Source organism: Rhinolophus sinicus, linkage group LG13, assembly GCF_036562045.2.
Source record: "Rhinolophus sinicus isolate RSC01 linkage group LG13, ASM3656204v1, whole genome shotgun sequence".
NCBI lineage: Eukaryota > Metazoa > Chordata > Mammalia > Chiroptera > Rhinolophidae > Rhinolophus > Rhinolophus sinicus.
The window spans coordinates 21,861,204-21,933,292 of record NC_133762.1 but is presented as its reverse complement, the minus strand read 5'-3'; the positions used below and the strand labels follow the sequence as shown (position 1 = coordinate 21,933,292).

The 72,089-nt window shown below is 41.7% G+C and overlaps 1 long non-coding RNA gene across 1 annotated transcript; it reads left to right on the top strand.

Annotated features, from left to right (window-relative positions):
- Positions 1–23,147: 23,147 nt before the first annotated feature.
- On the top strand, positions 23,148–27,101 carry LOC141568173 (uncharacterized). Its single transcript, XR_012491214.1, has 3 exons — positions 23,148–23,548; positions 23,684–23,793; positions 26,870–27,101. It is a non-coding gene; the product is annotated as an uncharacterized LOC141568173 (long non-coding RNA).
- Positions 27,102–72,089: the final 44,988 nt, after the last annotated feature.

Sequence of the window (72,089 nt, the reverse complement as noted above, 5' to 3'; positions counted from 1 at the left end):
ATAAATGATGATACTGGTCTTGATTAAGGGTCCTCCAGTTTCTGTTTGTTTTTTTCCACACTCAGATACAGAAGGCAAGCACACTTATGTGGCTGGTATCATCCTTACCTTTTTTATTGCCTCTTAGGCAATAAAATTCAACGAGTGTTTATCTAGTTTCCCTTTATTAAACACTATCTACCGATACAGCTTAAACCAAAACTTAAATTCATTTTACCCATCCTATGAGAACGCCTTCACTCACTCACTTTAAGATGGGTCTATTGCTAGACAGAAAGGGAATTGCCAAAATGAATTAATGTGTGGTATTCCAGTTTTGAATTGAGTGTCCTAGAAAATATCCTAGAAAACATAACGTGGGTCATCAGGAGAGCCTATAGGTTGTTAGTTACCACATTCAAATTGTGAAAAGTTTCCTATATAAATCCCTGTGGTGAACTTAACAAAACGCCTGTAGCATGCTAAATATTGAAGATGCAAAGGGAAAAAATACAGTCTCTTCCTTTAGGAAGAGAGGAGTATAATGTATAAATAATTATAAAATAAATGACAAAAAGTACTGCAACATTGGAAGACCAGTGGGTTTTAAAAGATGATTGATTTTACTTATTCACAATGGACAAGTTCACACTCACTCCGTTTTCATTTTTTTATGTAAATAACAAATTTGGTTAAATACAATAATCAAAATATGGATGATAACACGTATTTTAGAGATGACTTGGAAGCAGGAACACTAAATAGCTTAGAAAAGATGCATCGAAACCTAAGCTGTAAATGAAACGTCCAAGTTAAGAAAGAAATGTGACAGTGATAAATGAATTTTTAAATGAGTATGAAAATCAATAGATTGAACTAAATTGTATTTGTGAAAAGATGTCATTGTTGTTTTGTAGTCACAGTCTCTTCTAAACTCATGTAGAAATTAAAGGATAATAGACTATAGATCTATAACTAAGATCAGAGAATGGAAAGGACAAACAGTTGGTATCAAACCTGATATAAGCGATTCATATTGAGGTTTAACTCTTTGTTCAGCTTCTGCACCTCAGGGAGCAGTGATGCCCCATGAAAGCAGGGCCAGGGTTTCTTAGGGTAGGGAAGGTTGGGGACATGCCCTGGAGGCTGAGCCACAGGCAGCAGCTAGGGCTTTGAACAGGAATTTGCAGTTGACAGCTCATACCTGTTTTTGCGCCTCCAGTGAGGGGTATCATTGGTGCAAATCCCAAAACATCAGAATGGTGGTTCCAGAGAACTGTGTTTGCAAACCTAGTGATATGTTAGTCAAGGCCCACGGGCTGAGGAAGGCAGTGGGGCAGGGCGGAGATATGAAATAATAAAATAAAATATAAAAGGTAAAAGAAAGGGAGAGCAAGCAAGGGTAGAAATCAAAGGGAAGCTGGGGACGCTCAGCATGTCTGTTTCCATGGTCCTTTTTCACTGGCTTCATTAGATGTCCCCGAATGAGTGGACATAATCATCTACTGTCCTTAGACACTCAAATGCCATCTACCCCAAGAATGTTACAGACCATCTCCAACTCGGATTATTCACATGTAAAAATTTCCCCTGAGACAATGTGAATGTTGGAGAACTGAAACTCTGTGTCCACGTGGGAAGCAGTTTCTCTTAAGGCACCAGGTCTTGACGTTCTGTTTTCTAAAATAATTCATTTGTAGGCTTTTCTGTTTTTGTTGTTATTGCTGCTTTGCTTTGTCTTTTGGCCTGGATGTTGAGGAAATTCATGAAGATTTAATCAGGGGAACTTGGCCACTGATCTGGGTATAATATACAATCTGTTAAGCAAAAAAAAAAAACAAGAAGCCACTATTTCAAGAAAATAATATTCCCACTCCAGGGCAGGCCTTTTTCAGTTTCATTTTATTTAATGTCTTATTCAGGTAAAAACAACATTTATTAGTGTAAAAGAGTAATATCATTTTTTACGAGGGCTGTTTAACATAGTAGAGTAGTCTAGAGACAAATAATCACTTTGAAAATAAGACACTCTCCCATCTTAATTTGAAATTTGCCAGGAAAGTCATTTTTATAAAATGATCTATGGAGCCATTCTACAAGATTATAAAAAACTTGTAAAATATTTAGAGTTCAATAAAAATGCAATGTTTTGTTGCCTTCCTCATACTAATTTCTACATTTATTTTGATATCCAGGAAAATTCATAGTCCTGAAACATGAAATGCTGCATAAGGGTTAGGGGAGATAGTAAAGCATTAACTGGGTTATAGAATAGTTCTGGATGGTTCCGCCATGTTGGTTGCTCCCCCCTGAAACTTAAATGGCTTGCTCTATGCCTAGTACTGGATTCAAAGACCACTAGGAAAAACCAATTCCCAATTATTTTTAAACCCCTGTTACCTTTTAATAAATAGAAAACATTGCATGCTCTTTTTTTAAAGCTTTTTGAATTCTTAGGATAATTGGTTATTATTCTTAAATATGAATCAAAGCAAAGGTGGGGGGGCACTGTTTATTTTCAAACTCTACTTTCGCTCCCAAGAATGCAATCCCTCTATCCCTCTGGGGGAGCATGGGACACAACCAGCCTTCGATGCCCCTTCACCTACATAAACCACTGCTCACGATCCCACAGATTTATGGGTACTCACTACCTTTTTATGTTGACTGTCCTCAGCAATTTAGGGGAATATCAAAACAGGTAAAAATTATTGAGGCCTGACAGCTGCAGAAGTTTACCAAATTAAATGCATAAGGGTTTATCACAGTGCATCACAGAGGGAGAGAGAAATTAACTGGCCCTCAGACCTTGTAAAAACATCCTCCAATCCTTTTTACCATCTCGTTTCATAGAAGAGCCAGACACCTTTGACTATTGTAGACTCCACGCAAGATTACCCAGCTATAAAACGCATTTTTCAAAAACCCTCGATTATCAGAATGAAATCCAAAAAGGTGTAAGAAAGGGGATTAGGAGGTTGAAGGAAAGAGAGACAGAGACCTGGAGAGAGACAGAAATGCTTAACAATCAGATGTGAGAGTTCTATTCCTGCCCCAAACACTTCTGGGATGGAATTTTCCAACACCCTAAAAAGCAGGCACTCAGATTTGGGTTTTACTTAATTTAGAAAAAACGTATTTATATGTGTGTTTTTTTCTTATACTTGAGATTTCTTAATGTATGTAATTACATAATTTTTTTAAAGAAAAGTTAATGAGTTAGGAATTAGTGGGAACACAAAGGAGGGCATTTAGAAACAGGAAAGAGCACACAGGGAAAGGCCTTGCGACTCCGAGGGAAACTGAGAGGACCAGTGTCTACGCAGCTCTTCACAGCAGGGGTCCCCAGCTTCCTGGAGGAAAGCAGAGGATAGTGTAGTCACTTTTCTGCTAGTGGGCGGAACTTCCTGTCAGCTAGGTTAGCAGAAAACATTGCACCTAAGGCAGGGGCAGAGGCAGATTCTGAAATGACCCCCCCCACGTTCTTCCTACCTGGATTCACACCCTGTGTACTCCCCTCCCGCTGAATGTAGGCTGGACCTAAGGAGTGACTTCTAATGAAGGGAATGTGGCAAAAGTAAGAGGATGTCACTTCTGGGGTTAGGTTGTAAACACTGTGACTTCCATCTTGCTCACGCTCTCCCACTTTTTCACTTTGTTACTTGAACGAAGACAGATGCTGCCAACTGCCCTATGGAGACACATGTGTGGCGAGGAGGGCGACTCCCGCCAGCAGCTAATGAGGAATGAAGGCTTCAGTTCAACCCCAAGAAACTGAATCTTGCTCACAAACATGGGTGAACGTGGAAGCAGCTCCTGTCCCAGCTGAACCTTGAGATGACTATGGCCCAAGCCAACACCTTGATTGCAGGCTGGAGAGAAACCCTGAGATACAGAACCCAGCTAAACTGCTACAGGATTCCTGAGCCACAGATCCTGTGAGCTAATAAGTGTGTGTTCTTTTCAGCCACGAAGTTTTAGGATAGTTTGCTACACAGTATGAGGTAACTAAAACAAGTCTTCCCAAACGTCATCCATTCGGTCATCTCTCACCTTGACACCTTTTTCTTCTATGTTGTGGAGCTGAGTGATGCCCCTCCCCCACAAAGATGTCTACATTTTAATCCTAAGAACTTGTGAATATGTCACCTGACATGGCAAGAGGGACTTTGCAGATGTGATCCAGTTAAAGTCCTTGAGCTAGAAGATTACTCTGGATGACCCAGGGAGGAACACTGTAATCACAAATGTCCTCGTAAGAGGAAGCAAGGGCATGAAATTCAGGAAAAGGAGGTGTGATGCCTGAAGCAGAGGGTGGAGTGAGGCACAGAGGGTAGAGTGAGGCACAGAGCGTGGAGTGCCGGAAGGGGCCAGAGGCAAGGAATGTGGCCCCTCTAGAAGCTGGGAAGGCGAGGAAACTGACTCTCCTCAGAGCCTCCAGAAGGAGCATAGCCCTGCCAACACCTTGGTTGTAGCCCAATAACCCATCTTGGACTTCTGACCTCCAGAATTGCAGGATAGTTAAGTTGTGTGTTTTTCAGTCACCGTGTGTGGTCATTTGTTACAGCGCCCATGGGAAACTCTACATATGTATATGCTCTGTCTTATTCCCTTCATTCACTCAGCTCCCTTTTTGTACCTACGGACATTTATCTTATAGGAGGCTCGTACTATGAGTTTGGCAGGCTGGTTGTGCCCCCCCAACACACACACACACACACATATACACACTATGTATATATATACATATTATTGAGGCAAACACATAGCAAATGAAATTTAAAGGTGTACATTGCACCAGCTAAGATCACCTTGTGCACGAAGGCGTGTGGGGGTCCCACTTCGGGAAATTGGCACAGAAGGAGAGGGGCCAGTCAGGCCTTTCAGAACTCAGCCCTGTGGGGAGGATGAGGCTCCGATTGCTCAAGGTCCTCTTGGCTGTGAGTGTGGCAGAGTTGGAAGTGAACGCTCACAACTACAAACCCTCCAGCTGAGTTTGGTGCTTTAATTAGGCTCTTCAGAGCTGGAGAACAGACTTCATTGGGCCCCAACCTGCTGACTACATGTAGTGCTTCCCCTGAGAGGCCACAGACGTTGGCCTTCACCGTGAAACTGACCTAGGCTGGAATGCGCCGGCTTTGAATGGGTTCCCTTGAAGAGGGGATGGTGTTCTTAAAACCATGGTCCACAGATGAGTGAAATAAGCCCAACAGGCTGGCTTTATACCAGAGCAGTGGATCGCAACTTGGGGTGATGTTGTCTCCCGGGGGCTATTTGGCAATATCTGCAGATACTTTCGGTTGTCACAACTCAGGACTGCTATTGGCATCAAGTAGGCAGGCTCCGAGGATGCTGCATAACATCCTACAATGCACAGGACATTCCCCCCACACATACCCACATACAACAAATAGCTACTCTGCGTAAGACGTCACTATTCTGAGGATGAAGAAGCCTGCCATGGGCAATGAACCCGCTAGATCTATTAGCAGACATTGCTAATCAATCGTGGCACTCTTTCCCAGTCAACTAACCATCAGCCTCAGAATTTCTCCTAAGTCAGAGTTCCAGGATGCTGCTGTCAGTCACTCGAAGGAAGGTCGTGGGCTTTGACTATTGGCAGCTCAAGGTAACCTGCTCAGGTAAACAGGACCAGGTGCTTTGGCCTGTCTTTTTCTATTTGTATGCTTTTTTATGTTAAACTTCATAGATTGCATATTGGATTGGCTGATGAGCTTTTTTCTTCTTCTTAAAGAGAAAAAAAAAAAATCCTTCTTGGAAACAGCAAAGTAGGGTAAAAACTAAAGCTAAAGTCCTTTTCTATAGTTCAATCCCTCCCTCAGAAACCCTTGTAAAGTTCACCAAGGCCTCAATTCACCTATAGATCTTAAAGCTGGGTCACTTCTGAGCTCTGCAGAGTGCAAACATTCTCGTTGCTATGGGTAGGATACTTGTGCAAGGTTTTGTAGGACCATTTGGAATGGCTCTAAGCTTTATATAATAAAGTTATATTATGAACTATCTGACTATATAATGATGCTGGTTCTCCTGCCAGTTAAATCATATTTTCTTTACTCCATTACAGTGAAATATTGTGGTACGGGTCGCAAACTTCACACGGAAACTGGCAAACATGGTTGTTATATTTCTTGCACCTCAGCAGCTGTTTCTTACGCAGCACCCCCTGGGCATTGCATTTACATCAGTGCATGTAGCTTTTAAAATCTCAAGATCTAGATCTACAGGCAAAGGGATGCCTAAACCAGATCATTTAGCCACGTACAGATTATCTAGCATTGCTCAAAAGAATACGAACGTTCATCAAAATTCACAGTCGATCGTGACCTTGTGGGATAGGAGATTGCCAATTACATGCCAGGGCCAGCTTCACTTTGTACTCTCAAACAAAGCAGCTGATAAAAACATGGTAACTCTGAATCATGGTACCTCTGAGTTCTACCAACAACAGAAAATGTCTTTAGATGTACAATATATTAAAATCAACTACTCTAGGCTGTCTTCTCCCCTGTCACTATTTATCTTGTAAGGTAAAGCCATAGTCTACTGTGAATGGGTCATTAAGCGACACCCATGTACGGCAGTGTGAGTTTTAGGACCATTGAGCGTGGTAAATTTGCCCTTCCACGCCAGAATTAAATAAACATCGACACTAAATAACACTGCAGTGATCGGCCAAGCTCTCTGGTAGAGAAGTTAATAGCCCTTGGAATGTCTCATTTCCTTCTTGACATGGTGTGTTCTGAACAGCGACCCATTTGCAGTACTGTGTAAAACAGAATACGAGCTAGTTTAACACTCAACAGTAAATTGCTAGTCTCAATTTATCACTGTCCATGTTTTTAATAATTACTATTGTATACAAAGGGAGTCACAGATCCGCTCAATTTACAAATGGGGCATAAAAGACCAACCTGCCAGAGGTTAAACAATGGAAATCATTTTTAAAATAAATTTTGGATGTATTTATCCCGCTGGTTGTTTTTGAATGTTGTAAAACGTTGCCAACGCTGATATAGAGATCATACATAAAAATACAGATTCTTCTGAAGAGTCAAGCGTTTGGCAGGGCTCGACTTGAATTTTGTAGGGAGGCTCAAAAGAAAACATACATGCATTCCAGTTCTTCACAAACACGAAGGTTCTGCTCCCAGCAACACAGAGCCAATCCAGGTGGTGGCTTTTACATCTTCTTGTTTCCTAGACCCAACCTAAGCGCACGTCATTCACACTGTGATCCGTAGGTGAGCAGTGATGACATCACCGGGAAGCTTGTTAGACATGCAGCATCTCAGACCTTCTCCCAGACAGGCTGCATTTTAATGAGCTGCTCAGGTGGTCCACGTGCCCTCTAGGGAAGTTTCGGGAGAGACTCACGTTGACTCAGGATAGAAGCCATATATGTACTGAGTTTCTTTAGGGTTCTACTGTCTTTGACTTTTAGTCTCACCTTCACCTTCCTCTCTTTCTTACTTTGTTCTTTGGATTGATGTAATCACATCCTTTTGCATTGATGTAATCACATCCTCTCTAGTTGCCTCTGAAAACATTCTCATGACACTGATACCTAAGAGGACAAAAACATCCGCATTTCTACAGTAAGAGTGCTATTGAAATGCACAGTTTTCCTATGTAGAATTATAGGATTTCTGACTTGAATGGGACATTATGAAGGCCATCTAGTCACATGGCTCCTATAGTGGACTGAACGGTAGCTTTTAAAAGATATGTTCACATCCTAACCTCCCAGGACCTGTGACTGTGGCCTTAAATGGAAAAGGGGTCTTTGCTAATGTAATTAGAAAAGATATATATACATTATATATATACACACACACACACACACACACACACACACACACATATATTATATATATAAAACATGTATACACATTTTAAGAAAGGAAAACTGTATTAAAATTGGAATACTCAATATATGCCAATAACGAAAGATCAACACAAGTCACGTGTGACTTCTGCAATGACAAGAGGTGCTCAAAATCATTCCCATCAGCGTCCAGACACTTCTGATTACGGCAAACTACTGCTTGAGCAACGTTGACCAATGTGTCCACTTGTATACATTTTTTTGGCACGCCCGGTATGTAATATATATACATATACAGAGATCCTATTGGCTCCATTTCTCTAGAAATCCCTCCCTAATACAGCCCTGTAGCCAATGACAAGTGTCTTGAAAGAGACACGTGGTGGAAAGACATGGAGAGGAGAAGGCCATGTGAAAATATAGGCAGAGACTAGAGGGAACAGCCACAAGCCAGGGAATGCTGACAACCACGAGAAGCTGCAAGAGGTGAGAAATGCCGTCTCCCTTAGAGCCTCTGGAGGGAGCAGGGCCCTGCTGACTCCTTGAGTTTGACCTCTGGCCCCCAAAACTGTTAGAGAACACATCTCTGTCGTTATAAGACACCCACTTGGGGGTAAATTTTTATAGCAGGCCCTGGGCGCTCATACGGTTCCCAAATCTGGATCTCCATCAGCACCCCTGGGTTCATAACAAATGGTGAGAGTCACCAGAGGTGGATGGGACAGAGAGAGGGGCATCTTTGCAGCTGCAACTAACGCCGCAGACCAGTAGCTTTGACACCACCAAACAGCGGCTTAAAAATGTGTTAGACCTGGAGGATCTGAGGCCTCAGGCCCAATGGATCAGAAACCTCGTTTTCATAAGATCTCTAAGTGATTCAGGTACAGATTCAAGTTTGAGAAACCCTCCCTAGACAATTTCAATGAGCCACCTTAGCAGCTTGTCTCCTTGACCCGCGTTTGTGTTTACCGAGATGTATAAGATGCTCCTTCTCCTCTGTTTGACCTAAGACCAGGAGATAATGTTAGTAACAACACACGTTCCAGGAGAATTCAGAACAAAAAGATGCCCAAATTCTAACTTAGAGGGCGTGGGCCCGTCCATCTCCTTAATAGGACCCTCTGAGAACAAAACTAAATAATTCATCAAATGAGCTGTTGGAGACCAGCGAACAAAGGCAAGGGTCGCTAATATATTCATTTCAACTTAGCATTACCACCCAGGCGAAAAGAGTTTGTTTATTATAATGTTTACCTTAAAAGGGGTTTCATCTGACAATTGAAAGCAACAAAGGTGCACAAAATTGCTATTGGAAATTTGAATGTAAGAAATTTTCACCTAGGACTCAAAATAATAGCCTATTAAAATTACATTGGGGAAAAGAAAAAAACCCACAAAGCTGTAAGTTCAAAAAAAAAATTATATTGGGAGAGTGAAGACTCATGCAAACTGGATGACTAAAGAAAACCCAGAGCGACCGGAGGGCAGGGGTGGGGGTGGGGGGCTGGGCGGAATGATGAGGGAAAAATGAATGCATCTCCTCATCCTAAATTCAGTCATGCCAACCCTATGAAGCAGTGCCTGGCATAAAAGGGTAAAAGGCTTTATTGTCTCCAGCCCTTCACCAAGCTGGCACTGCCCACTTTCCCTGGTGCATCTGACATAACAGAATAGGGGAAGGACGAAGTTCTTTACCACCTGCAGATTTTCATACAATGAAATCTGGAGGCATGAAAGGCAAAAACTAAGCCAGTGTAAGAGATTCAGTAATGCAAGTAAAGAGAATTAAAAAGGACACCCAGCCAGTTAGATAGAAGTTCATGGCGTCACAGGGACACGAAGGAGAGAAAAAATAATGGTGATCACATCGTCAGGTACATAAATGTTGAATCACTATGTTGTACGCCTGAAATGAATCTAATATTATATGCCACCTATACTTTAATTTAAAAAGTAGGGGGAAGTACAAAAGTAATAGAAAGGGATGTGATAGCTTTGTACCTACCATGTACTGCACACACTTCATATTATCTCATTTATCCTTACAAAGCCAGTCAGTGGATAAACATTGTCTCTGTTTCATAGATGAGGGTGTTGAGTCCCAGAGAGGTACTGACCAGGTCAGTTCTGGAGGAAAATATAAACAAATAACACATATTTCAAGAGTCTACAGCATGAGACACTGTGGATTAGAGCTATTATTAATTTATTAAGGTATTGAGATAATAATTCAAGTGCATTTATTAGTGTTACTCTGAACATTTATAATGACCTATGTCTTCTATGTATGAAATGCTATTGGTTTAAGTAAATAATAGGGTTATTACAGAAGGTGTTTAATTAATTTTCTTTTAAAGATTTTTTGGGGGAAGGGGAATAGGACTTTATTGGGGAACAGTGTGTACTTCCAGGACTTTTTTCCAAGTCAAGTTGTTGTCTTTTCAATCTTGGTTGTGGAGGGCACAGCTTAGCTCCAGTTCCAGTTGTCATTGCTAGTTGCAGGGGGCGCAGCCCACCATCCCTTGCAGGACTCAAGGAATCGAACCGGCAACCTTGTGGTTAAGAGGACGCGCTCCAACCAACTGAGTCATCGGGAGGCAGCTCAGCTCAAGCTGTGTTCAATCTTAGTTGCAGGGGGCAGGGCCCACCATCCCTTGTGGGACTGGAGGAATTGAACTGGCAACCTTGTGGTTGAGAGCCCACTGGCCCATGTGGGAATTGAACCGGCAGCCTTCGGAGTTAGGAGCATGTTGCTCTAACCGCCTGAGCCACCGGGCCGGCCCCCAGAAGGTGTTTAATTTTTAAGAAGCCTGGGAATTCGCGTTATTCACGTCAGTGAAGAGAGTTGCTAAAACTGGCAGAAGAAAATGATCTGTTTCCCATAATTGAAGCCAATTCATAGAGGCAACAACTTGTATTGAATGACTATTTCTGGTCGGCTCTTTGGGGCCGTGGGAATGCGAAGGTAAATAAGACAAAGAGCTCCTTCTCCAGGGGTTTCTTCAGCCAGGAAGGAGGAGGTGATTTGGACACTGTAATTCAATGTGAAGAGCTCTATACTGGAGATAAGAAGCACAAAGCTCACTGGCCAGAAGAGCAGAGAATCAATTACAGCATCATGCTCGCAGGCCTTGGGAATTCATGCGCCCAGAACAATAGAAGTTTATTCCGTCTGCTAATAAGGCAAACACTGAAGAACAGAAATGAAAGAACAAGCCAGAGAAAGGGACCAGGATTCCATGGGGAAATAATGACGCCCCTGTCTCCTACTCCTCCACTTCCAGTCTGAATACCTGAGTTCTTATCATTGTTTGGTTAGCTGGTTCCTTGGGGCATGTAATAATCTTGGCTGCTATATATCAGCAGCTTTCTGATTGGTCTCCCCACGTCCATTCTGGCTCAGGTCCAATGCAAAATGCAAATCAGATTGGGTCACCCACCTCTCTCATTGTTCTCAAAACTTCACTATCTTCTCACTGCTTAGCACAGCCTGAGGACTGCAAAGCCTTACCTGGTTTTTAGTCACCCCCACCCACCTCCATTCCATTCTCCAGCTGTTAACTCCTCTGCAGGTTTCTGGGATCAGATGGCAGGTTCCCTCCAGCCAGTCTTTGCGTTTGTTGTTTCTCGGCTGCAAAAGTCTCTTCCTAATTCTATCAGCTAGCTGACTTCTTGTCCTGTGCGTCCTGACTGAAGAGCATGTGTTACTCACCCTTAAAAAGCTGTTCCTTTGTAATAACAAGGTAGGAGAACAGAATGGTCAAATCTCAGTGTTTCTTGACCCGAGGTCTACCAGTTCCCTGTGTGGCTTTGATCTCAATTTCATTGCTGAAGACTGGTAGGAAGATTAGTACCTGCTCATAGAATCATTATAAAGATCATATCAGATATTACATGTGAAATACTTTCCCATGATATTTCTAACTCAGAATTACTCTCTATCACTTAACATTTTTTTTTTTCCTTTACTGTTCTTTCTTTTCTTAACTGTTTTCCCACCTTTGTTAACATTTGCAGGTTTGCTATGATGTGTCAGGGTGAATCTGTTTTTGTTTTTTGTTTTTTGTATTTATTTGTTCTCAGAGTGAAATATTGGCTTAAGGACTCCTGTCTTGCTTCGATACTAGAAAAAAAATTTCACTTATTCTCTTTAAATATTGCTTTTTTACCATTCTCTCCAGCCTTTTCTTTTAGAACTCTATTTTTCATGTTGAAAAAACGTTGTGCTTTGGTGGGAAACTGTGCACTGTTTGGAACAGGAGTCAGCAATTTTTTCTGTAAAAGGCCAGATAGCAAATGGTTTAGGCTTTGTGAGTTGCATGGTTTCCGTTGTAACTACTAGACTCTTCCATGGTAGTGAGCAAGCAGCCACAGACAACATGTAACAGCTGGAGGTGGCCAGTGAACCGAATGTTGGATTTGGTCCAAGACCAGTTTGCCAACCCCTGGCTTTGAGCATACGCTTCTGGGTTGTGAGGTCCTAGTCTCTCATCGTTGTAAAACTCTACAAGCTGTAAATGACTAACAGCAACACAAAGGAATTTTTTCAGTAGACATGAAGATCCTAACCCGTGGAGATACAATGTTCTTGCCCCTCAACTCTGCATGGAAAAAGCCTGTTCTGCATCATGTTTGTAAGTTAATTTCAGCACTCCTCAATATAAATCTTTGTCTTTTTCTTTGAACCAGTTGTAATATCTTACAGAGTAATTTATTAATACCAAGGTAAATCAAATCTTTAATGTGTTCATTTTATATCTGCATGAGAATCATGATTTTGTCTTTTTCTTTTTTTAATTATCTTTATACGTATGTTGGAACCTCTCGATCTACGAGGTCTTTCAGAGTTTTAAACCTCTGTTCTGTATCATGGTGAATTCTCAGTAGCATGTGGGCAACACAAATTCTTTTTTACAATGTTCATTCTAGAATTCAGCCATTTCCTGAATGCCGTCTTTGAATGATGATGCTTTTCATTTCTAAGATTTCTACTTGATTTTCGTGTTTCTTATTTCACTGCTGTTCGTTTTTATAGTCTTTTACTCCTTATGAATGCTGTTTCTATACTTAAACCTCTTCAAATGTCTTATACCATAAGAACATAAGCGTCCTAAGGGCAAAGCCTCATGAACACTGCACGACACTCACTATCCTCTAAGGGCTAGTTGTTGCCTTATACAAGGTTTTTCCTGATGGACTTACTTGATCTAATTGTTTATTTTGCAGCTTCCTTGGCATTAGATACCTTCATGTGCTTGGTTTACAAACCATTCTGGGGGCAGGCTGTAAGGCAGGCTGCAGAGGCAGGGTTGGCTGTGGGACAGGAGCGCTCCACCCTTCCGATACTTGTCACCAGAGCCCAAGGCCAGATGGTTGGTAGCCTGGGAGCTGGTGTAAGATGGGCTGTGACCAGCTAAAACCAACATGATGACGGATCTCACCCAGTAGTGACCCTAAGACTCACTATACGCTCATGACAATGCACTAGCACACTCAAAGACACACCCAACACCGCCATTGTCAGAAACGGAAAGACCATAAAAGGACACAAAATGGCCGACAGAGCCCTTGCTCAGGAAACCCCTGAATATTCCGCCTACAAATTAGAATGTACAACCTCTAACTAAAGAGACATCGATAATAAGCTTAAACCCCAGCAAGAGTGTTGCTGCTCTGTGGAGTAGCCTGCTTCATTCTTTTCCTCTGCTTGAATAAACTGACTCTTGCTTCACTTTTATTTTGGCTGGTGCTTGAATTCTTCTCTGCCCACTGCCAAGAACCCACAGGTCGAGGCCCGTTTTCCAGGCTTCCTGGGGCAGTGGCCTGCAATATTCTGACTTAGCATGTCTGCACTTAATGGACATGCATACAAAATCTTTGCATGGAATGGGTTTTATTTTTGCATTATTTTTTACTTTCCATCTATGGTCACACACACATACACACACACACTCACATCTTTTGTGTATGCCTTTACCTAATCCTCTGAGTCTCCATTCTAGCACTGCTCTTGTAGTGACAATTGAGACTCCAGGTCTGTGGAGACAAGATAGCCTATATCCAGCCATCGAGTCAGGAATGATGTTATTCAATTCCCAATTTCAAGGATAAGACTGTGGCCTCCTATTTCCCTAGGTCTTCAGCTTTCCTGTTTTAGTTCTTTTCCAAAGTAGCTCTGCCCCAGCCCTTTCCTCCAAGCAACAAACAGGTCTCTGGTCTCCTACCTCCTTTGCTGGGTTCTCTCAGTTATCTGAAGGCAACATCCTACCAGCCAGCTCTGTCTGCTTCCAGACCAGGAGCCCAGCTGGAGGAGATGTGTATCGTGTTCCCAAGTACAGCTATGTCTTGTTTGGTATTTTCTGTTTGGTATTTCATCTAGCATTGCTATGCTTTTGCAGCTGAGAGACTAAGTTAAAGTATGAAAATATTGCACCATCTTGACCACAATTGCATTTGTTGTTCACACTGTACAAAATGATTCATTTGAATATTGAAAAGAAAAGAAAATTCAGCATCTGTAGCTGTTGAATTTGACAGAAGAGTCAATTAACTAATACTTGAAAAGATGTAAATAAATAGGAATAATTTAAAATATTTGACAAATGGCAGCTTGCTAATTAATTTTTAAAAACCTCTAGAAAAGACTAATGAATGCTGCACTAATACCCACAAACTGATAAGGGCTTTGCTGCCCCTTCCAAAATGTAACATCAAAACATTAAAAAATTCAGAATCATTCCAAAAATAGCTTTAACCCTTGCATTTTTTCCCCAGAACTTTCCAGTTCTAAAGAAAATCCATTAGTGTGCATGCTTGAACTACCCCATCCACCACCTATTAAAAGATAACATCTTAATTTAAAGCAATGCATACAAAGAGACCGGAAATTGAGTGCTTAATGAGTCTGCAATGATTCCTTCCAAATAAACTTAGCCCATTGGTACTTACTGGGCATACATACAAAGAGTGAATTTTGAATTTGTTCCCTGAAGCCTAAGTACAACCCAGACAAGCAGAACATTTCCCACTGTGGTGGATGCCCAAAGAGATCCGGCATATTCCTTGCTTTCACCTCATCAGAACTTGGGATGGTCTGAACTGGCAAGGGCAAGTAGATTAGTGGTAACTGAGGCAGCGCTGACACCCATAGTCCGTTTGAAAATCTCTGGAGACATTTCTGGTTATCATGACAGAGTAGGGAGGTGTTGCTGGCACCTGGTGGGGTGCGGCCAGGGAGACTGCTAAACATCCTACAGCGCCCAGGACGGCCCCACAACAAAGACTTACCTGGCCCAAAATGTCACTAGGGCAGAGGTTGGGAAACCCTGGAGTAGACTTTACAATCCCCATTTGAGAGGTTAATAAATTGTATGTGTAATTATATATATATATATATGCACATATTTTAAAATGTATGTATATCACATCACCATGCACATGTGTGTGTGGGGGGGGGTTGTAAGAGAAAATGATGGGGTGTTATTAAAATTGGAGAATTTCCTGCCATAGGTCCTGGTTCTCCCCATCAATGCTTCCTGTGTTCAAGAGAGTCCTGAGCACTTTGTAATTAACTCACTAGACAACAACCTTCCAGGTGGGTACTATTATTAATCCCATATTATAGATAAGAAAACTGAGGCCCAGAGAACTTTAGTAGCTTGTCCGAAGTCACAGAGCTTGTAAGTGGAGGACACCGAGGATTCCCACACAGAGAGTCTAATGGATTGTAACCATGTTGCAATGTTAACTGATTGCTGGCCCCCAAAGAGCTTTAAACCCTTCCCCACTGGAAACTCCACTAGCCCTGTCCCCTTTCTACAAATGGTAAGGTACGCTCGAGCCCTGGCTTGCAGTTAAGCAATGGTGAAGTCTGAATTATTAAGAAAACTTCAGTGAGAAAGAAGGCACACATCAAAGCCATGGAGATGAATGCTAATGAGAAGAGTAAATATATAAAACTGCTTTTTTTTTCCTCCCTAAAAAATGATTTGCAAGTCCCTACCAGGTGCTATTGCAGATAAAGCAGGGTCACAGAAACGCTTCCCTTCCCGGGACAAGCGGGCTGCACACCCAGCCACAGTCCTAGCCTAGGGTGCCTCTTACAGCTCAGTCGAGTATTACATTTGATTCATATTGGCTGAGTTTCTTAGCAGGATCCTGGAATGCCCAGAAAACACACACACACAAAAAGGCAGACGGAGCCCATGATCAGAATTTCATTATCCAAGTTGCAGCATGCAAATATCTTCTTTGCATTCTGCTTTCTGCAAACACAGAGTGAAAAAATAAGTAGGAAAAAATAGAAAAATAGGGGGGTTAAAAAAAAAAAAAAAAGCAGCACGATTCATGCTTCACAAAGTCCTGTAGGTTATTACCATGTTTTATATTGTGAGTTGCAAACACAAGCTGTTCTTAAACAAGAACAAAAAGAAAATGCAGATGGTTTCTTTTTACATCCTGTGAAACTTTTCCTGAATGCAAGCATATGTTCCCTTCTCCCCAGCTGGCATTCCCCATGCAAATGATCCATTTTCCGTGTCATTGTGAGAAAAAAAATTTGATCCCCATCCCCCATCTTATTCTAAATGCCAAATACCTAGAAATGAGAGCAGGGAACGGAATCATTAAGATAGTCTCATCAAGGTAAGTCTTTGGGGCTCGATCACTGCGTACCTGCGCGGCAACACAACGGGGCCTAAGGCAGGTTATCACCCTGACTGTATTTTTACGATCACTATTATTTTTTAGGTTATGCATGTTTTTTTTTTTCAACAAACACCATCAATTGCTTTTGCTCTCTGTGACATAGTAGAAAAAAAAAGTGAGATTTGCAATTATGTAGACTTGGATTCAAATTCCAGCTCAGTGGCTTATTCATAACTGTGCACCCTTGAGATAATTACTTTAAATATATCTAAAATCACTTATTCTCTGTGATTCTCTGTTTGCTTGTTTGTTTGTTTCACTTGTAGGATGGAGACAGTAACATCTGCCTTTTCAGGGAGATTTTAAAGATGAATTTTAGTTGAGCGGCACTGTACTAAGTCTTGTTGGCCTCATGCACATAAACAATGAGAGTAATAGCACTTACTTCATAGAAATGTTTGAGGATGAGGTAAGACAGTGTCTTGTTTGTACATCATTCATGAAGTACCTAGAATATACTGAGTTCTAAATAAACGGGAGTTATTATTGAGCTGTTATTTTATTGGTACCGTCAACCTGGAAATGTATATGGGGACCTGGAGTGTCTCAAATGGTCTTCAATTTCACTCAACAATCTGCATTGTTTTAAAGCAGTTTCCCACGGACGTTCATTAGTATCCCTGCCTAAGTGGACAGAATTGCATTGGCTTCGTTACCGAGCTCAGCAGCCAAAGACTGTCTCTTTAGTTACTACTTAAATTCTTCTTTGAGCGTTAAGAGGTTTAGGAAGAAGAGATTCCCATTTTTCTGATCAGTTTTATTTTATAGCCAGTTACAAAGTCAAAAGCTGCACGTGGTCTAGTATTAGTTATATATTGCTGCGCAAAAAAAATTTATCTGAAACTTAGTGGCTTAACACAAAAAAAGCATTGAAGTCACAGAGTTTCTGGGGTCAGGTATCCTCGTACAGGAGCAGCATGGCGTGGTGGTTCTGGTTTGGGGTTTCTCCTGAGATTTGCAGACACATTGTTAGCCTGGGCTGCGGTCATCTGAAGGTTTGACTGGGGCTGGGGATGAACCTTCCAAGATGTTGCACTCACATGGTTGTCAGCTTGAACAAGCAATCAGAGAGACAGAAAGAGGAGGGGGAGGGGGAGGGGGAGGGGGAGAGGAGGGAGGGGAGAGGGAGGGGAGGGGAGGGGAGGGAGGGAGGAGGGAGGGAGGAGGGAGGAGGGAGGGAGGGAGGGAGGGAGGGGGAGGGGAGGGAGTGAGGGGGGAGGGGAGGGGAGGGGAGGGGAGGGGAGGGGAGGGAGGGGAGGGGGAGAGACAGAGACAGAGACAGACAGAGAGAGAGAGAGAAAGCCACCATGTCTTCTATAACCTAAGCTCGGATGTGACATACCATGATGTCCCCTGGATTCTATTCGTCACACAGACCAACCGGGCATATTGTGAGTGGGATCTACACAAAGTGTGTAAGTACAGGGAAGCAGGGCCATTGAAGGTGACCTTGATGCCTGACATGGGGCTACTACAGCCCCTGGCCCAGTAATTTATACTGAAGTGTGACAAGTGAGCAGGGACCGTACTATCGCCTGCCACTTGAATTCACAGTCTCTGCATTAATTGACTATTCAGCTCAGTGTCTTCCCTCACCCAGGAAGCTCCTGTGACAAGATGTAGTTTGAACCACCTCTTTCCTAGGCATGTGGACAGCATTTGCTCGTGCCCCACTGCTTCGGCAGTGCCATTTCACTCAATTTTTATGTCATAAAAGCTGGTCTAGTCACCTTGAGGGCAAGGGTTAGGCCCAATTCTTTTTTGGATTCTTTAAAATTCCTAGCATGTGCTAAATATATGGAGTCAGTATGAATTGGACCCCAGTTTTGTGAATGGATAGGCCCGAATGATGAACATTTGTGTTTAAATTGCCTTGAAGCTTTCTAAAACCCTTGGTCATTCATTTACAGTCCCATCTCCGCTGTCACATGCAATGTAATAAAAATAAGCCCATCTACACCAACCCATGGCACACTTCCACGTGAAAGTCCTGGCCTTGCCTCTTCCTTTGCTAGAACATTCTTCCCCCAAATATCCGTGTATATAGCTTGTTCCATCGCCTCCACATGGAGGTGCTTTGCTCAGAAGGCACTTCTCCCCTGACCACAGTATTTAACACAGCAGTCAGTAGTGCCCACTAATGGGTCCCGCTACCATGACCAATTTTTTCTTTTTGCCCCAGTACCTATCACCAGCGTAAGAAAATATAATGTACTAATTGGTTATGTTTATTGTCTGTCTTCCTCTCCAGAATATCAGCTCCCTGAGGACGAGGACTCTTATCTCCTTGTTTCCCAGTAAATCCTAAGTGCCCTCACCAGTGTCTGCAATATACCAGATGCTTAGTAGGGAATTTTTGAATAAATGAATTGTAGCAATATTTTTCACAACAGAATTTGAAACAAAAAGGCCTTTGCTGGTGAGTCTTGAGCTCAATGGCTACTTCAGCTAGCCAGGACGACTTTCCCAAGAACTCTGATTAATTGTGGCTTATCTTCCTACATAAGTAGTTTATGGACCATGGTACCTAGCAAATATATTATTAACTAATCGATAAAAATCTAACATAGAGTATTTTATTTTAAACTTTTTACCCCAAAATGAATTCAAGCTACCATGCAGACGTTGATAGACTTTTATTAGTCAACTCAGGTAAAATCACTTGCAACTCACTCAAACAACAGGTTTGAGTGAGTTGAGTTCAGTGACTGAAATAAATACAGAAGGTGCCAAAAAAATGTATACACATTTTAAGAAAGGAAAAAAACTGTATTAAAATTATAATACTCAATATATACCGATAACAAAAGATGAATACAAGTCATGTGTATACATTTTTTTGGCACTCTCTGTAGATTACAGAATCGATGTGCATTTTCTTTCATTATAAAAGTATATTAATTGTTCCAAAGCTCTAAATAACTTTTTTTTTTTTTCATTTTAGCTTTACTACCAAAATTCGAAGTATGGCTGATATCTGCTTTCTAGATTGGGATGTATGCTGAGAATTTACTCCTTTTGTTCTCAGAATGACAAAGCCATGAAACATTAAAGCCAATATGTTTTGAAAAGGAGGGACATTATAATAATAATACAACTTTATAATCAAATATTAACGTTTTTCTAAATGTTTGTTGTGCTGTTACATTAAATGATTTCCATGCATGGGCAAAATAAACTAGATATATTCTGTCACAAAATGAATGGTAAATCAAACATTTAGCTGTGTAACATCTCTATTTTCAACGTTTGCAATGTGTTAGTTCCTAAATGAATCTGTAGAAGAAAGTTTGAAGTACACCACAAAAATGAAAGAAAATGCTCTTCTGACAGGGAGACTTGCATTCTAATTGTGTAATTATCAGTGTCCAGAATTCACAAATTACATCTCGTAGTGGTGTTTAACTTGTTTTACTAACCTTTCATTTGTATGAAAGCTTAATTAATTTTCCCTCAGTGACAGTGTTCTCTTTGGAAGGTTATGTTTAACCACTGCATTAAAATTCTATATCCTTCTTTCATCTGACACAAGCAATGTACATACAATTAAGGCACCTACATTAAAACATCTATGACCCCGAGAGTTGACATCTTGTCCTAATAATTTACAGCAAATTGATGTGAAGCTTGCTTGACGGGCATTTCCTGAATGGTCCCTTACTTAGCCTGTCACTATACAGAGAAGACCAAGGCTGCGTTCAAAAATGCATGTTTATTTTAAAACTTTTTAAAAAGGGTTTAGTATATAAAAGACTCAAAGAACCTATTACTCTATAACAAGTCTCTAATAAATGTTTGATGGTAGAAAGAATGAAATAGTGGAAGGCATGACCAATAGTCTCGATGTCTTCCATTATTACTTCAGGTCAGCGTATATATATATATTTTAATTTCTTAGTCTTAAAATCTTTTCTTTTTGAATGGCTGTTGTGAGCCTGGTAAAACACGGCGGTTAGCAGAAATGGTGAATTATCATAGATGACATCAGTTTTGATATGACAATGATCGGCATATCCACCCACCATGAAGGCAGTAGCCGTGGCTTCTTGTTTTCTGCATATCAGAACTGATGTCCTCCAGAGGGGAAGTGGCTTCCCCAAATCTATGAACTCAGTTGCAAAACCAGGTCCTCAGGCTGTATTTCTGCCAGACCATACACTTCCTGAATGACAACCTGTTGAGGAATTTTCAAGTCTCCTGTCTATGCTTTTCCAGCAAGTTCTTCTGGTGAACCCAAGCTTACTAAAGCATGATCCTCCATTTCTCTGGGTTCTAGATCATTGGGGTGCCTGTTCAAAGTGCAGAAACCCAGGGGGTAGGGCCCTTCCACCCGCATTTTTAACAGGGCTGTTTCTGGTGCATACTTGAACTTGCAAACTATTCCCCTAAACATAATTGAGTCCCTTAGTCACCCTTCCATTAACTATTGTCTGAGGCCGTGCTGTGCAGTGAACCATAAGAAGCATTGGGTGAGCACAAGTATGTAAAAGGTACCTTCTAGGCACCACACATACGTTGTCTGGGTTTGGACTGTAAATGCATCATCTGCCAACAGGATCACTCTGAGTTTTTAAAATCTCAGAGAAAAAAATGAAGTGTGTGTGTGTGTGTGTGTGTGTGTGTGTGTGTGTGTGTGCCAGCACACACAACTTGCGTTACAACTCTTTTGGTAACAGGTCACAAAATTCTAACCAGAGCAGGAATGTGTTGTTAAAGGATAATGTGTAATTGCAGACCCAAGGCAGCGAATCAACTGGGTCTCAGACGTCCAGACTGAGGGACTCACATGCTGTGCCAGCTCTCCCTCCAATAGCTACCTGGGTCTTTCTGTCTCTCTATGGGGGTCTGCTTCATTCCTTTCTCTTTCTCCTCCTCCTGCTTCTTTTTTTCTTCTTCTTCTTCTTCCTCCTCTCCCTCTTTTTCTTCCTCTTCCTCTCTATCTATCATCTATCTATCTATCTATCTATCTATCTATCATCTATTTATCTACCTATCATCTATCTGTGTATCCATCTGTATCTCTCTCTCTCTCTCTCTCTCTCTCCCCACAATGAACTTCTCTACTTCTGTGGTCCATAAGGAACCAGAGACGCCCCGTTCATTTCCTTACTGCGCCCTTCTACGCACATGCTGACTAACTCTCTCCTGCCACAGGCCCCCCGCATTTGCTTAGCCCTCTGCCTGGAATGCATGTTGCCTGGCAGCTTCTTTCTCCATTATTATAACTCAGTTCAAATACTGACTGACTCCTAAGAGAGGACCTCCCTAGCTAATACTTCCTGGGTACTTATCATATGCAGTTGTGGCTCACAAAATCCCTGAATATTTGACAATTGGCTCTCATTTAATTGCCCACGTCCTGTTCCATTGCTTATTTACTTCATAGCATTTATCCAAATCTGAATGTAATTGTGTTTATTTGTTTACCCGTGTAACTTCTGTCCTGTCACACTAAAATGGGAGCTCCGTGCAGTGGTGTGCTGGGGCTAGCTTATATGGGCTCATGACAGCCGACTGTCAAATAATCAGGAATTTTATGAGCCAGTTGTTAAACTGTTGGTAGCTTGAAATTGGTCATGGAAGGAATACTGATGCCGTGGAAATTGACAAATGCTACAAATCAGGACTTTTTAATATTTTCCCCGAGAGTTGGTCTACCATCACACCCCTGGTTCCATGAAAGCAGAGACCTCTTTCTTTGTGTATTGTTAACACCTAGATGCATTCAACACCAAATGTGTGCTGAATTAAAAGATGCATGACTTTTATTACTTTAGACAATTTCCTCTTTTTGTTCCAATCCCAATTTCTTAGGTAAATGATTTCTTTGCACAACTAGAATAAGGTGCTCATGCCTGAACAATTAACTGTGGTAAAGGTGGTGGGGTTATGTCCTCACTAGGGGCTGGTCCCCTGAGACCTCTCTGTGTTGATGGGGCCAGAGGTACCATTTCTGGAAAAGGCCCTGGGCAAACAAGCCAAAAGGACAACAAAGAAAAAAGAATAGAAGTGCTCATTACGTTTATCTCTCCCACTGGAGTAGGATCTTCTTGAGGCCAAAATGATGTCTTATTTAACTTCATAGCCCCACGTCTCACCAGTCACATTAGTGCAGAATGAATGAGATTTGTCTGGATTAAAATGTAATTTTATTTTCTCATTATGGAGTTTTGTACGAGTCAACTACGGACACAAATACATTCAGAAAATTACCCAAAGGCTTTCCCCCATGACCAGCAAAGCTCTTTAATAAAATGACTTGGGGACAAGGGGAGACCCCATTTGAATCCCTTCTTCAAAAGCTCCCTTGCTTTATTCAAGGAAACCAATAGAGGGAACAAACCCAGGGACATTCCTCTGTTGCCTGAACCATTAGGAGAATTCCTCAGGCCACATATCGCATGCCCTGATGAAAAGAATGAGCCTTGTTTGTTTGATAACTATATATATACATATCTATATCTATATCTATAGATATAGATATAGATAGATAGATACACACACACACACACACACACACATATATATATATATATATATATATATACACATACATATGTATATATATATATATGTATTTTAAGGAAGGCTCAGCTCACAGTGGCCCATGCAGGGATTGAACTGGCAACCTTGGTGTTACCAGCACCACGCTCTAACCGACTGAGCTAACCAGCCGCCCCTAATTTTAATTTTGCCATTGTCCAAATATGAAGTGACAACAAGTGCGATGCCATCTTTGACAATCCACCCCTTAGGTGAGGGATGTGGAATAGTAGTTAAAATCTAATTATCTCTTTCTTTCAAAGTGCTGTGTCTGTCAGTAGCTGCCTGACAGAAGAGCTATTCACCTTTTTCTCCAAAAAGTCTTTCCAGCAAGTGCTCTTGGTAAACCAATCTTGACAGAGTTTTGGAGGGCAGAGAGCTACGCGGACATGAAACGGCCTGAAATCAAGCATCCAGGCTCCTTTCACAGCTGCTCTTCTCATTCGTCACAAAGCCACAGCTAATTAAACAGAGGTAACTTTTCTCCTCCTTGCCCCATCAATCGCATTCCGGGCTTAGTCCGGAAGCAGGATTTTCTGTGAATTGTGGTCTACTGGAAGCATCTGTTAACGTGAAGGTATTTGAAAGTGTTCTCTTCCACGGCTCCAGAGCAGGTTGAAGCACTTCACAGAAATGACGACAACCTTGGGAGGACAGTTTTCTGAAATTCGCCTGCAAGAAACTGCCAGATGAAGATGGAGGGCCAGGTGGGCAACCTGGTAAGTGCCCCCGTGCCCTCCCAGGTCCCCGAAGATTAGCCACTGCTCTTTTGGTCCTGAGGCCATGGGGATTTGCCTCTGACTGCATTTTCAGGCGCATAACTGACAGTCAGGGATCATTTTAGGGGTGTGCTATAAATTCCAACTCAGAGAAAAGAGAATCACACTGTCGAATTACTGGTAAAGTTTGGTGGCTGGTGGCATGATTGAGAGCACACTCTTTCTGAATAAAGACTTGAAACTCCAGTCCTGAGTCAAATGCAAAAATAACGACGCCCATCAGTTAAGTTCTCTTAGGACAAAGGAGAGGGCCTGGTCAGGCCGTGCTGTTTTATTCTATTTCCTTCTCCACGCCTTGTGCTTCATACCCTTGTATTGCGCCAATGGAGACAAAAGCAGGCCCAGGGAAATGAGCCAACTTGAGTGGCTACCTCACCTGAGGGTAAAGGTCCCAGGATTACACCTGAAGAGACAGTGCAAAGGTTGGCCATGCTCAGTCTCAGTCACCAGGGTCAGCTTAGATTTGGCATTAGGCCAAGTTCACCCCGGTTACCCTCATGAATTACACTCACCTGTGTAACAGGAACCAGCAAAGAAGACTTTCACTGTGGGTCTCAACCCACTGCATATTTAGATTCACCTGAGAAGGTTTAAGAATTCCCCAGAAGGGGCCCCAGATCCCAGGGGTTTTATTCAGCTAGTCTGGGACCAACGTAGGCATTGCAACTTTTAAAGGTGCCACCACCAAGCTAGTGGCTCAAGATTGTCAGAACAGGAAGAAAATGTAGACTCCCGACGCTCACACTGAGACCACCCAGCCAAGGACGCTGACGGGAGGGGTGTCCACTTGTGCTGTGCTAAGTGTGGGCACCCTGCCTCCAAGCCAGCTCAGAGATCCTGCACACCCTCAAACCGAGACTGGGACACATGCACTCATGGCTTAGACACTTAGGACCGCAGGTCTGAGTAATGAGTGACGAGGTCCTGGTGGGAACCGTAGTGAGTGGATAAGCCACACTTTGTCCAAAGGAGTCAGAGGAGGCCCAGCTGCAGGCAGTCGTGCCAGGAGGAATTGGCCAGATTGTCCACTTTTTTAGGAAAAGCTAGGAATAGGGTTTCTCTGTGAAATCTCTCCGGTTTTCAATATTGGCTCAGTCTCCTTTTAAACACTAGGCAGGCTGAAAGAAATGTGTCAAGGGCCACATCAATCGTGGGACATCTCCTGGCCCACAGACCTCCAGGTGCAGTCACCTGAGCCACTCCTGAAAAGCTTCATCTTGGATCAGCTCATCAATGCCCCTTCTTGAGCATCTCACGCCAACATAAAACTCTGACAGTTGCCTAAAATTCCACCCATTACACACACATTTGACTATACTAAAAAGTGTTTGCCCTGAAAGTACTCTCAGACCTAGACGTGACTTAGTTCACTCCAATAAGAATGGAGGGAAATAGAATTACGCAGGAGAACAACAGCCAAGGGCAGGTGGTTTTGCCACCGGAAGCACCATGAGAAGGTGGATGTTGCTAAATGGTATCAGGGAGCATATGGGCACTGGATGCCTGAAGAGAGGCAGGTACGAGACTGACACATCAGAGAGAAAGAAATAACAATGATGCTGGGCTATGTAAATAAACATACGTCCGTCCCTGCCTTCCTGGAATTTACATCTTTGAGGAGAAGACAGACAATAAACAAATATAGACCATGTCGAGAGTGTGGGAGGGAAGTGTCACAGGATGTCATGTTGGTAAAGTGAGCGGGCATGGAGGTGTGCAGGTCGGTCTCCGTGAGCCATTGCCCAGACACCAGCCTTCGCCTGAAGTGCTGAGGCTTTGACACAGAGGAGTCTCATGATGTGACATATTTTGAAAGGATCACTCTGCATTGTTGTGCTGAGAATATGCTGAGGGGCCAGTAGTAAAAGCTGGGTGCCGAGCTGATATGCTGGTACCCTTTAGTCCAAGCGGCAGAGAATGTCCTCAAAGCTAAATGAGGTTTCTGCTGGCGGAATATTAGGACATGCAGGGTAGGGAGGCAGACACCTGGCACCCGGCTTAACCAGCTTCCATGCTACGGCACAGTTAATGCCTGTCTCCAGCCACATCCCGAAGCTCAGAGCTGAAAGGCATGGACATCCTGGCATCCAGCCTCTTCTTGAGGAAGAGAAATCCCTCGGCTCATGTTGTAAGGGTCCCAGGGTTGTGGAAGTCAGGACAGCCCAACAAGAGTGATGGCTTTTACCCCATAAACAGCCACCAAATGTTTGAGATATGGATAACAATTAAGTCCTAATTGGCAATAATGTAAAACCCTTTTGAATGGATGTGGTAAACACTGAAACAAACGAGTCACTACTTTTCAGAACTGAGTGGCAGTCCGTCAAAATGAAAAGCTAATTTCAGCCATAGAGGCAAACTCTGTATTTTAATCAAGTGTGACAGAGTGGGAACAATAAATTGGCGTTTAAGGTGAGGGCTATTTACTTCCCTCCTGCAATCGCTGTGATAAGTGGGTGGCACTGCCCCCTTGCAAAGTGAGAACAAGCTATGGCTTTGATCCAGAGCATAAGGACACACCTGGGGAACTGGCCAAAGGCACAGTGCAAAGACAGCTGAGGGCTGAAGGCAAATGACCCACCATCCTAGATGCCCTGTGCTATGAGGATAGCTGGTGCTACGTGGTCATCTTCACAATAGCTGGCTGAAGTAATTAATCAAAAATTTATACTGAGAAACATGAAAATAAAGGTGTGTGTATGTATGTGTGTACTCTACCCTGCCGTGACCCAGCATTAAAATCTAATTACTAAGGATCTAAAATATTAATATACTCAGTAATTTATTCAAGAATTATCAACCAGGTGCCAGTGGTGTCCAGAGTGTTGTTATAGGCACTAGAGTCATCAGTGAACATATAAAGCCTGTTCCCTGAGTAACGTGTATTCTATTGAAAATAATAACAACAAGATTTGGAGTCTTCCTCTGGCAGTTTGGACTGTTATAAGTGTGTTATTTGCCCTGACATGTGTTTCTCCACAGTGACCCATGGGTTAATCACTTTTACTATCTCCAGTTTACAGATGAGACTCCCAAGGCACAGAGAGGTTGAGTCCTGAGCCCAGAATCACACAGCTATGGCCGCTAGGACATCAGTGAGTCGGGCAATGTCCTTTTCGAGCTTCAAGTCCAGAGGGGAAGAAGCATTAAATGAGAAATTACAGGCTACTGTTACAAAGGAAAGGTATGGTGTTGGGGCGGGGGAAGGTAATAAGACCCAACCTAGCTTGAATTTTTTTTTTTTTAATTACAGCTATAACTCTAATAATATGGCCTCTCATAAACATGCATCTGTTTATTGTGAGGAACACAACTGGATTTTTTCATTGCTAACTCCAGCAGTCTAGAGTTCGAATTTCCTTTCTCCATATTCATTTTAACTTCCCAAATTCTAGTAAGGGTGGGCTGCACATGAGAGGGTGAGATGGACGTTTCCTAACACGTTCAATTTCTGGAATCAAATCGTGTATATAATTTATATATGTAGCGTTCTGAAGATTTCATACCTTCTGCAAGTCTCTCTCACCATATAAATTATGTATATGTTTTAATATTTCAATAAAGCCAGTAAGGTTCATGTTGCTCTGAATTGCTCATTCGAATATTCAAGAAAGAAAATCAGCTTGCAAAATATTTGCTTATTAATCTGAACACATTGAGGGGACTTTCTTAAGTGTCCAGGGTTTAAGGGTATAATTAAAAGATGAAAAGAGAAAGAAATGCTTTCAGTCCTTGAGTCTCAGGTGCTTACCAGATGACACAGTGCTCTGTTCTTGTGTGACTCCTGTTCTGAGTCTCAGCGGCGAAGGGGTATAGGAAGTTTTTAAAAATGCTGACTTCCTAATTAAGCTTTGTCAATTACCTGGCAAAGGAATTGTGAGCGTTCTCACTTTAAAGGGGACATTCACGACACAGTAAAAGCTCTCAGTTTCTAGATCCCATTTTCCAAAGGTGTCTGCAAATGGTCACTGTCACGCAGGGTCTCTGGTCCTACTCCCCGCATAAGAACGCAGGATATGGTGAGGCCAAAAAGGAACAACGGAGCCATAGATAGGGGAGTCATATCACTATATTCTTGATGGCGGTGGGTCGAGACACAAGAGCAAACATCTGCCAGTACCCCAACAAGGGGTCTTCCTGCACCCCAGACTCACTGGCGGCCCGGCGAGACACAGGAAGCAGAATCAACACGATCCACAATTCACAATCCACTTGCTAACCACACCTGCTAGCCGCAAGCCGCAGTCCGCTTCTCTGCCAACCAACCCACAACAACCCTTGCCAGTGTAGCCACGGCAGTTATATCAGTGGCTAATGGCTAACCGGTAACAGCTGATGGCCAATTAGTCACAGCTAATGGCCTTCTATTACCCGTGCCAGCACCTTTCCAAGTGAGGTCGAGAGCCTGGAACCTGCTCTGAGACTGTGTGGCCACAGTTGTTTAAGCGCCACCCACAATGCATAAAGCCAGAGAGTTCATTCTGTGGGGTCATCAACACATTTGACAAGTTACTCATCCTCTCCCGTGCCTCAATTTCCTCGACTATTCATAGGGATGATAATTGTATCCATCTATAAAGCCAATAGAGAGTCCAGTTAGTCAGTATCGGAGCACCTAGAACAGCACCAGCACACAGGAAGTATATGTTGCTATGTATTCATTTCAGGTGTATCTACTGGACACCCTCCATACTCTCTCCTGTCTAAGAGGATACAGCAGCCAAAGAGACAGGTCTCTATTCATCACCCTATGTTCTTATAGGCAAACAATAAACAAACAACATGATTTCAGCTTCCATTAATGATCATAAAGAAAATAAAAAGTGTCGATGGGAGAGGATGCTTCCTCAGGCTCCATTCGATCAGGGGAATCACAGAAGCCGCTCTGTGAAGGTGACCTTGGAGAGGAGATTGAGTGATGGAGAAGGGTCTGGTCAGGGGAAGAACTGGAAAGAAGTGATCCGCACACAGAGGCCCCGGAATGTGTCAGCTTGTTAGAGGGACAGAGAAGCTCACTGATCGATCTGTGGGGAGAAGGGTTAGAGACGAAGCCCCAGAGGGGACCTGGGACCAGGCACAGTTATGCACACTGGTCAGAAGTTGCTCTCTGTGCCAACCACACCGGGAAGCCATTGGAATCATGCAAGCTTGGAAATCACATCCTTTAACGTTAAAAGACATCTCTGCTGTTATGAGCCATTTATCCAGGCCACCAGAAGCGAGCACACCTTTCCCAGACACAGAGGGGAGAGAGTTTGAGGGACTTACCTTGAACGAGAATCTCCCAGGAGTCAGAGCTCTAGGAAAGCTCCGGAGGATGAAGTCCAACATCACTATTTCGTCGACAAGGAAACAGCACACCTCCCCCTACATCAAGCTCAGATTTGAGAGACATGCTGATTGCTTTGCGCGTGCAGGTGCTAAAGGAATTCAAGATGAGGCCTGAACGCATGAGCTGCACCTGTGCTCCAGACACAGGACCCTCACCAGGTTCCTTACCTATTACCCCGCTGAAACAAACAGCCCTCTTTTTCCTGAGTGTCTGAAAATATTCCTCCAGCCTGCCATCATTACTCACCGCCAGGCGGGGCCGGCAGACACAGACTATGGGCAGACACCTTTGGGGACAGGAGTAGGGCGAGGACATCAGGGGACACACTCCCCTAAAGAAGTGTGTGCCTTAGGGACCCAGCCAGCACAATTGCATGCCTGTTCTGGCTGCATTTGGGCAGGAGGTCCTAAACTTCTGTTGTGCCTTCCCTAAAAAGGACATGGGTCTTGGGGTGAGAGAAAAAAATCAAAATGCACCCCCGCTTTCTGCTGCTGCACTGCACCTCGGAAACCGGATCTCAGCAGATGGGAGTTAAAAAGACGCACAAGTGCCTGGGGCGCCTCTTAATTTGTTAACGTGGTTCCATTTGTTTCCCTTTTTAATGGTTCACTTAGCCAGACATGGAACTAGAAAGAAAAAAAAAGTCAATCTTAGGAGATGCCCAAACTCTTTTGAAAAGAATTTTGGATTAAGGTGGTTAAGACAGAAACAAGTTTGGGATGGGTTTTACTATTTAATTTACACCGTCTGAAGAATGATGTCAATTTAGTGCTGGAGTCCCCAGCCGGCAAATTAAGTGCATGGTTTGGGCACCAGCAAAGGCAGAGGCGTTAATGTGTGTGTGTTTTTTGGTGGGGGGGAGGAGGTCAGTTAAGAAATTGGTATTTTCCACGTTAGAAAGTCTCAATAATTGTGGGGAGAAACAAATTTGTTGGACATCCATTCATGTTTGTGTTATTTAGTGACAATTTTGACTTCACATGAAGTAGGAACTTAGGTCATAATCTTTCTGATGTTAAGCGTGTCTAAAAGGCTTATTTTCTAATGGTTGTTACAGGAGACGACAAGATGATGTATGAAAAGTGCCTTGGTTTATTCCAAAGACCTTGGCTGATAAACAGTAGCGCCCCTCCCTCTCTCCCGTTCTCCCTCCAAGCTCGTCCACCTATAGCATTACCCAGTGCCTTTCAGGTACTTTTCATCTTATAGATTTAAATAAGTTGGGGAGGCCATTATTTGATTTGATTTTCACAACAAGCCTGTAAAGAAACTTCGGCTAAGAGGCTCTTGAATCATTGCTTTGCTAATGGCACGTGAGAGTCATTTTTTAAATACAAGCTAAACTGCTTTCTCCTCCACTATAGGTTTCAAAAAAGGGGGGTGGGGTTTGGGGCATAGGAACGTGTGAGTTTATGTACAATTAATACAAGCGATAAGACAAACCTCATCAACGCTTCCTGTGATAGTTTTGTGACACATTTCCCCTAAAACACATTTTGTAACTCGAGAGTTAACACAAGTCTTGAGGATAAAGGCTGGGGTCCTAAATTAAAATTAAGAAAGTCTGTATAGTCTAAGAATTTCATGGCTCCAAAAAGGTATATCTTCTTCACACTGAATATGAGAAAACATGGAGAGATCATCTAGCTTTTGAAAAAAAACAAAAAAAAAAAACTGATCATAATCAAATTTAATTTTATGTGGTCCCATTGCTCCATATTTCCCTCATGAGTTTTAAATATTCTGAATCCTCTCTCTTGCTTCTAGAGAAAAATGCTGCACATCATAGCACCTGAGTAAAAAGGTGTCTTTAGGTCCTTAGGAATGTTTCCTCTCTTTGCAAAAACCCTTCCCTAACGTATGATTCCTTTCATCAAGGCTGGGCCCAGAGACACATGAAGATGAAGATGGGGCAAGCTAGAAATAGAGATCTAGCTCACATTACCCTTCTCAAAAAGGAGACTTAACTTTCTGACTCCACAATAGGATGCAAAAGCATTAGGGACCTTGTTACATGAACAGGTTTAGGTGATTTGCCCAAAATCTCATAGCTAGAAAATTATTGGGAGGGCATATGAACTCTGCTCCTTCAACTCCCAGAGCTTTTTCAGCCACAATATACCATGAAATAGTCCTATTTACATTGGATCCAACGAGAGATATTTTGAAAGGGGAAGGGAAGTGTTCAGTTTTTCAAGCTGACATGATCTAGATACTGACCTTGAAAATCATGACAGACCGAAGTAGAAAGCCCCATCCCCACCCTCTGTCACGCTTCACTAAGTCACATTGAAGTGTAGGCATTCCTTGCTCCAATTTTCTCTCCTTTGTCAAGTCTGCTCCTCCCCAGTGAATCTTCATTGGGTGGTTTACACACCCATTTCTTTTTTATTTATTCAAACAAATATATAAGTGCTCACAAAAACTAGATGCTCTTCTGGGAATAGAGGCTAAAGAGCTAAGACACACAATGGCCCTGCCTTCTGGAGCTTATACCCTATTGTGAAAAGGGAGAGAAGTGTGAAGCAAATGAGAAAGCAAACAGCCAGCACGTCCTGGGACAGAGGCCAGAGGGGTCACATGATCAGGAAGCAGCGCTTTCCGGCAGCGCATAGAAAGCCCTTCAGGGTAAACACTCCTCTTCCCTGTTACCTGCTTCCTTTTTTCCATCTTTTCTTACCTATCTTCAGAGTAGCAAGACCCAGAGCAGCGATATTATAAAGACAAAAGGGGAAAAAAAAAAAAAAAAAAAGAAAGAGCCTCAGAACTCTTTAATCAAACAAAATGAAATCCTGAGTTTAAATAAACACACCGGATAAAGACAGAACTACTCCGACTGATTACAGAGTGGGGAACCCACGGTCTACTCCGTTCGTTGTTTCCATTTTGCACTAGCTCTTTGGTGGTGGTGTGGTTCTGAGGTCCATGGAACCATGGAGGCTCTGGAGAACCAAGTTGGAAACCACGGATGGCCTTGGTTAGGGTGTAGGTCTAGTCTAGGGAAAAGAGCAAAAACGTCTGGTCAACTTGTCTGTAGGAGAGACCTTTGGCCAGTGTACCCAAAGAGCCAATGTGGCTCAGTCTCACGTTCCAGGGTCAGAACTTCTCGGTAAGGATATGGGCTGTGCGTTTTCCCCAGAGCCTCCCTTTCCGTGTCCTTCTTCAATGACGGGAGAGCTGTTGGTCACTGGCCCAGAATTTCGGGACTCAGTAGTCTACCCAAATAGATTTTGTCTCTGCGTGACTGTTGTAATTGGTGTTACATTCAAATAGTTACTCATTCTAAAATTTTCAACATGAATGAAAGACCTACAAAACATGCCTGCATTGTATTGATGTTGGTGTATTCTCAATAGGTTTTTGATAAATCAAGAGGACTCTTTGATGATTTCTGTGTCTACAGGACTAATAGCTCTTTGGGAGAGATAGTAACATAATGAAAACAAAAAGGTAACCTGTGGGAAATGAAGCAATTTGACATTTTAATGTTGGCTAAATTTTATCAATTCTTTCTTCATTGTATTATTCCACCTACCTTTCTCCTCAAGAGAACGATTTCTAAGAACTGAATTTTAGAATCTGATAAACCTCATTAAATCCCTCCAGAGCTTTACCACCTGCCAGCTTGGTGACCCAGAGCAAAAAATTTAACTTCCCTTTGCTTAGTTTTCCTAACTGAAATGGGATAATACTATCAGCTTCACAGGGTTTTGGGCATTGGATTGAATGAGATAACGTGTGCTAAGACCTTGAGCCGGGGTCTGGCACAGAATGAGTGTTCAATAAATGACACCTATTATTATATGTAGTATGTCTAGTGTACCTTTTTATTTTTAATCATAACACTTCCTGGCACAGGACTTCATCTATAGTCTGTGCTCTAAAACTGATCAATTATTTTTGGTTAATAATCGTTAAGTTAAATACTCACATTTGAAAAAGCCAAGTGCCATGACCCAGCCTTGTATCTACCAGGCATTTTCTCATGAATCGTCTCTTTTAATCCTACACCCAGTCCCATGAGGTTTATCAAAGCGGACCACAGACTGGGAGTAAGATTGTGTGATTGACAGCTGGAGGCAGGCTACATAACTTTAAAGCCTAACCTTCTTCCTACTAGCTGCTTGGCTTTGGGAAATTACTTCGCTTGTCAAGTTCAACTTTCCTCAAAGGGTTCTAATCAAAACTGAAAGATAGAACGCATGTAAACATACGAGATCTGACAATTATGTTCGTGAACTTGTTGCAACGATGTTGCTAACCTTTTTTGATATCAGAGAAATTATTCATTATGAATTTGTACAACTAGACAAACAGTTAACCAAGTTACTATTTGGAAGTGCTGAAAAAGCTGTGTGAAAAAGTTAGACGACCTGAACTTTTCACCAACAATTCATGGCTCTTGCATCCTGACAATGCACCAGCTCACACGGCACTGTCTATGAGGGAGTTTTTAGCCAGTAAACAAATAACTAATAACTGTATTGGAACACCCTCCCTACTCACCTGATCTGGCCCCCAGTGACTTCTTTCTTTACCCAAAGATAAAGGAAATATTGAAAGGAAGACATTCAGATGACATTCAGGACATCAAGGGTAATACGATGACAGCTCTGATGGCCATTCTAGAAAGAGTTCCAAAATTCCTTTGAAGGGTGGATTAGGCACTGGCATCGGTGCATAGCTTCCCAAGGGGAGTACTTCGAAGGTGACTGTAGTGATATTCAGCAATGAGGTAGGTAGCACTTTTTCTAGGATGAGTTCGTGAACTTAATTGTCCGACCGTGTATCACATAGTGCCTGGTATGTAAAAAGCATGCAATTTATGTTGTCTCCTATTACAGTACAAGTTCTTTTAATCAATCTCCACTTAATTGACTGGACAACATCCATTGTCTCAGTAAACCACAGTGATAAATGTTGACTAGTCCCCGGGTCTTTCCTTTGCCCGCACACCTGTGCTTCCACTGGGTAAATTCTGTGTCCAAGATCAATTGTAATTGTGTATACTGTTTGTTCCTGTTACTGAAAGCATAAAAATTTAGTTAAGCTTTACATAAATTGGTAGATATTAATGAAAAAGAATTTGTCTGTGAAACTAAAGAAGTATTTGGAGATGATGGAAAGGTAATTGAACTATGAGTGAAAAAGTCAGATAAAATGGGAAAATCATGAAAACATCTAAAAGTAGTCTACACACATTGCTCCACAACATTTTTTTTTTTTATTTCACTTTAATTAAAGAAGGAAACTGGAAACTATCGACATATGTTAAGGGTATGGCTTATATAAGAAAGATACAGAACTCCAATACTCAAAGAAAAAGCGCTTGTCCTACAGTAAGACTGGCTGATGAATGAAAGTTACATGTTTTCATTTAAAATCACTTCTACTATATTAGCTTCTATTTTCATTTCATAGATATAAATGTGGTCGGCAGAATAATGGCCACCCCAACACATCCATGTCCTAATTCCCAGAAAACATGAATACATAGCTTTCTATGGCTAGATTGCAGATTGAATTGCTAATCAGTGGCTGTTGAGATGGAGAGACAATCCCAGATTATCTATTTGGGCCTAATGTCATCACAAGGGTCCTAAAAAGTGGCAGAGGGAGGCAGAAGAGGAGGCCAGAGTAATGGAACGGGGAACGGGTTCACCCAGCTATTGCCGGCCGTGACGATGGAGTAAGACGCATGAGCCAAGGAAGGCGGTCGGTCTCTAGAAGCTGGAAGACAAGGAAGTGGATTCTCCCCTAGAACCTCCAGAAAGAACACAGATTTGACGGCATCTTAATTTTAGCCTAATGAGACCTGCGTCAAACTTCTGAACTTATAGAACTATAAGACGATACATTTACGTTGTTTTCAGACACTAAGTTTGTGGCAATTTGTTATAGCAGCACTAAGAAACCAATACAGATGCACTAAGGCCCAGAAGGTTTAACAACTTGGCCAAGGTCATACGGACACACCCAGTCTTCCGACTTCAATACAGGATTTTCTCTACTCTTGTCTAGTTCCTTGTTACACATAAAATTGAAAATTGACTTAAAAACATAGGTATCTTAGCATGCCAAATCACGTGATCACTGAGAATGAAGCAGTCACTATTGAATAACTGCTTATTTTTGTCCTAAACTACTGTCATGCGGGGTGTCAGGCGGGGTCTCAGCTCCCGCTCCCCACATAAGAATGCAGGATATCGTGAGGCCAAAAAGGAACACCCACGGAGCCATAGGTAGGGGAGTCACACCACTATATTCTCGCTTGCTAGCTCAGCCACCATCTTCTTGCTAGCCCCCATTTTCTGCTGGCGTAGCCACAGCAGTTATATTAGTGGCTAATGGCTCACTGGTTACAGCTGACGGCCAACTAGCCATAGCTGATGACCATGCAGTCACAGTTGATGGCCATTTACTACCTGAGCCAGCACCTTTCCACGTGAGGCTGAGAGCCTGGAAACTGCACTCCTGGCTCTGTCCCCACAACTACCAATCCCGAAATGCTTATGTTTCAGGGCTATTAAGGGCGTTACATACAGAACTATTTTTAATCCTGAACTTATCTGTACCATGCACATGTTATCCTCTGGTGAAGAATAAAGCTCAGAGGGTTTCAGGAACTTGCCCAGAGTTGCCCATCAAATGGCAGCTCAAGCTCAGGTCCACCCAACTCAAAAACCTGCGACATGAAGCCCTGTTGCAATTTTGCATGCTCTGCATTCCTCTCTCTACTCCTCCTTCCCTGTCAAAAACCATCGGCATCATCAGGAAACTTTCTCCATCCCTGTCTCTCTACAAGTGGGTTAACACCTTACAGCATGAATAGCCCCTAGCAGAAATGTAAAAGGTTGCCCTGGAGGGAGCCAGAATTTAGATGCAGGTGGGAAGACCAAGGTAAATAAAGCATCACCTTGGCAGAGAACCCTCCCTTTGTAGAAGTTGAGTGCTCAGAGCCTCATTTTGGACCATGGTGCCTCCTGCTCAACACAGGGTAAGTGGCTTTCTTATATCCTCTTAAAGGAATGGGAAATACTGAATGAACTGATCTAAGAGCCCGCACACTAAGTATAAACTATTTGCCGCCTGTTGTTTTGACACTGAATTGTATGCACCTTTTAAGCATTGAGGTCTCCAAAGCCTCTCCCCGCTTTAAAGTTCTTTTTATCCACAGTCCTGCTTATTCCTTTAGATCTCACAGCCTTCTTACAAGACGAATATATTACTCATTTATCATATGGTGTTTAAATACCCTCTGTTTGATTTTTCTGCTAATCTTACCTTAACCTCCTCCCCTGAAGTATTACCTTTGCATTTCTTCAATCATGCATAAAACTAAAGGGGGAGAATTTAAATTTCCACCGTTTCATTGAGAAATAATATTTTTTCAAACACTAATATTAGCAAGAGGATTAATTTCCCAAAGCTGGAAATAATGGAATTTTTATTAATATTTAGTATTTACTGGGCACCAGACAAATATACAATTCGGCACTAACTTCCACTGAGCTACACTCTATCCTCCTGGGTGTTTCCAATTTAATGATGTTGTGATCAAATTTTCTTCCATGTCAATGTATTAATCACACTTGGAACGCAGCCAAGTATTAGCTCCAAAATCTACTCTAAGGGGCCGAATTCTTTAATCCTGGCACAAAAAAAAAAAAAAAAGTTTGTTTTGTTTTTTAGAAAGAGAAGCTGTGAAATAAGTTATATAAGGAAAACAATTTTCTTTTTGTAAGTTGAATTACAAAATACACGTTACTTTAAAATTCTGAGTTCTAGTCTTTTAATCAACAGGTCTTTCTTATCTGCACCACTATTTCTTCATCTGCTTTCTTTAAAGGCTCTTCTCCATATCCTCTGGAGCAAACCTCAGAGTGCAGACATTTATTTTCTCTAATGCTTTGCCAGTCTGTGTTTGCAGCAAAAAAGCAAATATTTATCCACTTGTTATATTTTCCCTCTTATCTCCCCAGGCCACTGCCACCCTCCCACCATTTATGTCCCTTGTGCCTTAGGAAAGCCCAACGTTTCCAGTGTGTTTATCACCAGGTGTTGTATCAACATTACAAAGCAGTACCTGGTTTTCCCATCAGAAAGTGTCCTGTGTCACATCCTGGCTTGTGCAATGAGGCTGCATGTGCTACACATTTCAACTTGTTCTCATATTAAATCTTCCTCATTTCTGAAAGCCATGTTCACTAGCCTGGAAAGATACTATTTATGGTTTCTAGTACTGCAAAACATTAAATTCCAAAGAGCTGAAGAATTACCCATCAGCCACTCTTTTCTTAATTTACAAATTAAAAAAACTGAGCCAGAATGATGCTTTCCATTCTTTCTTTCTTCATTTCCTTTCTTTCTTCCCTCCTCCCTCCCTCCCTCCCTTCCTTCTTTTCCTTCCTTCCTCCCTTGCTTTCTTTCCCCCTCCCTCCCTCCCTCCCTCCCTCCCTCCCTCCCTCCCTCCCTCCCTCTCTCCATTCCAGAAACATCTACGTGCCAAGCACAGTTCCAAGTGCTAAAGACCCAGCAGTGTCCAAGGCAGACCTTCCCTTGCCCTCATAGGACTTACGTTCTGGGAGAAGAGACCGCCAGAAAGCAGTGCGTTAAGAATTCCTTTACAACTGTGATGAATGCTGCCCGGGAGAAGGAGAGAGAGAATGAGAGAAAATGATAAAGGGGTCGCTGGTACAAACTCTCAGGGGCAATTTGCTGACCTGTAGTGAAGCCCTCAACATGTTCGTTCCTTTCATTCTAGACCTGGCACTACTGAAAAATGTCTCCTAAGGAAACAGAGATGCACTCAAGCATGTGTTCACAGGGGCAAACACTGCAGTGCTATTTACCATAGCAAAGAAACTGAATAGCCATCATGCCTTGTGAGGTTAGATTATCTGAGTTAGCATGTACTTGTCCAAAATCACGCCCTAGGAGAAGGCTCATTGGTCTGTTGAAATGTTAACAATACTAAGTGACTAAAAAGACAGGCTATACAACAGTATGCATAATGTGATCCTGTTGCATATAAAATACAAAATGGAGAAAGGGATACAGATAACCCAAAGTCAGAAGGGGGCCCAACAGCATCTTGCCATAACTTGTCGTCAGGGTGTGAGATTATGGGTGAGCCACCGCTTCAAGATTTTTCAGTTGTCTGAATTTTCTTAAATGAGTCTGTGTTACTTGTGTAATAGAGCCATTTAATATTAATTGTTTAAATGTATGTGCTGAAGCATTGTCTCTATCGCCAGTCGATGCGGCATGCATTCGTTAAATGTCTGTTTAACAAATTCAAGATATTCAAGAGAGGAAAGTTTAAAGAGAAGTGTGTGTGTGTGTGTGTGTGTGTGTGTGTGTGTGTGTGTAAATAGTTTAATTCTAGTTCAAGGCTTCTGATGTTTTGTAATGATCATATGAAACAACTTCGTTCTATAGGAATTTTTCAAATGCCTCGTCATGATGTACACACACTGTGTAAATGCTAAAGTGGGGAAATAAAGATTAGTTGTGGAAAACACACAAATTCCAGATTGGAAATGTGGGAAATAATGACAAGAACGGCTCATGACATTGAACAGCCCTTGTAAATGCAAATTCACTGTCAAGTTCTTTCATATGTATTATTCCAAACACTCTCTGCCAGATATAAACTCCTTGGGATCCTAACTTTGTGTTCGCCCCCTACAATTCCAATAAAGAACTACTCAGGGTTCAGTTGAAATTCTGTCTTCAAATAACGGCTGCCGCCTTTCCATCAACCAACCTTCCAGGGAATTCTGTGGCGTGCATTAGATGGTGAAAAATTCCTGAAATTTCTTGTGTATGTTAATTTCTTTGATTTGACAGTAAAACCTATTAACAGAAGGAAATTCTAGCTGAGGTGGAATAAAAGGGGTGAGTTGTGTAGATTGGAGATTCAGGGCACGGGGAGAAAGGAAGGAGGCCTGTTGTGAGAACTTATCGTGAAGTCCTCGTTGTCTCAGTCTGCGGAAGCTCAACGGCTTTCATCTCCCCCAAGTGAGCATGTGTTTTTAGATCTGCGTCCCTGGAATCCATCCTTGGGAGAAAACAAAATAATTAAAGATGATATTCTCCTCACGCTGTGTTTCTGCTTAACAAAATGCGTGATAATCCTGGGCTTTTATCTGAGAACAGAGATCACCGCGGGTCTCACTCACACTGCACACGTGGTCCAGCTGGGTGTGTTTTTTTGCCGCCCGCATCCGTCTATCTATACCCTGTGTCTCAATACCCACAAATTATGTTGACGACACGGTAAAATTTCTTTCTAAAAGGTTTGAAATACCAAACACCTTATACAAGACTCAATCGCCTGCATTACCATCACAATCAAACAATTATCTCAACACACCTTGATGCTTTCCACAAATCTTTTCAAATATGTGCTAAATAGTTTCCATGATGCTGCCTTCAATCCACAAGATTATGCAGTGTTTCTGCAATGTTACCTATTAGCTGCATCTTTCTCCTTAAATTCTAAAGAATAAATTCAACCCAGATCTCTGAATCATCCTGTTACACTAATTGTCATGGGGGGAAGGAGAAGGGTCTACTTTCTCAGGACTGGGCTGGCTCTCCAAGTATACATTGGAGGCGTTCAAACTCATGTTATGGTCCTAAGCACCCTTTTTCATCACCATTTATATATTTGCCCCAAAATCGCATGAGATGAGACACCTCATTACAAGCTTTGACCGGGCGTGGCTGGGGTAGGAGAGTCTAGTAGGGCCTGGAAGTTGGAGTCAGACCTCAGGCCTCAGTTTAGGTGCTGACAAGTAAGTCTGAACCCCAAAGCCCATGCCCAAGAAGAGTGATAATGGTCTCAGTTGAATCTGAAAGAGAACAAGCAGTAAATGTAATACTGCAACAGTTCCTACAGTGTTAGTATATGAAGAAGACCACATGAGCGTAAAGCTCGCACACACGGTCAAGTTCAATCCATATTACATCGTCATCATCATCGTCATCCTCATCATCATCATTATTATTATTACTATTATTATTCGTGTACTACAATCATCCAATTTCCCAGGTAAGAAATGTAAAGCTCACTCTTCTTATTTCCTTGCCTGTACTCTTTCCAAAACATCCATCACCTCTCGGTGAAAAATATATATTGTATGTGTTAGTCACACGTGTGCTTGTACATGTATGTCAGTCACACATACGCCTTCATATGACATTTCTCGCCTCCCTCTATGTTATTTACAAGCAAAGCTGCCGTATAACTTAAGGTTTATGGTTTTCTCCTATCGATCTTCTTTACATGATAGGTGTGTCTTTACTGTTTGCTGAGCACTGTTCTCAACACTCACCTTGTAATAAAGCTCATCTAATCCTCATAGAAATTGCACGAAGAAGGTACGAGAATCCGTATTTTACACATCAAGGAACAAAAGCATAACGAGGTAATTAGCCAAAGGACTGCTGTTCAGTGACAGGACTCAGGTCATCTGGCTCCAAAGCTTCTGCTCTTCCATTCTCCACAGCCTGCCTGTGACACCAAAATCAGAAAATTCTACAATCAAAATGAAAATCAAAAACTCTAAAGTACATTGACACCGTTAGGAAGTGAACCTGCAAAAGATGCTCCTGCTTCCTGAATGACTTTGGAATGTCCTCGTGGATGTCCCTGTGGGTGACAAACTTGTTCATAATCTTCTGAGCCCAGAATCTAACTGAATGTTACATACAGACCTCAAATTCCTTTTTCACAGTTTTAAACACTCAATTTTCTAGGCGCGCCGTCTTTGTAAATTAATGTACATTTTCACTTTGATTTTTAACTGTACTTTGGTATTCAGTCCCCATTTTGGAAAATCTCAACATTTTCCACATGCAACAAAAACCAAAACAATACACCTGCCTCAGTTGTGTACTTGGGTATAAACAGCCAATTGTATATGTAAGTGCAAACATTTGACTATTACATTTTTGTCTTCCAGCCTGGTCAAACCTAAACATTCCTGTATTGAAATAATACACATTATATTGTCATTGTTATAAATCACAGCAGTTTTCCCTTATTTCTCATTTAGATTATGATTAACACATTATATTTTTAAATGCTATAAATTTTACTTTGTTAGAGTAAATGACATAGTATGAACTGTTTGTTATGAAACCTGACATTGGTTTGGATAGAGTTACGAACCATCAGTAGAGTAAAAACATAATAAGGAATATCAACGAACACCAATGTTTCATGCATTTCCATGCATTTCCATGTATTTCTCTAATAATCCCGCACAAGAATGGTAGTTACAGCAGGAAGCTTGTGTGTGAATTCCTGCTACTAAAAGAATAAAATGATTTCAGGGCTATCCCAGGTGTCACCAGAAATCAGACCGGCATCAATGTAACACGCGTTCACTTGGTGCCTTCTAAGCACGAGGCGCTTTTCGGAGCAGTAAACAGAATCCATTTTCCTCACCTTCAGATCCCACCTGCCTGGGGTCCAACCAGACTTTGAAGATCTCAGCACAGAGCAGGTACGTGAAATGAAGGGTCCTCGATTTGGCGTTGAAAATTGGGCATCAATTCCATTCTCCCTGCAACAAGGTTTTCTCGTTAAAATATTTTTCTTTTGTAAATATTTATCCACAAATGTGTGTCCTTTGTCCCCCCTTTTTCTAGGAAAGCTCTGTGTGTGTACGTACTTAGCTATGTCATACATATTTTTGATGTGTGGCAGCGTCCAGGATGTCAAACATTACAGGTGGCAAACCTCGAGTCCCATACAGGTTTTAAGACATTGGAGGTCATTTACTAAATTATTGACAATGATATCGTTTGAAAGACTTGCGAGGTAAAAGTGCACATTTAAGGAGAAACACGGTTTCTGTGGAGACTCTGAGGCTCTGACCTGTCAGTTCTTACGCGACCTTCTCTTCACAGAATACCCTTTGAAACCAACAGGAATTCTGCTGACTAAGGACCATGTCTCCAGTGGTAGTGTGTGAGCCGCGGGTACCTGACTTCTCACAGAAGGACCCCACGCCACCTGTGTCCTAGAGTCAGGCATCTTTCTTCCCCTTCTAACATGTGACTGATGGAACATTCTTTTTCAAACGAAATGGCAAAAGAGTACAAATTCAAACTCAGTGGGCCTTCCAAAGTTAGATTATTAAAAATAACCACCCTTTATCCACGTATAAGCATTGGTGCGATTAACAAGCGGGAGCAAATATTAGGTCTTGGGACCATTTGATGGGTAATTTCCTGTGTCTCCTGGACTGGACTAAGGGATGCCCAGGTAGCTGGTAAAACATCATTGTGTGTCTGGGAGGGTGTTTCCAGAAGAGATTAGCATTTGATTCTATGGACTGAGCAAAGAGATGGCCCTCACCAATGTGGGTGGGGATCAACAAGTGGGTGGGGGGCCTAAATGGAACAAAATGGTGAAGGAAGGGTGAATTCTCGCTTCTTGAGCTGGAATATCCATCTTTTTCTGCCCTTGGACATTGGTGTTCCTGGTTCTTGGACCTTCAGACTCTAGGACTAGTAGCCCCTTGTTTCTCAGGCCTTTGAACTCGGACTGAATTATACCACTGGCTCTCTTGGTTTTCCAGCTTGCAGACGGCACATTATGGAACTTCTCAGCTTCCATAACTGCACAAACCAATTGCTATCATTAATCTTTTATAGCCATACATTTATATCGATATCATCTATATCTGTCCCTATACCTATACCATCTATTATATTGGTTCTGCTTCCCTGGAGAACCCTGACTAATACCACCATCCGACAAAAATATATCTGACAGTGCTTTCTGATTTCTTACCTAAAACAGCTACTGTCTCGACCCCAACACTGTAACACCTCATCCGGCTTTGCGTGTTATAGTACTTACACCTCTCCATTTTTATATGAAAGACTTGTCTATTTTCACCCCACATCCACGCCCCACAATATCAGGTTTCTGACAACATGAATTTTGTCTATTATGTTAATTTCTGTATGTCTAATGCCTACCCACAATGTCTAATATAGAACCATATGTATTTGGTGAACAAGTGACCAAATGTCACCTTATTGTACAGATTCATGATTTTTAAGAGGAAGGGTAATTGTAAAGTAAGAGGGGAATGTGCAGATAAATAGAATTTGTGGTTATATCTTCTGAGATGGTGGTCCTAGGTCACCAAGTGCCAAATAGAAACCTACATCTTTTGGAACTTGTTAAGATTCCCAGTGTCCTCATAACCTACGGGGGCTGATTAAAATCAGTGCTCCTTACACCTATGGTTTTGGATTTTTTTTTTAACTAGAAATAGAATGTAAAGCAGTTTTCCTTTCAGCCTCCCATACCTACTCTTTGATTCTAGAGACAGGACTTCTCAGAAGTGGGTCACCTAAGAATGAGGATCTTCTTGGACTGATCTTAGAGATGAGGCAGTTTCAGAGACCTCACGGTTCTTCACTAGAAGGCTGGTAGGTCCAACAAGGTCTCAGGGATAATGAGGACATTTTCATTTTCCCTGAGGCCTGTCCTGAAAGTGCAATTTTATGCTATGGATGGAGTAGTTCCCACATCTTTGTACATTCAGGTGGGGAAATAGTCTCAGGCAGGAAAGTTACCCTTTGAATGTTTTTGTTTTTATTAAAGTTTGTCTTAGAATTCACCTTGCTATGCATTCACCTGACACAAGACCCTTGGACATTGATTATTTTGTCTAATGTAGACCTTTGGAACACTTCTCCAAAGCATCAGTAAGAAATGGCCAGCTAACGTTTGCCTGGCTCTGCATAACTTATACTCACAGCCCAGACAGTTTATGATTTCAATTAATACTCGTAAGATGGCTCTAAAATAATAAGAGCAGGGAGGTTTACCCAGAAAGGGGAATGTTTTATTATACACAGATGACATTCCATTATTATTTGTGGTATAAAAATCTCATTTTATAAAAATACTTTATTAGAAAAGAATGTTATATTTAAAATTTGAACTACATATTCATGTGGCATAAGGTGAAGTATAGTCAAATATCCCCATTTTGGACTAATTGGAGCTCAAGTAAATTACAAAACAATTTCAATGAACTGTAATTTCCATGCTGTCAAAATGTTCCCTGGCAAAATCCTATACGTACCACAGCTAATTCTACTTGAATAAAAAGCATAAGTAAATGTTGTCTAGCTAAGGTCAGATCATTATGAACTCCAAATTAGTGAAGAAATCAGTTTTCACTGTATATCTAATGAATGAGGGTTTTAGGGGGAAATTTTCAATGTTTAGTATACTTCTCCTTCAAACGATTTGTCCTATGTCCAAAATTTTTAAATTCTACTTTCTGATATGTTTAAATTATAAGTTAGGGTTTGGTACATTCTATGGCTACTATCAGCATATTTATATATTTTCAGTGTCCTGATATATGTTAAATTTTCTCTTTATGTATGTAAAATTAAGCATATGTCAGAACTGCCTAAATTTTTAATACTATCTGCATTAACAAAATAAACGTATCTAATTTGGGCCCCTATTGGTGAAGTCAAATATCAAAAAGTGAACACTTACATGAACTACCGCAGGAATCTTTTTTTTGATTAGCCAATTCATTGCACAGGGAAAATCCATTGTAACTTTAGATGGATCCTCTCTGAGATTTCTGTGCAGTCTGCACACCCTGCAAAGGAAGTTGAATAAGCACCCTTCCCTTTCTTCTGGATTCTGTTGGAAATATGATGCTGTATAAACCCCCAGCAAACAACTATAAATCTGGCCAACGTTTACTGTGTCTGTGAAGATGGAATGATTCTCCCCAGACAAGCTTTGGAAAATAATGTATTGATTTCTGATGGCAATTTATTGTTCTTTGCAATCAACTGTGCTTATACCGTGGCCTAAATTATGACCTTTCCTCTTTCATTTCCAGTCTTTGGAATGTGAAATTAGAGAGCCAGAAAGCTTCAACGAGGTCACCTCCAAAATACATAGAATTTAGATGACTCTTTTCCTTTTTAGTCATAAAATGTCTACTTACCCTGGTCTTTTTTTAGTAGTCGCATTAAATGACGCAGCATTAACTAAATGTTAAGCTTTCAACCAAAGTCTCTCTGACCCATTCAAACCCCTAAGACCCAGGCCTCCACTCTTCCCAGAATGTTGAACACTGATGTAATCCGAGTGGGGGCTTGGATGACCTGACATTATAAGTGTCTCACAAATAATCATGGGAATTTGATTTGAATCTTCATTGAAGAAGAAGGAGAAGGAAGAAGGGGAGGAGGAGGAAGAGGGGCAGCTCTATAGGTTTTCTTGGTTCTGACGGGGATCAGCAGGAATTATTCCTGAAACCCTTATCCATCAATGTGCCTGAGCCTTCAAAAAGTGGAAACCATTGTCTTCTATTACCTGAGCTCACACAGTGAGAAACGACTTCCCAGACACAGTTTTGGGTTTCTTGCTTGCTTGCTTGCTCTCTTAGATGGGGCTCCATAGAAGCAGAGTCTGAGTCTGGGATTCAGGCACAAGTTTATTGAGACAAATATTGAAGGGGAAGCACACATTCATCTCCACTGGACTTAGAGCTCGAATAATATAGGGTAAGGCTTCTGGGCACCATCTTGCCATGAAACACAACCTGAGCACAAAATCACCTTGGAAAGGAGCAGAGTCAAAAAAAAAAAAAAAAAAAGGAACGACTTAGCCTCCTGGTATTGTTTAACTGCCTGAAAACCAGCTCTAATTTGGGCTGTTTTCATTACATAAACCAAAACCTCGATTTTCTCTTTTCTACCTAAGTCAATTAGAATGAGAGTTTCTATCACGGGCACTCAAAAGTGTTCACTACTGGACACATCAGACTACCCTCCTTGAGAAGACCAGGAGATGGAAGACTGAAGGGCCATTCAAAACTTTTGTGATCCTAGGTTCACTTGATTTTTGAAACATTCTGCCTTATGTCCTCCAGGCTTTTGCCACAACAGAGCTAAATATTGCCACACAGATGATGGATTACCAGTTATGGATTCCTAGTCATGTCTATAAATATGTTAGGGAAAAGTAAAGCTTTAAAAGAAATCAAATTATAGGGACCATATCAGCAGGTGAGAAGGCATTGAAAGCAAGTTAGATACTGGTGGCACTTAAGCAAGGAGATGGTAAGCCAAATGCGACCTGGAGTCGCAATTTCTTTCCAGTGTGGATCATCTCAGTTCAGGCCAGACACATGACATTGTATGGTTTTGCTTTCTAGCCCTGATTTTTATAACCTATATTATCTGTAAGTAAAAATGGAAGTGAATGCTTCTTGGTGTGTTCTTTCATACTGATAATTATTTACAAAGAAAAACAAAAGCAAAAACAATGGTTTCAAGATGCTTTTCCAGACAGAAAATATATAATAAGCAAATCTACTAACTCTAACAGATATATCCAATTTTGAAACAAAAATTTCAGACAAATTAGAGCACTGTATCAGTAATCCACAGGAGTTGAGGCAGAAATAAAGTTGGAGGTAAGTTTCACGACAGTTCCCTACTCTCTGGTTATACGTCCAGTCTTTCATCTCCTAGTACCATGACGCAAGTCATTATTTTATTTGAAATATAATTGAGTGCAGTTTTAAGTGATAAATACTTTGGTACTCTGTCAGTTACTAACTATTGGTAATACATCTCAAAATTGACTACAACATCCCAGATAACAATACATCATGACTGAGAACTGCTCAGAAACGTTATGAGAGAATCCTCCCCAAGGTTCAAAACCAATTTTTGAAAGAAATCAAATGAGAACCTATCCGTCACTCCCCCCTCGAAGCATTTATTGAAGAGTGACTTATGTGCTGGACCAGCATAACTCAGAATTCTTCACAAAACCATTTATATTAATGATATGATATTTCTATCAAGACAAATATTATCCCAGTGTAATACTATCGTGCTCTCCTGTTGTGCTCTGTGTGCACCGACATGAGATTTCCTTCATGAAAATGCACAATCTCCTGAGGGCACAAACCTACCATGTTCAGCCAGGACCTAGCAGGGTGCCTGGCAAGTAATAGATGCTTGTGAAATAGTTATTGAATGAATAAATAAATCTCAGAACAGTTACATATCCAGAAAAAAAATAAGTAAATGAAAACAACCAGGTTTTTACTCTGGGATTCATCCACCTTTACCATACTTGTGGAGATATTTCCTACCGGTTCTATCAAGTTCTACCTTGACCAGGATAACAAGATTTCCCCCTTCTCATCCGCTCACAATGACTCTGTCTTCTGGACACTCTCGTGGGGAGTTTAAGAGAACACAAGGCTGTCGAACAGAGGCTCTTTAAGCGCTGACTAATACTAGGAGCTCTGAAACATTTCACTCCCCTCTCTGTTTCTCACAATGGAATCCTCTTTCCTTCTCCCTCCTGTGTGTAGGACCCCTGGTCTCTCCCAGCCATCCAACTTCTCCAGAATTTGCGTCTCCTGTCCATCTTCCCTCCTCTGGCCTCTGAGAGGAGACTCTGCCTCTTCAAGCATGGATCCAACCTTTATCTCATTGTTAGTCTTTTGGATTATTTGACTATGTTTACTTCAGTGTTGCCTCGAGTAGTCAAATGAACAGGCAACAAGCAGATTAATACATTGAGCTAGAACTCTACTTCATGTCAGTAACAATTCTTTTATAGCTAAGATTTCTATTGGCAGCCCAACTGTCCGTCACATGGAATTACCATACTTTTAAAAAATGTTTCCTATTGGTGGCCATCATTTTGAAAAAGGATTTTAAGCAATTCTGAAAGGAGTGTTCTTATACTTAAATGTTTGTGAATATCACTAATGATTTACCTGGGATGTATTCTGAGGTGTGGAAATACTAGGCTGAAGACGGAACTCTTTCTAAGACAAAGTCCTTGATTTGAGAGAGCCACCTAAAAAATATGGAGATAATGCCATATAAGCAAGGACTCATGGGAGATCTGTCTGTACATCCCAAGAATATTCCTGCTGGAAATTTTATTATTTTACAGTGAGAAACTGTACTACAGCCCCTCAAAAGTATGGTAAGTCAAATGCAATAGCGTGTCGCCTAGGTGTTTGGGAGAGTGTAACCGACAAACAAAATCTCTCCTCTGCATCTCCCTGAACCCTCCATTAAGTAAGGGTATCATATTGGCAGGGAGCAGGAGTAGAGTTGAGTACCTTCTGCTGAGAGCACAGTTTTAATAAGGCAGGAATCCAACCTAACGAGCATATCTGCTGTATTTGGGGGAGACACAGAAGTCAGAGCTGTTTTATTTCCTGCCGGCTTCATTCCAAAAGCAAGCAAGTAGAATGCCTTTTCTTCTTGATGGGCATATGGAAAGCTTATGAATGCAATAATGAGAACTGTGTGTGCCCATTTGGACCCAAGGGAGTTATATAATTTTATCACTCTTCTTTTGCGGTTGTGAGAAGAACCCAGTGACACCTTCTGTTGCCTCCTACACATGGCCACCTACTGCCTCGCCTGAAATGTGCCCAGTGACACAGAGGCTGGGATTAATGTGCCTAGGTTTATGACTTAGAAAAGGAGGGCAATTTTCCTTGACTGCTCCCTTAAGGTTTCCAAAAATACCATCTTCTTTAGATGCATATTGGAAGTCACAGGCTATTGGTTTCAAGAATATTCCCGTCTGAGATTATTATAGAATTTGTGGGGCCCCGTGCTAATGAAAACATGGGGCCCATTGCTCAACAATTATTTAGAATTTTACAACAGGGACAGCCCAATGGTGCTACACCAAGCTCGGGCCCTTCTAAGTGTGGGGCTCTGTGTGATTACAGAAATTCCCCTCATCTAAAAAGAATGAAGTGCCTACCACCTTCATCACGAAGCATCCGAGAAAGAATGGCCCTTTGCAGTAAAGGATAAGAGTCTAGAGACACTGAGTAATTTCGTTCAGATTAAAGAATATGTTCTAGCTAATATGTTGCACCATATAAAATTGCCAATATATATATTTTTTTACCTACAATCACAGACATTTCCTATGGTTCAACCTAATTCATGATAACTGCCATGGGAATACATTTTCCTCAGGATTAATAACCTTTTGAGTTGGCACACCAAAAAGGAGAAGAGATGATGGTAATGGTTGCCAAACAAACTCTTTTTGGGTTTGATATTTGTACTAAGATAACTTGCATGTGTGTGCATTCATAAAAGTTATACCTCTGCATGGCAGACACCTGGTAAATTTTATAAAGTTATTTTTTAAACAAGCACAGTTACATACTAATGCTATCACTTTCAAATTTTGGGTTTTTATTCCAATTTTTTTGTTGGATGGATGGGTATATAATATATATACACACACACACATATACACAGAGGGTACCAAAAAATGTATGCACATTTTAAGAAAGGAAAATAACTGTATTAAAATTGTAATACTCAATATATACCAATAACAAAAGATGAATACAAGTCATATGTATACATTTTTGGCACCCCCAGTATATACATCAATACAACAATACTCGTAGATGAATTTTATTACAATGTTGGATCATCCATGGAGGCAGTCTTTTGTTTTCTACATTTTTTCCCCACAAATTGTCATGTTGTGAGATTTATATATGTCCACAGTCACCAACCCAAGATTTTGAATTGTGTGGTATTTCATCATGTGCAATTGCCATAATTTATGTAGTCGTTTTCCTATTGTTGGATATCGTTTTTTAAACTATTAGAAGCAAAGCTGAAATAAGCATTCTTCTATCTAAATTTCTTAGGCACCTCGTGGATTGCTCCTCTAGGCTAAATTCCTAGATGGGAAATGGCTGCTTCAACAAGTCGAACATTTTCGAAGCCGTGGATGAGAACTTCTAGGCTGGGGAGACAGGTTTGCAGCCCCAACGTCAGAACTGGAGAGGGCCTTTCCCCATTGCCCTGCAATCTTATCAGCTTTAGGGAGGCATAGATTATTTCTCACTGGCGTCTTTTGAAATATAGAAGTCAAATGGGAATATAGTCTGAATGTGGAGGATTCAATAATGCAGAATAAAGCATTACATCGCCACTTATTCTTAACCCCCAACCCCGCACGTCACACTAGCCCTCCCCTGGCTCTTAGAGGTCCCCCTCCCCCCCAGGGATAGCTGCTATTGGTGTTCCGGTGCACAAACTCTCAGCTGTTTTCTGTACAACTACAGCCATGTATAGAGCCATAAACACACGCTATTCACACCATTGTGATCTCACTACATTGTATCCTAATGTGGCGTGTTTTTTTTCATTTGACAGTATATCTTGGATTATTTTTCATGTCAGTAAAACTTGTTATATATCGTTCTTTGTAATGACCGAATAATGTTCCATAATGCGAATGAACCATAAATTGGGTATCCATTGCCTCACTGACTATTTGACATTGCGAAATACTTATTTGTTCATTTGTTTACTGTTAATCTGACACCCCACAGGAAGGTAAGCTCCATGAAGACAGGGTCATTGTAGGTCTGGTTCGGCCTGAATTTCCAAAATCTGCATACTCTGTATGTGCTCAAATTACAGTTCTTGAAGGAAGGAGTGAAGGAATAAAAGGGACATTTAGATTTTGCTCTGCTGCTGCAACGGATGCACTTGAACACACATCTACACCCACATGCATGAGAAGCTCTTAAAAATAACCTCCTAGAAGAAAATCTTGCTCAAAGCATATGTAGTGTTTAACTTTTGACAGATACTGTTGTTCTCAAAAACTTTACCAATTTTCCCTCCCACCAATGATGTATGAGAGTGTCTCCTTTGCTACACTCTTGCCAGCCCCAGGAATCAGTGATTGATTAATAAGGTGGTTTTGAGCTTGACACAGAGAAGGCCCTTCAGCAAGCATCAGCGGCAGCTTCACGTACAGCTGCTCAGGCTGCACACTGCTCAAATCTGGGAGGTGCCACTCAAATAAGATACAGTATGAATGGAAGCCATGGGTCCCCATTGGCTACCCTTAGGGGTGCAGAAGATATTCTCTGAGCATTTGACCCTTTCTTTCTCTGGTACATACGCTGACAATTGCAAGGTGGCCAGCCCTATGCTGCTTGCAGAATTTAGATACAGGTGCTATTTGTGCAGTAACCTGTCATAAAGAGGCAAAGTCAGTCCTCATCAAAAGCACTTTTAACTGAGACAGAACTCAGCTTTCATGCCCAGTGTAAATAATACAGCAGAAACCTTGTTACAGAGCTGGTTAATTGAAAAGTTCATTGAAAGTAAAATTAAGAAGATAACTACAGATGTTATATAATTACACAAATATAAATATTTATATGTGACATGCCATATATAAAGTAGCAATTTAGATAGATGATGATGATGATCGATAGACAGATAGATGATAGATAGATAGATAGATAGATAGATAGATAGATAGATAGATGGATGATAGAAGATAGATAGAAATAGTATGTTTTTCTTAGGGTACATTCCGTGCTGCTATAACAGAGACCCCCAAAATACAGTGGGTCAGTGAAGACAGACGTTGACTTCTCGCCCACGGAACAGTTCAGGCAGAGGAAGCAGAGGTGGTCCAGGACTGATGAGGTAGGTCTACCCCAGCACATACCTTCAATCATCTCTAGGTCCAAGGGACGAGCTCCAGCCTCTGCGACCCTATGGTGTCCCAGCCGATGGGAAGGGGAAGATGAAAGTGGGTGTGTGCCTGTTCCTCTTGAGGGCATGGCAGAAGGGAACTTACCACTTCTGCTCACAAACCTTTGTCCACAGCTTAGTCACATGGTCACACTGAGCTGCAAGGCTCCTTAGAAATTCTGTAGTTTGGGATACTGTGGCCCAGCTGGAATTCGGGGTTTCTACAATTCAAGGAAGAAGTAAGAATAAATAGTAGCAAACAATTCACAGTCTCTGCCCTAAGTAGTGTATTTTAATTTTTAAAACACATAAATCTACAATCTTCCTTTTTTTTTTTTTTTTTTTTATCTAGAACACAGTCATTGAGTGTGTATCTGCTGATTGGAGTTCCACGATTTCTTTCTCATATGAAATATAATGCATAACTCTAATTTCCACTTCCAGTTCCTTGAAAACCTCAAAAAACTTCTAATGTAATTTGAGTCCAGACTACTAGTTTTTTTAATGATAGTTTTCACTCTTATCTTTTGTCGCCCACACACCTAATTTGACAGCATTTTTCACTAATTTCCTTTATCATTTTTTCCCAAAGCATTCAATTTAGTTTTCCTAGAGATAAGTCTCTTTTCACACCCATAATTCATCAGTCATTAGTGTACACAATTCTTAATTAAATCATATAATCATAATAGAAAATACAATTACCATGAACAGATTTAAGACAACAAAGCCAACACGTGGTAAGCAGAGAGCTTCCCAGAAGTGGGCAGGAGAAGTAGCGATTAGCCCACCAGCCACGTGTATTTTGCATGGAGGTGGAAACACTCAGCAGCTTTACAGACAGAACAGGACAGTCAACCAATCCAGCTGAGTGGAGTTCCACTAATAGAACTTCAGCTGTACCTGTACCAGTGCAACACAATGTCCGCTCCGTGCAACCCATGAACAAATGACTCCAGAGTGAGTGTGATGTGGGGAGACCTAATTTTGCTATTTCTTCCCCCATCCCCCTTCTCGATTGTCTGTCATAGTATAAGCATCAGATAAACTCCTTGGGGCTTCAAGATGCAAAACAACCTTTTCCACACCATTGCCTGACCACACAAACCAACTACTTCACATGCTGGTTACCTTGGAAAACAGAGATCTCTCCCTACCCTGGAGGAACTGGCCAGGTGGGAATCACTGACCTGTCGTCCGTCGGTTTCCAACCTGATGCATCCTTAAGGGGTTTTTCAAAGACAGTTTTCCCTCCTAATGATTTTTGGCTTATGTACTGACCTTAGAACTATACCTCAGGTAGAAGGAGAATCCACTGAGAGGCTTTTTGCACCGAAAAGATGCCAGTGCTTTGCAATTTGCTCTTAATGTATAGAGAAAATACTGGAATAATTTCTAAGCAGCATTCAGTGCTGTCCGGCTAACGGGCATTTGCAGATTTTACCCATCCCCCATACTTTCATCTGATCAATAAACTGCCGTCTCCTCTCCCCCCAATGCTATTAAAAATAGCACAGTGTTTGTGTAATGCTGTTCTAAGAGGATTTATTACTAAATAATTGAACAACATTGATCTTAAAATTGAATTACCACACCCAGTACATTTCCTCTGTGTTAACAGAGAGTGACTGATTCCTGTCGAAAACCAGCCTTTTGGTACCTTTAGATTCGCTGGGATTCCTGGCATATTTTGAAAGTAAGGAAATGCTTTATTTTATTCATTTAAAGCCAAACTATACAACCTGAGTCTTTTCTTATTTTTGATTTTATAGCGGGTAGTTAAAAACTTATATCAGACAAAAGAGTAGCTTTAGTATTTATTACTATCTACTGGTGTTAGCGTTTCTTTCCTCTGAAGAATGAAACAGTGTTACTTTTCCCAGTGGATTTATGTTTTCATAAATCTCTGCAAAAGTATGCTTGTGTTTATAAACAGAGTATTTGTTGGTGAGCCTGAAATATGGAGATATTCTATTTTCCTTGGAATGTATTTATGTATTCATCAAACATTTATTGAGATTCTACTTTGAGCCAAATTTCTCCTGGGAGAAAAGGGTACATGAGAGACAGAACCTCTGCCCTTGTGGAACTGTCAGTCCAGACCAGGGAACAGACAAAACTACAGACAATTTAAATGTTCAACACAGAGAACTATGAAGTGCTAGAGGGGCATAGTGAGGGTGCTTGAGTGCTACTTCGTTATTTAGGACAACAAATCTGGGTTCCCCCCTCTCAACATCCATATAAAAGTTGTGGCTCTCATCTTAGAAACTTAACACGTTTTTAAATTACCTTCCAGAGGATTCTTGAAAACACTTTCCTGAGAGACATCATGCATTGGCTCAGAGGCAAGAACAACTGGGTATTTCCACTTTGGCCTAGAGCAGGGGTCAACCAATTACTGTGGCCCACGGACCAATCCTGCTGCCACCTGGTTTTGTGTGGGCCGAGAACTGAGAATGATTTTGACAGGGTTTTGTTGTTGTTGTTTTTTAACGGTTGAAAAACAATCAAAAGAAGAATCTTTTGTAAATGTGAAAATCACCTGAAATGTAAAATTTGGTGTCCCTATGTAAAGTTCTATTGGAACACCACCATACCCACCCATTTATCATCTATGACAGCTTTCACACTGCAGTGGTAGATTTGAGTGTTTATGAAAGAAACTGTACAGTCTGCAGACCTAAAACATTTACTATCTGGCTCCTTTACTGAAAAATGTTACCAACCCCTGGCTTAGAGAATCCATTGACTTTTGAGATGGTAGTGGAAAACAGAGGCACCTGGAATCCTAACCCTGTTAGCTGTTTGTCCCAACATAGCATCCATCAGCAGGGTCCTCATTCTGTTGCCCCTCTCTGCTTAGCAGCTTTCCATTCCTGACCCCCACAAAGCGATTATTCTGTGGCTGCCCACCCCGTCCCCTTGGTCTCCTAGTTAGCAAGCCTGAGCCCTGGAAAGATTGTAGAACCCTCCCCCAACCCAGAGGCTCTGAGACCAGTCTCAGACAAAGCACATCTCCTGAGCTCCCTGCCCTGCCCTTGGCCGTCTGCTCACACCGCCCCATGCCCTCCGTCTGCAGTACCTATCAGTTTCCTAAACATGATTTGAAGATGAAAGGAATGCACGAAGGGAGGTGCAAGCCTCAGGCACAAAAATCTAATGGTGGGAGAGCGAATGCCAAACCATTCAGCTATCCAGATAGATAATATTTTAATGCAATATTTTTAAAAAAATTAATACCAAAACATCCATGATAAACAATATTATCACAATTATAAACAAAAAACAGGAATAGTGTTTCTGATTCCTTTTGACTCATGGTTCATCTCGGCGCTATTACTGACCAAGTCTTTATTTAAAAATTTTTTTTTCATTCATTGTGGGATTTTTTTTTTTAATTAATTTTGATTTTTGAAAAGGTTGCATTAAAATATTATTCATCTGGGTCACCGACTCTTCTGGCACCCCCTTAAATTCTGTGCAAGTGCCTCACTCTCTTTACCTAAGTGTCTTAGGCCGTTCAGGCTGCTCTAACAGAACACCATGGACTGACTGGGGGCCTTTGACAGCAGACGTTTGTTTCTCCCAGTTCTGGAGGCTGGGCGCCCAAGATCAAGGCACAGGTAGATTTGATGGCTGGTGGGGGCTCGCTTCCTGGTTCACAGATGGCCATCCTTTCGCAGTGTCCTCACATGGTGGAAGGGCAGGGGGAGCTGCCTAGCATCCGTTGTTTAAGGTCACTAATCCCATTCATGAGGGCTCCACCCTCCTGATACCGTCACATTGGGGGTCAGGTTTCAGCATATAGATTGGGGGGCACACAAACATTCAGTCTACAGCCCCAGTTTTGACCCACTGCCTCTGACTCATGTTTGACGTTCCCACAAAGACTTATGAACTTGTGCTGGGAGTGAGGAAAGTACAGGGTCATTCAGCTACATTTAGGGTTCCTGAACCCTAAAATATTGAGCTGGAAGTTCAAGCTCCCTCCCCCATTTTATATTTGAAGGGTCTGGGGCACTAAGAAATGATAGCTGTGCTACAGTCATAGGTAATCACTAATCTTATAACTGCTTGAAAAAAATAACAAGGATTCAGTAGCCAAGAATGTTAAATAAATACTAGGTTGGTGCAAAAATAATTGTGGTTTTTGCAGTTATTTTTAACCTTTAAACCACAATCACTTTTGTACCAACCTAATAGATGATAAATCTATACAGATAGATAGACAGTAGATAATAGATGATAGATAGATAGATAGATAGATAGATAGATAGATAGATAGATAGATAGATAGACAGACAGACTAAGGAAGGAGAATCTGATCTTTAAGAAAAGAACTTGTTTGGTGCCAGGAGCCAAATGCAAGAATAATTAAGGGCTTCTACTGAACTCGAGCTGAATTGTGCCCTGGACATTTGCATGCAGCTGTGTGTGTATTTCAGGTTAACATTTGCCCTCGAATCTTCCTCCGGTTTCCCTTGACAGCAAAGGAACCTAATGTACAGCTGAATAAGTCTACTTGAAGGTTCCTTTTAGGGAGATTATACCTTGCCAGTTAGAAATAAATTTCCTCACCTTGTTTGCTATTACTTAGACCTTTCTGTAAATTTAGTGCTTTCACACATCTTACAATAATGGGTCTAAGACATTTGTAGCAAAGAAGATTGCTTTTACCTTTTCTCCCTCAATTCTTTTTTTTTTTCCTCCCCTCACTAAATGCCACCTGGAGAAAATCACACCCCTAAAGTCCTGGCGAGCACAACAAAAAGCATAGGGGATGCAGTTGATGTGCCAGCTCACAGAGGCACATCCGTCTCAACCTGTGTCACTTACTGAGGGCCAGAACTTAGCTTTCCTACAACCGAACCCTTTGGAAGAAAGCACGTGTCTGGTGATGGCTGTGCTTTTGCTCAGAATGCAGCTCGGTCCCACAGCCAGAGAGACAACACTTCAGCCAAGTCCTTCAGCACGATGGCTCCCAGGAGGGGCAATGCTGTCGTTTGGGGGGCATTTTGGAAATCTGTGGGGGCATTTTTACTGCTATAATGTTTAGGGGGACTACTAGCATTTAGTGGGTGGGTCAGGGATGCTAGATGCCTTCTGCAAGATTGGACTGTCTTGACCTAAGAAAAGGTTGTTACCACATCGCCATGATTTCTGAATGACACCATTGAACATATAGAAACTATGTATTTGGGGGCGATTTAATAATAGTGAATTTTTCAGGAATGCAATTATCATGTAAGTGTCCCTTAATTTTGCTAAGGAGGCATGTATTTTGTTACAAATTGTACCAAAAGTGAGTTGTTCACCATTTGGGAAAATTATGTTGAAATGACAACACGACTCAGGGTATTGGATTGGCCTATACAACCCACCTGAATCAGCCTGCATTTATAACTGTCACGAACGCTACAATTCTGGGTAGATATACAGACAAGCATAGACGTGCCCTGGAATGTACACGCTGACTCATCAACGGATTTATCTCTCTCTTCCTGGGCCAGCACTGGATCACCCCTGCCTCCTCTGCCGATACTGTATCATGGGTGAGAAATCGACTTCTGTCTTCACTGATCCACTGTATTTTAGAGGATCTCTTTTTTATAGCAGCTTAGAATGTACCCTAACAATCTTCAAACAACAGGAACTTGAGCGCAACACCGCAACTTAACTCCTCGTCACCGCAAGGCCCTCCAGTCTTCAGGAAAACTTTCCTGCGTTGCAAGCAGGTATGTGATGTGGGTGTTTTTGTGAAACTGGAAGTCAGGGCCGCGTTACCATTTGGATTAGACAGGGTGTGGGATAAAGACACGTGACATGGAAGTAAGAACTCAGAGAGTCCTGATCTCTATTGATGACCAAGTTCAAAGATACTCACTCATATCTAAAGAAGAATTTGGATGTCTGCAAGGCTTGAAGTAAGGATTTGAGCGACACTAGTAGGGTGAATCATGAGAAGTTGCTGATATGCAGTCACACATAACCCAAAAATCTCCATCACTCGTTCCCCTCTGACAGAGAGCAAAGGTCTGGCATTTGGTTTAGAGTAGCTTCAAACTCTCCAGTAATCAGGTCTGCTGGGCCACCGTCACAGGTGAAATTAGTCGACTACATCCTCTTTTTCCTTGTGTACCCAGCACATAACATGAAACCAGGAACACAATAGGTTCTCAACGAATATTTAATTCATTAATTAAACAAGTAATGATGGACAGACTCCACAAACCCAGAAGGATTCGAGAAGAAGCAAGACAAATAATTCACAATGAATTCGTAAAACACATTTAAGCACAGGGGAATTGGATGAGCATGGACAGAGGGGATCTTTGATGGTATGACTTTTAAGGTCATATCTTATGTGGGAATCTTTGGTAAGTGTCAAAAAGAAACACCTAAGGGTGGCCAGATGGCTCAGCTGGTCGGAGCGTGGGCTCTTAACCACAAGGTTGCCCATTAGACTCCTCAACTCCCGCAAGGGATGGTGGGCAGCGCCCCCTGCAGCTAAGATTGAACACGGCACCTTGAGCTGAGCTGCCGCTGAGCTCCCGGATTGCTCAGTTGGTTGGAGCGCGATCTCTCAACCACAAGGTTGCCAGTTTGATTCCCGCAAGGGATGGTGGGCTGCGCCCCCTGCAGCTAGCAACGGCAACTGGACCTGGAGCTGAGCTGTGCCCTCCACAACTAAGACTGAAAGGACAACAACTTGACTTGGAAAAAAGTCCTGGAAGTATACACTGTTCCCCAATAAAGTCCTGTTCCCCTTCCCCAGTAAAAAATTTTTTTAAAAAATGAACATCTAGAATGCATCACCTGAAAGCCTTTATCTGTAAGCTTAAAAGATCATGAAGGTCACACACAACCCTATTATTTTAGAATGCATAGTTAAAACAGGGACTGTCCTACAAAAGTGTTCTGTTTTCAAACCCAGCGTCCTTTCCAATTAATCCTTTTGCCTATTTTCTGGCTTACTGTGAAGTTAATTCATTTCACGGTGAGGGTGAAAAGAAGTAATCATCGATAAATCGAATGATTCTTTCTATCCACATGGCTTTCTCAGAACATAATGTGGTTTATAGGACCATCTCAGTGCGAGAATAGTCAGTGAGAACAGAGAACAGATGCGGACCTGTTTCCTTCTTCCTGGGAGAAGCGAGAAAATAAGCTGAGTATGGAAGTCAAAAAAGAAGGAGCAAGCCATGTGGACTGACCATTCCAGGAAACATAAAGCAATGGCTTTTTATAGGACCCTGACAGGTATGTTATAGGAACACGGGAGGAGAATGCGGCTGGAGCAGAATGAATGAAAAAGAAGGCAGTAGGCAGAAAAGCCAGAGAGAAGGAAAGCCACGGAACGAACTCTTAGCCTCTGTAAGGACCTTGGCTTTTTCTCAGACATAATAAGATGTTATTGCCTAAGACCTTAAAGATTATTCCGCCTACTTCATAGTCATGAAAGCAAACTCGTCTCTGAGTGAGAGGTTAAAGGGAGGACAGAAAATAGAACGAAGGACGTCCAGGGAAAGTTTGTCTTGACGGCGTAATTGTTGCTTTGCTATTTCCTCCTTTTGCTTACTTTTCCCCAACTAAAATTCCATGCCAACGTTTTTCAACAAGTTAAATCACTTCCTTTTATTTCTTGATTGTAATCAAGCAAATGTATGTATTAAGAGCATAGGATAATAAAAATAACAGAAAAAGAATGTGGGTTTTTTCTTTAATACAAAAATGTGGTTCTGTTTTTGTGCTCATTCATTTGGGATAATCTTGATTATAGTTCTTTGATAAGAGGTGAAATACTTTCAAAGGGAATGTATATTTGAATAAAACACATTGGATAAGGGTGGTTCAACAGATTATTATTTCTATGTAGGGTCAACTCGTGAAACTGAAATCTCTACTCTCAGCAATCAATGTTTTAACCTTGCAAGGAAGTTTTCCTGCAGAAAGGAGTAATTATTGAATCAGATTTAATTATGTTAAGTGGAATGAGATGCAATATTCATGCCAACGGTGCTAGCACGTTGCCTGCTGGCCTTTTCGAGTGTCAGCAAGAATTCCCCCCCAACCGCGGAGAAGAATTCTGTCCAAGGCCATTTCTCAGACAAAAGGAAGATGTAACGATCTTTTAATTTGAAGACAATATGACAGAGAATCTTCCCTACATCTCAGTCAGCTGTTCTCGTTCCCCATTAGAGAAAAGCCAAGGGACTGTCCCTTGTAATTTTAATTCCAAATTTCAGTGCTGGGAACACTTTCTTGGAATTCACGTGTCAGGAGACACTCTGACTAATGCAATAGCAACTGGAATAAGAATCTGAATTGCTCCAATCTCTCCAAAACTAGGTTCATTTTTTTTCAACAAATTCATGGGCAGTGGGAGAATAGATCCCGTCTTTTGGAGTTAGGCTTCATTTACAAACCAAAAAGGTCATGTCTTCAAGTTTCTTATTCTAGAATTCTAAGACTGTTTACCATGAAAGACTAGAAACTAAGATCCCAGTACATTGGAGGTGTCCTCGATGGCTACTTCCAGAGGCCAGAAAGAGTAGATGACTGTGTGGAGAGACCACTCTGAAGGGAATAAATTCCGTACGACTGGGGCATCACTGAGCAGTGGAGGGGGAAGGCACTCATAGATCCTACACATATTTACTAGGCAGCGCTAATGGACCCAGAGCTGCTCTAGGCTTCAACACAAAGTGGAAGTTAGGGCTGAGGCTGGGGTCAAGGTCGCTGGGCCTGTCCTCATGGCGTTTACCTCGTTTATCCTTTTCCCCCAAGATCTCATGGTCTGGATTCAGAATGATAAGAAGCCCAATTAAAAAACGTATCATATAGAAAAATAAAATCAAGTCATAAAATAAAAAGAGTCATGCTATTAATATTATTATTGGCTTTAGTGAAGTGCCTAGCAAATGTAGACACTCAATGCTAGTTACTATTATTATGCTTAATACTTGTGGGTACTATCTTCTATTAGATTCTTGAAAATGAAAGTTGTGGAGGTAGGAAACTGGGAGATCATAAATTCAGGAGGATTTGGCAGAGATATTCCCTAGGAAATGAAACCAAAATTGCAAGCTAAGTAAATAGCTAAAGCAATTTTTGGAGAGATAAGGGGAAAGTTTATAAATGAATCTGGGCGATCGTTTTTGTTTTTTTCCTCCTTTTTTTCTTATTCATTCCTTCAACCAATATTATTGAGTGCTTATTATATGCCAGACAATCTTCTGGGTGTTGGAGATTCAAGGGTAAACAAGACAAATAAGAATTTTTTTCCCCAGAAAGAACTTATGATCTAGAGGAGAAAGTCAACAAGAAAATAAGTAAGTACGATAGTTTCAGTTAGCGATGGGGCCACGGAGGAAATAAAAAACAATGTAACAGAGAAGGGCCTTGGGAGACAGTGATAGGTTGGGCAGAATCAGGGAAGAAACGACCTCATTGAGGAAATGAGATTTGAACTAGGACCTTAAGGATAAGAAGGAGATTGACATGCAACAATCTGGGGACAGAACCCGTGGAGTAGAAGAGAAAACAGCAAGTAGGATGACCAGTGGAGATAGGTGCTCAGCGTATTTGAGAAAAGGCTCCAGTGTGGAATAAGGTCAGAGAGGAGGTCGGGGACTGGACCTCATAGGGACACATTGCTAGAATGACTGCCCCAGGTCCAGGTGTGGAGAAACAGACTCTGTGATGGAGATTTGCTTATGGAAGTCCTGGAGGGCAACCACAGTGGGAGCAGTGTAGGAGGCAGCTGTAGGCAGAGGGAGAAGCTACAACATGGTTGCAACAAAGGCTTCAGAAGACCCCATCTCTGCTCGGAGCTGGGACGGCCCAGCGGAGTTGGCCTGCCTTTGATCTTCACATGTGCCCCTCCTCCACTGGCCAGCCACCCTTGCGGACAGTATGCGAACTTGTGCAAAGTGGTTCTCTTCAACTGAAGGCCATTCCCAGACATCAGTGGAGAGCCATGGGCCACCAGAGCTCCCAGCAGCTGGGAGATTGAGCCCCTTGTCAAGGGGGGGCGGGGGGAGAGCTGAGTGACATACTACACCATCCATTGTGCTGACCACACAATTTATCATTCAGACTGGGAGAGTTTTGAAAGTGAAAGGAGCTCTTTTTCAAAATCGAGGCATAAAGTAAGATTGTCCCAGATAAAGTGAGATATCAACTCACTCAAGTCCCACGCCAGAGGACACAGTCCGGGTTTTGTTCTAGGGGAGGACAGGTTACTTGGAATGTGTGGGCATGTGTGGCCGCACAACAGGCCAGGGGACCCCAAATCTGCTCCCTCAGCAGACCTAGCTGCAGCTCTCTCAAAAAGAAAGTAATTTCCCACAGAGCTGGGGTGTGGCCGCTGCCCCTCTGACTTGCCTCCGCCACTTTTGTTTCTGGGGACTCCTGGGCATGATGGGTTCAACAGCCTCTGATTGCCTGGATGCCTCTCGTATGGAATATCAACACCGCAGGGGATTTCACAAAAGATGAAATGGAAATAGTTCACTATCAGCAGAGATGTTAAAATTACATATTCCCAGGCTCTGTGTCATGAGAGGAAGGCGAATAAAGGCTTTGCATTCCCAGGAGGAGACTGAGAGCAAAGGGTGAAGGTGTGGGAGAAAAAGATTTACAAGGCTGGTGGGCTGGAGAAGAGCAATTCCACCAGTGCTCAGAATAAACACCACAGACCGGAGTTTAGTCACGAGCCAGATTGGATCTGAAAACAGGAAATGCTGCTCTCCCAGGTGCTGGCCGTTCATGGGAAGAGTCAACTCACAGACGCAGGCAACAGCCTATGAGAACACAAATGGAGAACGGTGACCCTGTAGGAGGGGTTTCTTAATCATAGGTCCCCAGGCTTCGGAAGGAGTTCAGTGATAGAACTCAAGGAGGCTGTAAACTCAGGTGCCAAAAATAAGTCACACCTTTACTTTCGCTCTCACTGACTTAAATTTAGCGTTCCTTTCCATTAGAAATGTGGCCAACAAACCACACTCGATTAAAAGCATCTGTGACATTATCACCAACAGGAATCACAGATATGTTCATCTCATAAGAATACGGTTCTTGCCACTATCTCAAAATAGATTTTACTCTTAGTACTATTTTTTAAATTATAATACCCTGTTTCCCTGAAAATAAGACCTACCCAGACAATCAGCTCTAATGCATCTTTTGGAGCAAAAATTAATATAAGACCCGGGCGTATATTATATATTATATTATATTATATTATATTATATTATATTATATTATATTATATTATATTATATTATATTATATTATACTGACCAGGTCTTATAGTAAAACAAGACGGGGTCTTATATTAATTTTTCTCCAAAAGACGCATTAGAGCTGATTGTCCGGCTAGGTCTTATTTTCGGGGAAACACGGTAGTTATTAGCTCGACTACCAGACCTTGCTTTTCAGGGTGTTCATGAAGAAGCACATGTATCATTATGCTGTGAATATGGTTGTTTAAATATTTTGATAAATATGTTTTCATGTTGTTTATTTATTTTATTTTTTTTGTAACCCTATATTTACGGTATGCACGTAACACCTTTATTCTGGGAGGACTACCACTGATCCCACCAGTCTATCTAAGCGGCCCATGGAACACAAATTGCTAAGAGCCGGCCTTACACCCCTCTCGCTGAAGATGTGGTGTTACATTTTCCCTTAGTTTTAGGCACAACCCTCAGCCCACAGTACAAATAGACAAGAATTGTTCCATTTCTTGGTCTTCTTGGAATTAGATGTTGGGGTTGCAGTTTAAATCTGTAGAAGGAGTTTCGATGCCTCCCCTCTTAGAGGTCCCCCTAGTATAATGGATGTGGGGTCCAGGAATGTGGAACGGCTGGTAATACAGCTCTGGTCACACAGATTCATTTTAAACAGCCCTAGCTTTCGAAATGTGTGGTAGGTGTGCTGGATGATTGTGAAGGAAAGCGGAAAGGTGAATGTTAAGACAGCCCATTGGGTCTCTTAAATTCTGAGATCTAGAGACTATGGACTGACCACCAACTAACTTAGGAAAGCAACAAGAAATGTCTCTTAAAAGACTGGTAACAAGAAATTGTGGTTTTCCTGGAGGGAACTGGCCTCTTCTAGTGAAATGGTTCTTTCCTAGTGTTACCTGTGGATGCTACTCATGGCCTTTCATCCGTGACAGCAGTAGCTGGGGCCACAGAGGGCCAGTCTCAAATGCACACTTTTTCAGCCTAGACAGCTCAAGTACTTCAACCGTTTAAAATTCTTCATGCTCACTTCAAAGAACAAAGCCTACCTCTTCTGTTAGTAGTACCTCATCCTTAAAAAACAAAAGAACAAAACTCTTTCAGAATCAATTTAACTCATTGCTCTTCAATATTCCAATTCTGTCAGTACACAACCCAAATATCCCTTTGAAACGTTTTTATGACCATCAAGCACGCTACTGGCCCCCGAAACCCAGCCCCTGGGGGAAGTATAACGGAATTCCCTTTCCGAGACTGAAGATTGCCCAGTCTGTTCTCTGAAAATCAACTAAAGCATGAGCTTCTTGTTTCTTGTACTCATGTCTAGTGCTAAAGCATCACGTCCCATGCACCTGGGATTGTCCCAACTCGTGCTATTGTCCTGGCACAGTGCCCCCTTTCCTTCCCAAACATGTCCTGGTTTGGATGACAAATTGCATGACCATCCTGGTCATCAGTCCACACCGGTTATGGCTGCATGCCTCCTCACTGTCCACCCAGGCTTCCAGGTGGGCCGGGTCTCAGCTCCTTCCATGTCACCCTGGCCAAAGCCATCGTCCCAGAGGCCCTGACGCCTGCTCAGGACTCTGCCACCAGGTGCTAAGGGATCTCTGCCTTCCTGGCTGCTGAATTCCTCCTCACCTTCTCTACGGCTCCTGGCCTCCAAGGCTAACCTCTTCCAACAAGGGTTAATGTTTTAAGACACGGGAGAAAGGAAGAAAATGGCAAGTGGCTAGTGGTGAGATAGAAAGACCACAGACAGACAGGGACAAGGCCAGGGTGGAGGGAATTAAGGTGGGGACCATAACAAAGCCAGAGGAAATAACTTTAATGGCTAACAAAGCCATTCAAGCTGCAGAGCCCGCCAAAACTATCAGCTCAGGCGGAAGGGGTGGGGTGGGGGTGGGGGTGGGGGTGGGGTGGGGGTGGGGAGCCAATCCCCTTACAGAGCCCGCCTAAGTTAACAGCCCAAGTACAGGAGACCAGTCAGCTCTGACTCAGAGACATTAGAGTTCCTAGCATAGCCCTGTTCCGGGGGTCAATCCATTTTCGGTTCCCCCCCTCTCTCCGGAGAGCTTTTTCTCTTGTGCTTTATAATAAAACTGTACTGCTTAACCCTTGCCTCTCCGGCCTGCGTTCTCATTCTTCCCGTTCCTGAGACCACGAATCCCGGGAACACACCAGACACCGGATTCCTGTATCAGTGGTTTTGAGCCTGGGAAACATAAACTCCCACTGAGGCAGAGAGGCACAAAAGGGCCCCTGCATGAAAAACTAAATTTGAGACTTTAAAATGTATTGTGTAAAAGAGACAGCAGGTCTCCCCCACTGTCCGAAAGCGGAGCATTCCTGGGAAACCTTCTGTAAACGGAAATGGCCTCAAGCGAAGACCTGGGGATGCTCGCAGATACCGTTCAGAGCTCCGAGGCTGATGCCGAGATGCCCAGTGTGGTTCCCGGGAAGGAGCTGGCCGGGGCCAATCGTGCTCCCGCCTCTGGAATGGCTCCCTGCAAAGCAAATGCTGAATGTTATTTTCACGTTTTGCCTATTTCGGTAAAATCAAAAGTCCTTTTTGAATTTCTTCCTTTTAGGGAAGGCAGGTACTAACATAAGTCTTTTGTAAAAGCAAAGTGACGTATCACGAACTTCTGAAAAGTGGGGGACACCTGCACCAGGTACCCTTGGCTGGGATGCAGGAGCCTCTCCAGAGACGTCCTATGGGAGCTGCACCTCGGTTTTCACTATTTTACAACTCTGTAGAAACAGAAGTTACCTCGTAGAAAAGGGACAGTAATGCAAATATTGTTCGTCCATACACGTGCAAAGTCTGTCCACAGCAGAGGAAAATTCCCCTCCCCACGGTAGAGAAATCTAGGTTTGCCCTATTGGTTACAAATAGAATGAATCGTAAATTTGTTTCACCTATTTGTAAATTTCATTTGTAAAAATACTTTAATAAAGATATTCCTAATCTATGCAAATATCATACTTTGAGTTCTCCTTTGAAGCAGTTGTAAAACCTTATTGGTTCTCTCATTAATGAGTTCAGTAAAATCTCGGGCAGGTGTTCATTTTATATCTGTATGGAAGTCATGATTTTACTCTTTTTTTTTTAATATTTAATATCCTTTAACACCTGGTTACCTGCTTGAAACAAAACAACAGAAAGAGGAAAATAAAGGGAAGAGAGACACACGTTAATAGTTCAATAAAATATCTTATCACACCTGCTTGTTCTTTCTGGTCACGTATATAGTTTAGAGATGACTGACTTTCAGATGACACGGCTTTGAACTTAAGACTTGAAGTCTATTTACTTCTGGATTTCCCTTTCTGGTTCTTGAAGCTAATTCTTATACTTTAAATGCTGAACACAGCTTTCAGCAAGGGTATGGATTCCACCCTTGGTGGCTGACATTAGCATTTTCCCCAGAGAGTAATTGTGAAGACCATTTGTGTTCTTTTTGCAAAAATGACAGGCTTGAAGAGAATTTGCATATGCATTCATATGCCATGCTTGAACTAAAATATTACCCTTCAAAGTCCCAATTCAACCAATTTTGAGTGGCTGTCCAAAACCTGCTGCTGAGTCTGTCACTGCTCCTCTCAAATGGCGTCCAAGGGTCCCCCCACTGCCCGAAAAGTCATTTCCAAATCACCGATCGTGAGGTGTGCCAGCATCTGGCTTACTCTGTCTTGCATCACAGCCCTGCAGCTGGTACACAGACCATCTGCAAAGGACCGATCATTTCCACACTTCACGGGTGATTGCTGTGTCTTCGCCACAGTGCTGTGCCCTCCACCGTGAGATTCCTTTTCTCTGCCCTTTGAACTTTGACTCACTCTGCATACTGAGCTCTGATTCCCCTGGCCATCTCTGTCACCCTTTCCCTCCCAGAAAAATTCAATGGACCCGTCATTGGTAATCTTATAACATTTTAGCCATATTGGGAAGACGACACTTGGTTGTGGTTAGGACTGGCTACAACATTTGCAGGACCCAGCACAAACTAAAAATGTGGGGCACCTTGTTCAAAACTATTAAGACTTTCAAGATGGCAAAATCAGGGCATTGGGAATTCTTACATTAACTTACCCTCTCGGAGGTACTGCCAAAGTTTGGGAGATGGTGTTCTTTCTTACCAGATTAAACAATTAACTAATTTTCATCTTATCAAGAGGTCCTGGTGATATTTGGGGAACCAACAAGATGTCACCTCCTTTGGGAAGACCTCTGGGTTAGTCTCAAGGGTAAGACATCACTGCAAGGAAATTCAAGAGCTTTTCATTAGGTACCACCTAAATCAGGCATCACATTCTCTCTCGGAGTGGAGTTATTAGTGAGGATACCTTAACTAGGCTGAACAACCTGAGGGCAAAAGACCCATATCATGGGTCTGTACCCTCCTCGGTATGCCTGACCCATAATGGGGACTCCATATGTGAGCATGAAAGGTGTAAGAAGAGACAAAGAGAAATCATATGTCACGCTAGTAAAGCCCTATAGGAAAAAAATTGTTGATTCAGTGGAAAACAATGTAATGTCTAGAGCAAACCCATATGAGTTACCTAACTCTGATTCTATGAGAATTATTTAGGCTCTGTTAATTGGAGATCATTAATAGCAATGATTTTGTTATTGAAAATAACTGGTAGCAATGAAAAATAATTCTTTTGTATAGACACACATGTTGCTCAGTAAAGATTCAATTGACCTCTCACCCCAACTGCAGAAAAGCTAGTGTTATCTTCATTTGTACTCTCATTTCAATATCCCTGATCTATAAATGTCTGATGTTTCTATTTTCTTTTGAATCAGTTTTAACATCTGCCTGGCTTCCTTGTTTAATTAATGAGGTCAATAAAAATTTTAACATGTACACCTTTTATATTTGTATGAAAATCATAATTTTATCTTTTTAAAATTATCCTTTAAAGTGGAATCTTAGAAAAAGAAACATTAACTCTTAGAAACAAAGAACAGACTGGTCGTTGCCAGAAGTGAAAATGGGGGGGAGGCTAGAGGAGGGTTAGGGAAAATGTGGGAAAGTGTTAAAAAGGTACAAACTTCCAGTTATAATATTAAAAAGTTCTGGGGATATAATGTACAGCATGGTAACTATAGTTAATAACACCATATTCCTTATTTTATATTTGAAAATTGCTAAGATAGTAAATATCAAAAGTTCTTATCACAAGAAAAAGATTGTAATTATGGGAAGTGATGAATGTTAACTAAACTTATTGTGGTGATAATTTTGCAGTATTTACATGTATCGAATCATTATGTTGCATACCTCAAACTTATACAATGTTATATGTCAATTATATGTATCTCAATAAAAATGGAAGAATAAAAAATAAAATTACCCTTGAACAGGGCCTAATTCTGTTATAGCAAATACTATTAGGATTTTAAAAGGAAGGAAAAAATGGAGGGAGGGAAGGAGGAAGTGGGGGAAATCAAGATGGCGTCTGATGTTCCCCTCAGCTTTATTAAACTTTAGACTCGTTTCTTCCTACCCCAGTGTCCCCAACACCTCCCTTTTCTTAGAGCATTTACTTCAGAAAACTTGTAATTGTAAATTCTTTCTCTGCCCCTTTGAAATGTAAATCTTATCTGAGCTTTTGCCAGTTTTACAACCCAGGAATGTCTCTCTCAAGGACCTGGGAGCCATTGGTTTGAAATGTAATCATCAAGAAAGATAGGCTGAGTGAAATAAGCCAGCCACGGAAGGACAAATACTGCATAATTCCACTTCTATGAGGTATCTGGGATGAGCAAACTCATGGAAGCAGCGAGTTGGATGGAGGTTGCCAGAGGGTGGGGGAGGGGAGAGGAGGCGTTGCTGTTCAAAGAGCATCAAGTCTCAGGTCTGTGAGATGAATGAGCTATAGAGGCCGGCTGTGCACCAGTGCCTGGAGCCAGCGACGCTGCAGTGTGCACTTTAGTTTGTCTAAGAAATCTCCAATTAAGTGTTCTTGGCAGAATGAGGGAAGGAAAGAAAGACGGAAGGGACGGAAGGAGGGAGCGAGGGAGGGAGGGAGAGGGGAGGAAGGAAGGAAGGAAGGAAGGAAGGAAGGAAGGAAGGAAGGAAGGAAGGAAGGAAGGGAGGAAGGAAGGAAGGAAATAGGACCCCTACCTCCCAGTCTCTGTGGGAGGGTAGAAGCCTAATTTAGGCACCAATTAGCAAACACAGGTGGCCTAATCCCATTGACCAACCCTCTCTAGCGTCCTCCATTGGTTCACCCCAGCACTTAAACACTGTCTCCCCTCTGGTTTCCATAGAATTGAATTGAATCTCTCTCCCCTATAAACACTGTCTTGAGTAAAGTCTCCCTTGCCCGTTTAACTCAGTCCAATGCAGTTTTTTCTTTGACAAGGGAGGGGAGAAGGAAATTAACTAAAGAAACGAAAAAATAATCCTCAGCAACAGAATCCTAATTCCATTTTACAGATGAAAATAGTGCATTACTGTGAGTTTAATTAATTTGCAAACTGAGGACCTCCACCCAGGTCTTCAGGTCTGGGTAAGATCTGTGCTTTTTGCATTCTGTCCGTGTTTGAGTCCATGCTCCACAGAACAGACAGAGCAGAAATATTAAATTGGAAGGGCCGTTCTCAATTTCTGAGTGTGTTTTAGTCCACAGAAATCCCCCAGGCCAGGCTATCTGTGGCTTCGCTAACAGATATGCCAAGGGCCATACAACAGCTTTCCTTTGCCTCTGTGTTCTGTAGGTCCAGAGGCAGGCAGAGGATGAAACATCTTGGGTTGTCACTGACGCGCACAGATCTGCTTTGCCAGGGAGCAATATTCAGGTTGGTATTCTGGCCACGTGTGGTACCTAACAGCACATCAGAAACGTGAGGGTGATTGCAAGCGGCTCTGTAAAATATTTATTCAACATTAGCTTGCAATGAGTACTCCCATTAAGTAATGGGACACACACAGCTTTGGCTCCAAAGAATGAGCAAAACAAGTGTGAGCATGAAAACATTAGGAGTCAATTTAATTTTCTGAATTTTTACATCACAAAGCATGTGCACCAAACACTCAAAATTAGAAGGACCATTATTTTTGTAATCACTAAAGAAAGAAAATAAGTGATGAAGTCAGCACCATGGCGGTGAAATTATCTGAATCTAGTTTTACTTTGGCAAGGAGATGTGAGAGACAGTGTATGTGTGGAAATTGATCTAAGCATTCCAGATAAATTGAAATTCGACTGAGACAAACTAGTTTTCCCTAAGAAAGTGGTGTTTGGGAGGAAAACAAGATATTTTCATTTGGGGAGAAGATTATTTATGCATTTAACCAATTCGTATCGGGGGACTTTTATGGCTAGGTGCTGGGATACAGTATTTTTAAAAATGATGTTGAATTATAGTATAGCACAACAGGGGGCTATTAATAAAAATTATCACGCAAATAAATATTTAAATGCCAGCTGATTTAAGGCACTGTGAGAAAACAGTCTGTCTCTTTGATAGCACATAACGAGAGAGAGAGTTTGACCTCTGTTGCAGCCTTCGGTGAGGAAGTGATTTTCAGGTGAAGCTTATAAGAATGACTACAGCCAGATGAAGGAGTGAGAGAAGAGGGCAGTGTTGAGGGACAGGATATGCATATTGAAAACTAACCTTGGAGGACTGCAAGTGACCAGGCCACGCAATGATTTATAGACCAGATTAAGTATTTAGATCTTTGGCTGAAAAGCCATAGGAAGTCGTGGAGGAGTTTCAAAGGGCTGCCTTTTGAAAAGATCATTCTGGCTGCTGTTTGGATCAGGGTTCCAGGGTGGCTGGAGGATAAATCTTGCTGAGTGGAAGCAGGTTTGGTTGGGAGTTAGTGACCAGCTGGTCAGGTGACAGATGCTGGTAATTTAGACAGACTGGTAGTTCTGCTATAAAGAAACATCAACAGATTTGAGTGATACGGGGGGAGGGAGGCGACATTTTTCAGAAAGAAAAAAAAAGCTGTTTCATTAAACGTCACACAGCAAAGTTCAGAACTCTCTACTGCACATGGCCGCTAAGGGCCACCATTGTTTTCTAGTCTAGGTTGAGCTAATATTCATGAAGCCAGTGGGTTCTAAGCATCATCATGGGAGTTGTTGCCCACAGACCCTGAGTCCAGATCTGACATGGGGCCCAGGAACATTTTGAAAACCCTCAGCTGAATTTAAGGAAATACGAAATGGTCCAAATAGGTCCAGTGACTACACGTGAAATATGATACTTAGCATCATACAGAGCCTCTGAAAACTGAATGAGCCGTAGCAGATGTACATTTTTTAATTTGTTTCATAGAGTTTCTGTAACTCATTCTTTCTACAGGTGTTTTCTGGGGGCTCTGCCCTGCTCCCACTATTATGTATACTTCACTGACTTAACAGAGCTCCCCCATGAACTTCAACCTGTTATTGATGTATTTCTGCATAGAAACATGTTTTCACTTGAATAAAAACAGCCCTTCTGGGGAATATGAGTTTAGGAGAAGAGATATATTTAAATATGAGAATTTCAAAACAGCGGCTAAATTGGTGTCTAATAATCACCACTTAAGTCTTAGTTGACAGGAAGGTGCTGTTACTACCCATTCCCCAAAATAATGGTAATATGATTCCCCCAAGAGTGAAAAAGTGGAATCCTACATAATTGATAAGATTAACAATAACCATCTTTAAGAATGAACTCCCAGTTTGCCAGAAGATAATCAGTTAATGAATGTCAATCCAGTTGCATTTCTTAGAAATGATCTTTGTGTCCCAAATAAAAAGATATAAAATAGACTAGTCTTTAAAAACATGGTCATTGGCTGTTTGACTGGACATTTGATAACCTCTCTAAGCTTCATACCTTTCATATTTTATTGGTAAAATATGAAAATAGAAATGATTACATCTGACAAAATGTTTGTGAAGATTAAATGAGATGTTAAATATAATATACTTAGACACTGTAAATTTCATTTGGTTATTTGGTATTTTTATTGTTTTATATTATTTTGACTTAAAGGTTAATAATATTAAAAATCAATATC